Source organism: Theobroma cacao, chromosome 2 (assembly GCF_000208745.1).
Source record: "Theobroma cacao cultivar B97-61/B2 chromosome 2, Criollo_cocoa_genome_V2, whole genome shotgun sequence".
Taxonomy (NCBI): domain Eukaryota; kingdom Viridiplantae; phylum Streptophyta; class Magnoliopsida; order Malvales; family Malvaceae; genus Theobroma; species Theobroma cacao.
In genome coordinates this window covers 32207015-32273936 of record NC_030851.1, presented here as the reverse complement: position 1 = coordinate 32273936, position 66922 = coordinate 32207015, and the positions used below count along the sequence as shown (strand labels likewise).

The following is a 66922-nucleotide window of genomic DNA, read 5'->3' as shown; positions in this document are numbered from 1 at the left end:
CTTTCCAGACAGATTGGTTCCTGTTGAGCCGATCCTCGTGTCCGAGATTCAAGAGCTAGGATTGTCTGGACTTGTCGTGAATAAAGATGCATTAATCATGTGCTTAATAAGTTTAATTATAATCATTCTAACCAAAATGCTTCTGATCACCCAGATATCGCTCATTTGTTAAAATAATAAAGAAATGTGTCTCATTGTATTTTTTTCAATGCATGTTGCATGCATGTTCTTAATTTCTTTGTCCAAGGGAAAAACAGCATTTTGCATTTTCAAAGCATTTTGCATGCATGTTTTTAATTTATTTTTCCAAGGAAAAAACAGCATTGTGCATTTTCAACGCATTTTGCATGCATATTTTGTCTTTGTTCAAGGAAAAAAGAAACAAAAAATCATTTTTCTTTGTCAAGTGTTAGAATTATCTACAATAACCATGAATAATTTATAATTAAGTTTCATTTGATTGATAAATACTTTTATTGCTTTTTTTTTTTTGAAAAAAATTACTACAGAACAAAAGAAAAAATAAAAAGTAAATAACGAAAACTGCACACATAATTAAGATGTAAACCTAATTAGTCTCTTTTTTTATTGTCAAAAAACGTAATTAGTTTATATAAAAAAAAAGATGTTCATGGGCCGAACGGACTGTCAAGGTCTACTTAACACATTGAAAAACTAAGGTCGCGTCCGAACTTGATTAACCCATTTACGTTATATTTATCATGAAAATATTAAACAATATTTTTAAAATTAAAACTAAATAAAACATATTATTTATTAATAAGATACTCTCATACCAAGTTAGGTCGAGCTCGGGCCTAAAACTTATGTCTTGAGTTTGGATGAGCAACAAAACCAATGGACAATTCTAATATAGAAGTAGAATCATGTATTTTTTTTATTAAAAAAATTACATATTTTATTTGTACTGTTTCAAATATATTATTCATTTATTTTATATCCAAAATCTTTTTTTTTTTGCTTTTATTATTAAAAAAGACAAAAAAATTAAAAAAAAAACTACAATAAAACCTAATAAAGTAATCAAAAGATTAGTTAACTAATTATGAACAATGTTAGACATGAAAATATTATTTTCAAAAACAACAAAAAAAACATTTTTGCTTCCAAACAATTTTAGAAATTTTATTTTCGTTTTTGTTTTCTATTTTTGTAATAAATAAACATAATGCTAAATGTGTTTTCTGTTGTTATTTTCAAAAAAAAATTGAAGGAAAAAAAAAACAAAAAAAGACCCAACCATTCCAAGCTGCTGCCTCAGCATTTGGTAGGTCATTAGACAAAGTCAATGATCAATGTTGCTTTTGCAGCGTTTACACATGCTAGTCAAATCTAAGTTGCTAACAAAGCTAGCGTCAGTTGAAGCTATCAAAGCTAGTCAATACTCAACAAATGCATGAAGATCAGTTTCAAAGGGATAAACCAACTTCCTCGAAGGGTCATTCTACTTCTACTCCTATTATAATGCTATATTTATATTTTTTTCGGGTGAATCATGAGGATGTATACAATTTTTTTAAAACAAAATAAACATAAAAAGCCAATCTTGACAGTTGACCCAAATTATTTTTTCTTGTTTCTCATTTATGGTCGGTACCAATTTTTCATAGTTGTCATAATTTTATAATAATATTCTCTCCTTTTCTACATTTTTATTGATTCTCAACTATTTATTTCATTTTTCATTAAAAATATTTTAAATTAATTAAAATAATTAATAAATAATATATTCTTTCACTTTTTATAATTATGTATCTAATAAATCTTAATTTGTTATCACTTTTCAATTCTCACAATACCATTAATTCTCAACTATTTCTTAGTAATACCTATAGTTGTTAAATCGATATACGTATCGTGTATCGAAATCTTACTTTTTAGTATCGAGTATCATATCATATCATAAGATACAATAAAAAATTTTAAAATTAATTATAAATAATATTTTATACATGTAAAATAAAAAAAATTAAAAATATTATATTTTTTAACAGAATTGAAGATTATGAGATGTAAACTAAAAAGATTATTTTTTTAATTTAAACTCTCAACACATTCCCTAACAATAAAGATTTTCAAATAAAATATACAAATTTTCATATTAATTTATTAATTAAAAATTAAAAAACATTTATCATGTTGAAATTAAAAGGAAATTCGATTTTTTTAGTACTTTTTTGTTTAAACTCTAAAGATTAAAACTCATAAAATATAATTTTTCATGTTTCAACTCAAAAAAATAAAAAAAATAAAACTTTAAATAATTTATTAAAATTAAGTTTATAAAAAGTGTATTGACTGTATTGTATGATATGTCCCGTATTGTAAGATGCGTGTCGTATATCGTACGATATATTTTTTATACTTAATTAAATACGATACAACTATATATACGTATCGTTTTTTACTAATATTGTATCATATCGTACAATACATATCGCGTATCATATGATAATGATAATTATGGTAATTTTTTTTTTCTATATATAAAATATTTTTTTTCAATTTATAATATCCACTTATGACTTCTTCTTTCCTCATTTGCTCTTTGTTCCTTAACTTTAATTTCTTCAAAAAAACACATAAGAAGCCTATTATGTGAGTATTTTTATGAAACCATGACTTTCATTTGTTGTTTGCAATAAGCATTCAATAATAATAAAAAAAAATCTCATTTGAATATTTAGTTTTAGACTTTTAAAGTTATTAAGTTGCCTTTGTTCTCATTCGATCTACTTAGTTGTGCATGCTAAAACTAAAAGAAAACATCATAAGCGTGTGATTGAATCACACACACAACGGACTAAATAAATAAAATAAAATCGAAAGTTCTTACGTTGTATCCCATGGATCTCCTCGGTGTTTTAACACAATCAAAACAAATGCACTATTTTGAAAGATAATATTACCTAGCTAAATGATATCATGATCATGATGGTAATCCCTTTTCCTTCTTTAAACCCATGGTACGCCATAAGAAAGGAAGAGAACTCAAGCCACTCAATTACTTGACCTCCAATGGTTGCAAACATGGCTACCACAGATCCTTCTCAAAGAAAGATCACATAAATAGATTTGTTGTTGGTGCAAATGGGGTTTAGATGGAATTCAAGGAACCAGCAAAATTGACTTCAAGGTGAGCCTTTCAATAAACACTATCCTTAAGACTTATTTCGTCCCCACCATTTAGCATGCAAAAAGGAATAATGTGAATTGCCTTAGGGATACAATAAAGCCAATGTTTAACTTCGTATTGCACTTTATGATAATAGATTGCTAGATACACAATAAGGTTTATAAAGTTGTTCGGCCTTAAAGCCTATTTTCTACAGCAAGTAGATTATAAGGAATTTGGACACTTTTGTAGTTGATGAGAACTTAAGTGTTTATATTAATTTTTAGAACACAACACTTCTCTTACTCTCGATTTTTCTACTCTTGTTTTGTTTTTATTTTGATGTGTCAAAATGGTTCACAGTAGTATTTTATATAGGCTTTCAAGTGTCTCTTCTTCAAAGACATAACCCTTTCATCAAGACATCTCTTTGTTTTAAATATACCTTTTGCATTTTGTAAGACATAACTCTTGGATAAAGGTATTATTTTAATAATCACTTTATAAAAGGACGACCATTCATTCCACAAGATATAATCTTTAAGCTACAATATGAAAAGATAACTTTTTATATCCAAACTTTTAAGATATGGTGCTTTTCCAATTGTCTCATAACTTTTAGATTTAAAGGTATTTTACTAATATGTAATTTTACCAACAAACATAAACATTTACATGAAAAACCTACTTACAATTCAATAGTCATACTATGTTACTTTATGTGACATAACATTTGAGTTAAAATAGCTTTCCATTATGTGAGACAATATTTTATTTTGAAAATACACCAACAATCTCCCACAATTTTCAAAATTTCCAAATACCAATAACTTTGAGAATCTATTGTAAAAATGAAGGTATCTCACCGGAACCTTCACTTCTTGAGTGTGGTTGGTTCTAGTCTAAATTGAGTGATTTGACCAAGCATTGAACCATCGATTTTTCATTTGACTAGTCGAGCCATTAAACACACACAAGTTTCATTGCTCACTTTGTATCTAGTTTTGCCAACATGTTTTATGACCTGGTGTTTTGCATCCATTCATGAGTGTTGTAAGAGTCAAGCCTTTAACTCCCAGAAACAGCCACACTTCCACTTGCATAGGTAGCCCTCATTGAAAGTACCTTGTAATTATAATACTTCAACATATACATGTTATGGGTCTATTAAGAACTTTTGTTCAACTTTGCCTTACACATTACAAAAACCAAGCATTATACACATTGGGATGGAAAATATAAATTAGTACTTACAATCATCGATGTGGTATAATGGTCGATACCCAAGACTTGTAAGTTAGCCACAAATGTCAAGGTGAGCTCCCACCATTGGAGATTTAGTTGATAAGCTTGAAACCTATCCCTCTTAAGGTCTTTATCACTAAGTTTTTTTTTTATCAGACTTTTGGTAAACGGATCCACTAAATTGTCACAAAACCTCACAGAACTTATAGTGACTATACCATCACTAATTCTTTGTCTTACAATGCTACGTCAAAATCCAATATTTAGACTTTTCTCATTATATGCTTGATTATATGACTTTGATATCGTTGCTTCATTATCACAATGTATCAAGATTGGTACCATTGGTTTAAAGCCATAACAAAATTTCATAGAGTCAATCCCTCAACCGTTCCATTTCTTGGGTGACAGATTCTAAGGCCATAAATTCAACCACCATGGTGGAGTCCATTTAAGAAGATTGTTTCTTAGAACAATAAGAAATAGCACCCCCACCAATTATAAAAATTCAACCAGTTGTAGAAGTAAGATCTGTTCTATTTGAATTCCAACTAGCATTTGTATACTTTTCAAAAATTGAAGGAAAACCTGAATAACAAATACCATAATTCATTGTATTTTTAAGTACCTTATAACTCTATGAATACCATACCAATGTTATTTTCTTGGATTAATTGTAAATCGGCTTAGCATCCCAACCACAAAAGCAATGTTCGACCTTGTACACACCATAGCATATATTAGATATCTAATCACCTTTGCATATTCATTTTGTGCTATCGATTTGTCTTTGTTGGGTACTTGCCTTAGATTACAATCATAAAGCGTGGACATTGGCGTACAATCTGATTTACTACACTTCATTACAATTTTTTCAATGCAATGAGATTGTGACAATGTTAGGCCATTATTCTCTCTCATTATTCTTATACCAAGAATAACATCTGTCACACATATATCTTTCATGTCAAAATTCTTTGACAAGAACCTTTTCGTGTCTTTCATTTGTTCTAAATCAGTACCAAAGATTAACATGTCATCCACATATAAATAAATGATGACACTTTTACCATTATGGAACTTACTATAGACATATTTTTCATATTGATTGATCTTGTAGCCATTAACTAGCATAACTTCATTAAACTTTTGATGCCATTGTTTAAGCTCTTGTTTTAATCCATACAAGGACTTTACAAGCTTACTTATTTTCCTTTCTTGGCCAAGAAAGACAAACCCTTCAAGTTGTTCTATATACACCTTTTCATCTAATTCACCATTTAAAAATGTTATTTTAACATCCATTTGGTGAATTACCATCTTATGTATAGATGTATGTGCTATAAACACTCTAATTTTAGCTATTCTTGCTATCAGTGCATATATATCAAAATAATCAACACCATTTTTTTATTTAAAGCCTTTTACCACTAGCCTGCCTTTAAATTTATCTATGGTTCCATCAACTTTCATTTTTTTTTTTGAAAATCCATTTATAGCTTATTGGCTTGGAACCCGAAAAAAGGTCTACCAACTTTCAAGTTTTGTTTCTTATTATCAAGTCCGTTTCATCTTGTATTACTTCTCTAAAAAATAAAGCATCTTGAGACTTCATTACCTCCTCATAAGCTTAAGGATCACCTTCATCTTCTAAGCAGTAAGGTAATTATTCACATGTTTTTTTTCTTGCACCTTCTACTAAGTATCTAGGAAAATCAGATCCATATGTCTTTACTTTTTTAATTCTTTTACTTTTTCGAAGCTTAGTAGTTTCCTCACCATTTTTCAAAAGTTTATCATTTTCCGTTACTAGTTCTTTAAGTCTTGGAATTGAATTGAAGCTTGTTTCATCAAAGATAATGTCCCTTGATTCTATGATTGTTTTAATAGGATATGAATCATTAAACTTTATCACCATGAAATAATATGCTTTCCTATGTTCAGCATATCCTACAAATATACATTCAATTCCTCTTTCACTCAATTTCCTTTTCTTTCGTTCCGAAACTTTTATTATGGCTCGACATCCCCAAACTCTTAAATAATTGAAGTTTGCCTTTCTGCCTTTTCATAGCTCATAAGGAGTAGTTTACTCCTTTTGCTTGTGATTCTATTTAGTATATGGCAAGTCGTTAATAAGGTTTCGCCCTAAAATCCTTTTCTAAAACCTGAATTAGAAAGCAAAGTATTGACCATTTTCGTAAGAACTCGATTCTTACATTCCGCTACACCATTTTGTTTCTATGTGTATGGAGTAGTAATCTCATGAGTTATAGTAGTGGACTCGAAATATTTGAGATCATAATATTCACCTCCCCTATCACTTCATAAACATTTGATAAGCAATTTACAATGCAATTCAATTTTATTTTTATAGATTTTAAATTTCTCAATTACTTCATTTTTAGCATACAATAAGTAAATATAGCAATATCTAGAGAAGTCATCTATAAATATTATAAAATATTTCTTTCCACTAATAGATGGAGTGCTATGCAAATCATAAACATCGGAATGTATTAATGCAAGTAATTTGGAGTTTCTTCCTACCTTAGGAAATGAGCTTCTTGTGATTTTAGTAACCATGCATGTCTTGCACATATCATTATTTCCATCAACATTAGGTATCAACTTTAGTTTAGCCATATCTAGCGTTCTTCTATAATGAACATGACTAATCTATTATGCCATAAATTAGACAATGTTGCTTTACTATCATGAACATTAAAGGAGTCATTAATATAAGTAGAACTAGTAGCACTTTTATTAATATTAAGCTTGAACATACTTTCACATATGCATCCACTTATTACATATTGTCCACTTTTTGTAAAGACGAACTTATTCGCTTTATATACTAATTTGAAGCCATACTTATTCAACAAACCACTTGACACATGATTCTTTTTAACTTCAGATACATAATATACATTGTTTTATACAAGTATTTTTTCAAAAGTAAACATGAGTTCCACAATGCCTTTTCCTTTCACTTGTGTAGTGGAGGAATTTTCCATGTCTAGCACGGTTCCATCATTAACTGCTTCTAAAGTCTTGAAAAACCTCTTCTCTTTAAATACATGATTAGTTGCATTAGTATTAATCCACCATGCTCCATCATCTTAGAGAAGATTGACCTTGGAAACCATAGCCATAAACTTATTGTTGTTCATACCTTGTGTTTTATTTTTCAAAAGTTTACATTTCACCTTGAAGTGTCTACGTTTGTTACAATGAAAACATGGCCCCTTTTTATTCCTTTTGATCTTATGACTTAGGTCATTCATACCAATGGAATATTTTCTTTTGTTGCATAAAACCGACTTATATGATGGTTTGTATTCCATCACATGGACTTTTGAAGTCTCAAGATTCTTTTCATTAGAATCATTTTCTTTTTCATCTTGCTTGACTTCTTATTGTTTACTATAATTTTCTTCTATTTGAAGATGATTACTAAGGTCTTCAAGAGACATTTACTTGTTCTTATGTTTTAGAGTTTTCTTAGTGTCTCTCCATGAAGAGGGAAGCTTATCAATTATAGAAGATACCACAATAGCTTTATTCATTTTAAGACTATATTGCTTAAAGCTATTTAGAATGTGTTCAAGTTCAAGTAATTGCTCCATTACAGAACGATTATCTACCATTTTGTAGTTATTGAAATGACTAACCAAAAATTTCTTATTACTTACATCTTCGACTATGTATCTTGCTTCTAATTTGTCCCAAAGTTGTTTTGCACTAGCTTCATTTTGGTATGCATCGAACAATGCATCCGACATTTCATTTAAAATGTGTCCCATGCATATATAATCATCATTATCCCATTTTTACTGTAAATGAGTTTGATTCATAGATTTTTCATCACCTTCTTCATCTGGTCTTGGTGTTTTTAGAACATAAGCGACATTGAGAGTTGTAAGGAGGAAGCGCATCTTTTTCTACCATCGAATAAAGTTTCCTCCTTCAAAGCCATCCAACTTGACAATGTTGGTAGCCATCTCTTTAAGTGAAGCCATTTTGAATTCCAACACCGTGAAAATAAGTCTTAAAATTATTAGTGCACATGAGGTTTAGATGGAATTCAAAGAACGGCAAATTGACTTCAAGGCGAGCCTTTCAATAGACGTTACTTTAAGACTTATTTCGTCCCCGCCACTAGATATGCAAAGGGGAATAATGCGAATAGCCTTAGGGATACGATGAAGCCAACGTCTAACTTCATCTTACACTTTACGAAAGTAAATCGATAGATACACTCGAGGTTTTTCAAAGTTATTCGGCCTTAGAGCTTATTTTTTACAGCAAGTAAATTATAAGAAATTTGGACACCTTTGTAGTTGATAGGAACTTAAGTGTTTATGTTAATTTTTAGAACACAACATTTCTTTTGTTCTTATTTTATTTTTATTTTTGATGTGTCAAAATGGTTAACAACAAGTCCTTTATATAGGCTTTTAAGTGTCTCTTCTTCAATGACACAACCCTTTAATCAAGACACCTTTTTGTTTTCAATATCTTTTTTACATTTTGTAAAACACAAGTCTTGGATAAATATATTATTTTAATAATCACTTTATGAAAGGACAACCATTCGTTCTATAAGATATCATCTTTGAGTTGCAATATGAAAATATTACTTTTTATATCCAAACTTTTGAGCTGTAGTGTTTGTCCAATTGTCTCATAACTTTGAGTTTGGAAGCGTTTTTCCAATATGTCATTTTACCAAGATACATAACCATTTACATGAAAAACCTACCTACAATCTAATAGTTACACTATATTGCTCTATGTGACATAACCTTTAAGTTAAGATAGCTTTTCATTATGTGGGATAATTTTTTATTTTAAAAATACACCAACATTTATCCACCGAAAGATGATTTGTCAAGTCTATGGACCTAATTCAAGACTCAAGCCAAAGTTTAAAATAAAATTTTTAGGTTTAGATTTGACTCATCCCAACCCAAAATATTATTATTGATAAAATATTTTTATTTAATTTTAAAATATTATAATAAATACAAAATTTAATAATAAATTTAATTTAAATTGACTTAAATAAAGAAAGTTAAGCGAATTCGAGTTTAGATTTTAGACATATCAACTTACTTGACTCCAACTATTGACACTTTACATATAAATGAATTTCGATTCATTGCACGAGAAATGAGTTGTAAGCACTTTTGAATATGAATGCAATTTTTTCCTTAAGTAGTAATTTAAAGAAGAAAAGAAAATGAAAACTAAAGGCATCATTGCACAATGCATGTATTTTCGTTGTTCAATGTATACAACGAGAGAGGTACCACAATATTGTAGCATGAAGGTTGTGTAAAGAAAAATAGAAGTGATAATTAAGAGATTAAACATGTTTTATTTTACCTTCTAATGAGTGATAACCATTTTTTTGTTATGATAGGTTATGACATACTATAAGAGAGTGACATTAAAATATGTGCACACCTTTTTGCTCTCTATTAGACCTTTTAACGCTATTTCATTTAAAATCTTATTAATTTTGATAATTATAGTTTTAATAACATCTCAATCTTTAAATAGAAAAACATATGTACATACAATTGAACTAAATGCTTAAATGCATTAATTTATAAATAACAAAAACAAAAAAACTCTTATTAAAAACTACATATTATCTGATTTTTTTTTCCAAAGTCGTGTTTTATCCAAACATTATGTCCCCCGTAATTTTTTTCAACATGTAAGTGGTGATAACTTTCAATCACAAATTCAAATCCGACCATTAACTCTTCACGCATTTAATGTTTGTAAATCTTTTTGAATTTACATTTTTATCATTTAATTTAAAATAATAAATAAGATCACCACGACACTAGGTCGAGCCTATAGGATGACAAGCTTATAATTATTAAGGAAAAGTGAAATATTAGGATAAAAATTGATTTTAAAAAGAGTAGAGCGTGATTGTCAGAACTTAAAAATAAATAAAAAATAAATAAATGGGGAAAAAGAATAGGCGGCAGTTCTGTTAAAGGAAGTTGGTGTGAAGGACTGCCTCATGGGTACAGATTGAAGGTCAAAGGTAACACATTTGACTGACAGGACACATTATATTCCAACTTTATGATTTATTTATTTTATATTTTCTTCAACACCACTACTGGAATAATAATTGCGTTTCAGTTGACATAAGAGACAATAAAAGTTGCGGTCTCATCTGGGTTAAATCCCACCAAATCCCCTCGCTTGAAGCCAGAGACTGCAAACCTGCCTATTTCTTTAAGGCGTGCCTGCCTTTAAGCTCAGAATTTTCATAGACCCCTCTTCAAAATCAAACACTCCAAGAAATAATAATAATAATAAAAATATGGATCTCCTCGCCGATGTTTCAAACCAACAAAATTCCGAACCCGGAAGTCAAATATCTCATTTGGCTCTCGACATTGGAGGTTTGTTTTGTATCCTTTGATCTTTGGATTGTCTCGAGTTTCCCCTGTTTCTGTTTTGGGGCAATTTGTCACCCAATTTGAAATCTTCGTATTTACTATGTTGAATTTTATCGAGGTTTTTCTTGGTTTTTGATTTGCTGATTTCGGCAACTCTTGTACGTCTTCAAAGCTACTTCGCCTCCCTACCTTAGCTTATCTATTAGTTAATTAGTTAGTGTCTTTTTTTTCCTAATTCTTTGTTAGGAATTATTAGTCTTTTAGTTAACTGGCTGAAACATTTATACAACGACTTGGCCTGACGGTTATAAATTAAGAAATTTTGATGTCTAAGATTCGAATCCTTTATGTACCCAAAGAAAAAGTGTGAAATATTTATATTAATGTCCTTACTTCAATTTCTGAGATAACACGTATTACAATCATATATGTTGGTTGACAGGTTCTTTAATCAAATTGGTATATTTCTCGAGAAATAACCATAGTCGTAGAGACGATGATCAGCAAAAGTCTCGAAATGAGAGTCTTGGTGTTTCGCAAAGTGATACCAGTCAACCTGTTCTTGAAGGAAGACTTCATTTTGCAAAGTTTGAAACTAGCAAGATAAATGATTGCTTGGAGTTCATTCGTTCCAAAAAACTTCTTCTCGGCGGTACGTTTCAATTGTTGTAATGATTATTCCTTCGACAGAGTACTCTTGGAATATCATTAACTTTTGGCGGTCTTTGGGTGAATAATAGGGATCTCAAGATTTTATTTGACTTCATGTAAAGATTGAAATGCTTAGTTTTAGTCTTGATTCAAGCTCAATTAGCAATGTAAAGGTTATTCAACTTATATATTTGGTCCAGCTTTGAATCGTTCATGAGCCTAGCCTAGCTGATATTTTAGCATTATGCACTGTTTAGATAAGTGCTAGGATCTCCTTTTTTATTGGCTACTACATGTAGTTAACTACAAAATGCAAAAGATGGTTGGTGATTAGATTCTCAACATCCATCCCTATCATTGGTAAGCATTTTGATTTGCTTAAGGGTTCTAGAGCAAATAGACATGACTGGCAATATATTACTCCTGACAAAAAGGTGCACTGGCTTTTCTTCCCTAGGTTCTAACAGTGAATTTTGAAATCATATTTCTTTGCTTAGAAACGTTGTATTTTATATTTCCATGGTATTCCTACTTGTGTATTAGGATCATGTGATTTAGGGAAAAAATCCTATCCTTTTTTTTTATTAATAAAAGATCATTATGTTACTGGAAATTATTTGCTCTTAATGGTTGGTACTTAGGAAAGGCATCTGGCCCGATTAGCCATTGTTGCAATTGCTCATTTGAGGTCATTATTCTTGAATATGCTTTACAAGTATATTTTATTCTGGCAGTGCTTCAGCTTATTTTCTTATTAATAAACGTGAATTCAGGTTTCCATGATCACACTGCTCCTTCCAGTGACAAAATCTTTATTAAGGTAAGATTTGTTGTTGTACATTAGTATTTCTATGGTTTTGGAATAATTTTAATTATTTTTAGAGACTAGGTAGGAGCTAGCCATTCGTATTAATTGATAAACTAAATTAACTAATTTAATAGCCGATGTTCTATTCTTTTTTTTTTCTTCTTTTCTATTTATGACTGCTTGTTTCAATGCTATAACTATTTACTTTTGTGAGCAATTACCTCTCTCACTGCTTTTTCAGTCATATTTTGTAGGATGTTTTGTAGTATAAAGATATCTTATATAGTTAATACCTGTTTGCAGGCAACAGGAGGCGGTGCTTACAAGTTTGCCGACCTTTTCAAAGAAAAGCTTGAAATTAGTCTTGACAAGGAAGATGAGATGGACTGCCTTGTGACTGGTGCAAATTTTTTGCTTAAGGTGGGATTCTAATACTTTATAAATGTATGTTGGTATGTACAAATTGGAGTCATTCATAATTCTTCTTGTAAGATAAGTAGTCTTTTCCCTCCAACTATCTTGAAGCCAATCTTTTCTGTTGTCCTGAGGAATATGTGTGTGTGCTCATGCATTTTCCCTTTTCGCTTTCTTTTCTCTTTGTGGAAATTTATGCATGATTGTTACATATATTTGAATTCATTTTGGCTTCCTGTCCTGATTATGATATGTTCAATGACACAGAATATCTTATGATGGAAACGTAGAATTTGACACATTATGAGCCATGCCCTTAGATAATCTATCACATTCAACTGCATGTCTAACTGGTTAACTATTAAAAATCTGATCTATGGCAGCTTATGTGTGAGTGAAACAATGGATAGATATCAGTACTTCTGCACCTGTAAAATGATAGGAAATACATCATTTCAAAATTAGAAAAGTTAAAATCCTAAACTAATGAGAACAGGAGCTGCAAATTATGCGATATAAATAACCGACAAAGAACAAGCTTTAAATTTTTTTCCTTAGTGGAAATCCGATGGCTGTTTCTAGCAAATATTCTGAAACATAGGGCATCTAAGTGGATATCTGAACTGAGTTTAAGAAATCAAGTTACAAAATGAGCAGTGGTAGCTGTTAAGAATTTCATTGCATGGCATACATTCCATTCAATTTTCTGTTCCAGATTGCTATTGCAAATTTTGGAGAAAGCATCAGGTGTTCCATTGTCTATTTGATGGCAGAGGTCTTTTATTATCTTCCTCTCTTTTTAAATATATAGAGAGCTATGAGACTATTCTAGTTGGTTTTGTAATGAGGTCTGACTCTTTGTGGAGTCTTGGCGAGTTATATTCTGAAATGACTTTGAAGTTTCTTCTTGCCTTTTCTTTTTCTTCTTAGATCTCTAAATTTACAGAATGGACTCATCTCATCATTTGTGAAAATGAAACGGAGTGTTTTTTGTACCCAGAAATTTTTGGTATTTATTTTATTACTCATGGTCATGATATTCTCTGAAAGTTAGCTTGAACTTGCCCGTAGTTATATTTCTCTTCTAGGGGGGAAGGAATATATTTACCAATACAAAATATGCATGGCTGCTGATAAAATATTTTACATATTTGTCACATGTTATGTAGGGGTTTGTGTGTAGCTTCTGTTTTTTTTTCTGGTTGACTACTCACTATCTACTGGCATTCTGATTGTTCTTTGAGTAGGCAGTCCACCAAGAAGCTTTTACATACTTGGATGGTCAGAAGGAATTTGTTCAGATTGATCATAATGATTTGTATCCTTATCTTCTTGTTAACATCGGATCTGGTGTTAGCATGATAAAGGTATTCCTCTCTTACTTTGGTAATATCTAAGGCTTTTAATAATTATAATTGATTGTCAGTCTTTTGGGTGTATAGGTGGATGGAGATGGTAAGTTTGAGCGAGTTAGTGGAACTAACCTTGGAGGTGGCACCTTTTGGGGTTTGGGAAGGCTTTTGACAAAGTGCAAGAAGTAATTATGTTTTTCTGATTAACTATTCTAATCTTTAGCCTATAATATAGTGTTTCATTGTACATAAACCAATGTGTTTTCTGTCTCAGTTTTGATGAGTTGCTGGAGCTAAGTCATCAGGGAAATAATAGAGTTATAGATATGCTTGTTGGTGATATCTATGGTGGAACAGATTATGCAAAGGTACAGAGATGTCTTTATCCTAACTTAGATTACGAGAACTTCACTTTCTCCATGTTGATGTATGTATCTTGGAGTTCTTATAACCAGACCTTAATTTGATTTGACATAACAAAGGTCTGCAAATTTCTGTATTTGATTTTCTGACATATAACAATAAACTGCATCACAACTGTTTTTATAATGATAGGTTGGTCTCTCTGCTACAACTATTGCTTCCAGTTTTGGCAAGGCCATTTCTGATAATAAAGAGCTGGAAGAATACAAACCTGAAGACATCTCCCGCTCCCTTTTACGAATGATTTCAAATAATATTGGTCAGGTTAGTTGCTATATGATAGTTTTCTGGCATATGGTAAATCAGATGTTCAGCATGAATCATTGATAACCTTGAATGCTCGCTTAGTAAATGGAAAACTTTGGATCAACCTGGCATTGTATCGGGGCTTTTGGCCTCTATGTTGATAGAGATTGCTTCTCATGCTTGGTCAGTCAGTATGCCTTTTCTTTCTTTTACAACCTGGTTTGTACTATCTTTCCAAGTGTTAGCAACCTTTTTGGGATCAGAATTCTAGACTCTTGTTTTGCCTAATTGATTTATATGGTTATGCTTTGTCAATTTACTTTATTCATGGGTACAATTAATCCTTTAGGTATCCATTTTGTGGACATTTTTTGTCAGGACTAGCTTTTAGGTCCTCAGGATTATATTTTCTTCGTTGCATTGAAACTTTGTTTACTTGATTTCTCTGATGTTAGTACCTTATATGAATCATGTTTAAGGAAATTAAAGCAAAAGAGATCTTGTGGCTTATAATTAATACTAATAGTTGATCTGTTGGCCTCATTTTCCTTCTTTTTCTTTTTTGTTTTTTTCCCAGATCTCTTACTTGAATGCACTTCGATTTGGGCTTAAGCGGATATTTTTTGCCGGATTTTTCATCCGGGGTCATGCCTATACCATGGACACCATTTCAGTTGCTGTTCATTTCTGGTAACTATTAGGGTGTTAATTCCTCATTTGCACTCATCAAGCACATTTATATGTTAGTTCTGATTGCTGAATGACTGCATTTTGTCAAGTTCAATTCATCCTTTAATTCAAATCTTTACTGAAAATTAAAATGCGAAAGCTTATCTTGGAAAGTTAGTTGTTACAATGACAAAAAGAAGGAAAAAAAGTTACTTCCTTGATCCTAACAATGATCCTCTGCATGAAATTACATTCAATAATTTGTGATAGAAAGTGGGACTAAAAAGTGAAATAAGTTCTTGAGCTGGCCATCTTATTTCTCTTGCTACATGCTGCATAATTCTATCCATAGACTTCAGGTCCAGCTGCCTAAAAGTCGCCTCAGTGTAATGTTTATCTATCCTCCATGACTTTCAATTAATTGATCTTGCCCTTCCCTGAAATGCACGCTACAGGTCCAAAGGTGAGGCTAAAGCAATGTTTTTGCGGCATGAAGGTTTTCTTGGGGCCCTGGGTGCATTCATGAGCTATGAGAAGCAAAGTCTTGATGGCTTAATGGTCCATAAAATAGTGCAAAGGTTCCCTATCAGCGTATCCTCTGCTGGGGATAAGATTTATTGCTCACTAAACAGTGACTCGAATCAGAATGATGATAGTATTGAGTGTAGTGTATACGGAACTTAGCATTAGATACAGCATAGAGGACCAACTGATTATTGTGGAAGACTATAGGCACCCATGCAAGTCAAAAAATTTAAACTTGCAGAACCTTTGTAACATAGTTGATACCATTGCAGGGCAAATAATTTATATGGAAAGCGATATGGAGAACAATAAAGAGAGTTACATAATTCACAATTAGACAAGATCGTGTTACACCTCCCCGTAGAATACATGTACAATATACGTAACCTTTTTGTCTAATAAAATCATTTAGTTTCTTCTGAATTTGGATTTACTTTTCACCTGGATGTTCGCATTCCATTTCAGTTCTGGTAAGACTTCCACTATGCTATATGAACTTTGGAGGATTTGTTGTCCAACATAATTTATTGCTTATGCTTCCAGTTCAATTGACTTCATGATATAGTAAATGGTTTAGTTAGTTTATCAGTGCGACTAAGTGGGTTCCATTGAATTGCTACTTCATGCCATGGGAATTCCTCGAGCATTTTTGTCCAAACCCTAATTACTACAAAATTATTATAACTTGAACAAGAGACTTACCATTATTACTCGCTGGAAGCGCTAGAGGAAGAAAGGAGATGGTAAAAGACTGCTCAGATCCAAACATAACAAATTAGTTTGAAGATGCCAGTCCTCTTCTTATCATTGATCAAACGTGCTTGACTAACGCTAAACTGGAATTACAGAAGTGATACAAATGTTTTGAAGTAATAGATGGATCTTTCAAGAGTTAAAATGGAAACACCACTACTGATGTTGGGCAATTTTCCATATAAAATACTGATGCAACACATTGCAGATGAATTTGAACTACTCAGAAAGTAGATGATTCAGCAGCCAATAGCTTCTTACGATGCTGCTTTGCATTTCTCCTACGTGAGTTCCATCTTTCTTTAATGTCACATATCTGCTCAACTTGCTGATGTTCATTTATTTTCTTGGATAATCTAAGCCCCTTGTCTGAATTTCCAAAGTCAAAGCCACCCTTGAGTCTGTCAGCTTCAGCAAGTAGATCATGTATCAGCATCTCCGTCGTCTTGGCAGTTATTCCTCTTAGATACCAAGAAATGGGTGGGGGAGGGATAATGGCTGGCTGAATTAGTTGGTCCAAGCTCACCTTTGACCCAACCCTTCCTTTACCAGCAGTACATGAACAGTACTCTGCCCATGTTTTAGGTTTGAAAGGAAAGCAGGTTTCTTCATCCACAAAAACAGGTTCTACTCTCCAGTGACCTTCAAATTTTTTCATGAATCCCGTTTTCACTTGTTTGAACTTCATCTGTTAACAGTCATCATTAGAGTTAAGAGTAACAGCTAATAACCCATGCATGATCTTTTTGCAAACAACTTATGCATTGAGTACTCTGAACAGGGTGACTTCAACCAAAAGCAATTAAATGCTTGGCTAAGTGGAGAATCAAATCAAATAAGTCATGTTCTGAAACTTTAAAAAATGCAACCACACAGAACATTTAGCGTTGATATTGTTTAATGTAACTCAGCACCACAAAAACCTAAGTCCTCCTTCTTATAGAAGAACACTCCCTCATGGATTTTAAAATCAAATAATTGAAAAAAAGACATTTTACCGAGTAATCATCTCTATTTTGATCCACTAGAACATGAACTGAGATGGTCCCTGACCACCAAAGGAATCTCCATAAAGCAGCTTGCTCCACTTCAACCACCTGTCTTTGACCTTCATCAACTAAAACCTTTCTAGATATGACTTCCTGAAACAGAAGATCAGTTTGTTGAATAACAATTGGAAATTTCTGAAACTGCTTGAAATTGATGCAAGGAATGTCATTGCCACAGAATGGTACCAGGATGGAAAACTTCACATGCATCTACTATTGCAGGTGGAATGTACCACTCACCTTAATATTCTTGAAAACTCTCTTGTTATCAGGATCAGTTACAATATTATACACTGCATCTGGGGGCAACCCAACATCAACTTTTGCCTTAAGGTTGCAAAGAGAACCTTTTGGTACACTGACCTGCCCAGAATAACATTAGATTCCTAATTGTTTGCAATTTGATGGATCCTTAAGGATAATATATCCAATGAAGCCATCAAGAATGTAAGATAACAGCAAAGTAGTGCAAGCATGGGAATTATAATTTTCTTAAAAATTAGAAATCAAGATTATCTTCAGTGTTGCCCAAATCAATGAAGTAGCACTATGAAAATGTCCTGTTCTTAACTAATAAATGGTTAACAACCATATTCTATGACAGACACCATGTTCAAGATGACAAGTGAAACTAGCATCACTCTTGAGAACGAAACGACAAAATTTCTTATGAACTCTTCGTTACCTTTATTTCTGAAGGTTGATCGACCCATGAAGGATTATCTCTCCAAGCTTGCAATTGTTTCTCCAAATCAACCCCCAATCCAGTAGATGAACTTTTCTCCTTCCCAAGAAAAGAGTTCACTGATTTTATTCTGTCATTATCTTCTGCTAATCTCTTGAGCTGTGACTGTGACAAAAAACCATGATTTGTCATTCAAATTCTAATATACAAAACCCCTTCACAACATGGCCTTCCATTGAATGAATTCCCCTCCACAGAGCCATAACTAACCTTAAGGCAATTTCGAAGTTTGTGAGGAAGCTGAACAAAAATTGCAGAAAATGCTGGATCAAGCACCTTGGGTCTTCCATTTCTATCAGTTCTGGAAATATCTATGCTTATTTTATTCCCTTCCATCTTACCTGTTAATATAAACATGAATACAAATGATAATCAACTACTAAACAAAAGATGTGCTCTTTGGCATCCGAGCATTTGACTCATTAGTTGATGCATGACCCCCTATCTAAAAAGTAGAGTTCGAATCGCCCTTCCCCCAACTAAAAAAAAAAAATGTGTTCTTTGTCATTCCTTTGGTAAGAATGCTATATCAGTAAGAGGTTGACAACCCATGAAAATTTCCAACTTTGTAGGCAGCTCAGATGTGTTATATATAGCAGAGAAGGCATCTTTGCCTGGTGGCAAAATAGTTTAGTTACTACCATAGCACTTAGGTTAGATGCAACGTGTATGAACCACCAAAACCAGTACAACTTTGAAAATACAAGAGAAATGAAATAACACAGAACATAAGCTTATCTGTTTAGGTTACAAGATAAGTTTGTCATCCTATTTACACAAGATAAGATAAATCGAACCCTTAGTTAAAATGGTCTGCTAAACAAACCACATGCACTCTTCAGGATCTAAATCATTTGAATTATCTATTCTATCAGTAACCTCAAACCATGCGAGTAGAACCTGAGGAAGAAATCATCTTTTGATTTGATGTGCAGGACAGGCCAGGAACGTTATTGACATATCTCCGATTTCACTGTAGCCCCAGAATGTGTATTTTCAGAAAAACGAAAATTTGAGCTTACTCCATTTAAGCAGTATCTTTTCACGTCTTTTCATCAGTTTGTTAACTGAAAGTACATCTGTTAAAGGTAATTGTTTTTACTTAGAAACCTTTGATGAAGGAGTAAAATCAACAAAAACTCCAACAACTAAATTAAACTAACAATTAGCTTTTTTATCTTTTGATAGTAACTTTTAATGGGTAATAATTCCCATTGGTCTGGTGACAAGAATACTCACCAGAAACAGAACGAATAAACACCCAAGCAGAAGCCTTCGCAATTAAAAATTAAGACAAAGAATCAGAGAAAAAGGGTTCAACTTACAGCGCTGATCTGGTGACAAGAATATGCATACGTGGGGAGAAAAGGACCCAGCTTTATAATTCTGCAGCTGGGCAATGGGGAATTTTAATGGATTACTTTTTCAGAATTTTTCTTTAGAATTTTCGCAGTTAGGTACAACACGTGAAGCACGCGAATAAGTGGAGGCGACGAGCTTGGCGTTTGGAAAGCTGTTTTGGACTTGTACGTTTTTAACATTCACCACAAAGGAAGCTTCATGTAGATAGAGAAGACAATCGATTAGGTGTGGGTACCGAGGTGTTCACACGGTTGCTGCTATTGTCCGCAGGGGATTGTTATATCTTCGGGTTGATGTTGGTTATTAACAAATGATCAAGAGAGTACTAGTAGTTTTTTAAAACATGCATATAGTCCCGTAATTCAAGTTATAGTAAATTCAAATATTATATATTTACAGTCTGAAAAGTTTGATGGTTGCTAAGATCAAAGTTTATCACAAATAAATTTTGTTCAATTAGCAGCAAAACAGGATTAAAAGTCACTTTTGATAACTTTGACAAAAAGTCTTGACCACAACACATTTCAAAACCATTGCCCCTGGAAGATCGTTTTGATTATATAGCAGGGGATATGACCACATCTACAATATCAGAGGGCTTTATTTATTTATTTTTTCTCCAAGCCCATCAAGAAAGCATGCACTTAAGACTACTGCTGCTGCTGCTACGTTTGAAAACATACAAACACCACACTAGATGAACAGAATTCATCAAGCTCTAGTGCAGACTTCCCCATCACAGACCCAGCCCTCTTTTCGAGTTCCTTCCTCCTCATCAGCTTTGCTTCCTTTATCTTCTTCCAGGGCACATTTTGGATGCAAATCAAAGTCACATTCTCCACAGTAGAATGACCAGACTTGTCCTTGGTCACCACAGGCATCACAATTATAATACGTGCGACGAGTGAGTACGAGCTCGTGCTCCTTGTGCAGTTCATGTTTCAGTTTCTCAGGCCAACCCTTTGCCATCTCCTCATATTGTGCCTCAATCTCCTTCAAACGCTCCTCAGTGAAAGGATAAGCATCAGCCCCATGAGCCATGATCAGATTCCTGGTCTCTTTTGTAACAGTTTTTCCAGTTGGTCCGATGGCTACAAGCATAGGGATGCCTCGGACCTTGAATTTGCGACTCAATAATGGCTTCCTAGCATCACCAAATGGAAGTGCCAGCCAGGGCATTTCTGAATAATATTCCTCAAAGGAGGCTTGATCCCTGTCGCTAGAAACAAAAACCACTTCAAATGCTTCATTCTTTGCCTTGATCTTCTTGTATGCTTCAACAAGTTTTGGCGTGAAACCACGGCACGGTGGGCACCAATGTGCTGAGAAGTACAAGAGAACAGTTTTCCCTACCAATTCAGTCACCTGGACCTGAAATAGGAAATAAATTCATTACTCATCACAAAGACGGGCTGAGTTGAGCAAGCATTGCTGCTAACATTGCTTCTACCCATGTGGAGCTAAACAAATAATCAAAAACAGGGGAGGGGGCATGGTATCGTGTCTGTGTAATGACTAAACAATTCAATTAAAGCTAAAGAACGCTGAAAAAACCCCCAGACCAACACAAGGTTAAATCATTTTGGTTAAACATAATTTAAGGTTAACAGGTTAAACATAATTTAAGGTTAACAGGCAATTGAAGTATTGGAAGCATCAAATGAAACGTAATAATCATACCTTAGCCCCATCTTTCCCAATGACAAAATCCAGATCTCCTGAAATCAAAATTGATTCCAGAGTTTGTGCTGCCTCTTTCGCTTTCTCTATTTCTGCAAGCTCAGCAAATCTTTCTGGTGAGAAGGGATAGGCCTGAATCCCATGTCCTTCGATAGCTTCAGCAACATTAGAATGGAGAGTTTTCCCATCTGGCCCAATAATAACAACAGTTGGAAGGGTCGAGAGCTCAAAGTACCTAGCCAATTTCTTACAGCTCTTGTCTTTGAAGGGCAATGCCAACCAAGGGGCAACAAAGCTTTCCTTGAAAGATTCTTCTTCATCATCAAGTGATATCACAACAATCTCAAAATTCTCCCCCTTTTCTTTCAATTTCTTATAAACTTCAGCAAGTTTTGGAGTAAAATCAGCAGATGCCTTGGATGAAGACACTGAGAAATACAAACCTACAGTCTTCCCCTCAAGTTCAGATACAGGCACCTAGTACACAAATTAAGAACAAAGCACAGATTAGGAAAGTACTGCTATATTCAAACCGATTCAAAAATGCAAGAAAAACTACAATAGCATTTTAAACAATCAGCAGAGTCATCGAAGGTTACCTTGTTTCCATCAGATGTAACTACAAAGTCACGTGAACGGGAAACCAATATAGTTTTTATGGACTGTTCCGTCCTGGCCTTTTCTTCTAAATCTCTTAATTCTTGGATCTTTTCAGGGTTGAAAGGGTACCCTTCCACTCCATACTCTTGAATGATCCCAACTCCATCATCAGTCAAGACTTTACCATTTTCACCCAAGAGCACAAGATGAGGTATTCCCATCACCTTGAACAACTCATCCAAGCGGCTACGGGTCTCTGAATCCGAAAAAGGGATTGCAAGCCACGGCATCTTAGAGAAGTAACCATTGAATGACTCTTCATCTTGATCTCCTGAGACAAAAATGATTTCAAAATCTCCTTTTGGAGAGAGTTCAGAGTACACCTCCATTAAATTGGGAGTGAATCTTCGACACGGACCACACCAGGATGCTGAGAAATACAATCCAAGCTTCGTCCCATTCAAGCTGTCAATTTTAACCTGTAAAATGGAAATTTCAGGCTTGATGTCCCAAACTAAGCTATCAAACAGAATTGGCAAAGAAAAAAAAAACACTATTTAAACAGAATTAATAAGAAAAAAAAACTTCTAACAGTGACGGTTACCCAAATCCCAATTAAATACCGGGAGTATCCGACAATTTGAAAATTTCATTTACCTTAAACTACAAACAAAACTACAGATCATACTAGTAGTATCATTCATGAGGCCCAGTCGTTGAAATAGCAGATTAAAATAAATGTTTAGAGACAGTTTTTTTCTATTATTACTATTATTGAAAACTATAATGGATGGCTAAATCATTTTCACCCTCTATAACTCTCAACGCCATTTGAAGATACGCAGCTAAACCCAAAGCTCCAAACCCCGTTCAGAAGACGTCCTAGTCGGTTGCCTTTAAGTATATACTTATTTCAAGAAAGAAACAGAATTTCAGTTTCAAAGCCTAGCAAATTTTCCAGCTTTTCCCTTCGAAAAGACTAAAACTTGAGCAACAAAGTTACAAAATTCCTCAACTATTTTCCTCTAAATGGAAAAAAGAAATACCCTTGTTAATAAAACATTGATTAAAAAAAACAGAAGAAGAAAAGATTCAGACAAGATAGGGTTTTTCTACGGCAGCTACTTACCCGATCACCGTTGTTGCGTACGAGGAAATCCCTGTTTGAAGAAGACAGAAGCGACTGAAAATCGTGACAATCACCGTTGATCGTCTCAACAACATTACTTTCAGCCTCTGCCATGATTGATCGACTGCCCAATTTCTTTAGATCAAAAACAACTGTTGAGTGAAGTAGGAGCTAAGCGACTCCGCAGAAAATTTATAGGCCGAATAAAAATGCTTCTGGAATATTCATTTGGGAAATTGCAAATCCGGGCAAAACTAGCTAGACTTTGGTACCTTGTCAATCAAAATAATATTATTTTTATTGAAAGGAAGTAACCTTGGTAAGGAGATAAGCAAAAGTACCCTTATACCCTTAATTTTAAATTGAAATTTCGTTACCAAAAAGAAAGAAACGGAGAAGAGACTATCGGTCCCATGGAGCCACCGTCAACGATCAAAAGTAGACTTGTCGGCCATTTAAAATCCACATCTGGTCTTAAAAAGTCATTTTGGCTTTTTCATGACTATCTTCTAATTGCCTGTAAGCTGTTGCTCCACATCCAACAACGAAGATTTAAAACTTTTACCTCAAGGAAGATCATCAATGGTTGTTCAATATAGATAATCCTAATTAGTTGATAAATATGTTTATATCTTGGAGCTATTATGCCAAAATCAAGAGGCTAAGATAGTAAGATACCGAAATCTGCTTTCCAAAGAGCTTAGATTGTCCCAAATCTCAAGTTATCCAATTATTTAGCCTAGTGCTAACTAGGGGGACCGTTTACTAACAACTTACTTCCCAAGTGAACCAAAGCCAACCAGCAAGGGAGAAAAGGAAGGCAAATTGCCGACTTCTAGGGAAAGTAGGTGATGAGGCAACTCTTTGTCAAATACTCTTTTCACCCTCTCAAGTGTCGGCCTTTCAAGTGTTACACAAATAGTACGGCAAGTTGCAACATAAACCTCATAAGTATTTGTAAGCCGCATTATTCCTAATCTTATTATTTAAGAATTGCGTAACTTTTATGCTATTTATAAAATTATCTTTAACAAAATTGAACTTATTAAGTCTGTTTAAGTTTATTTTTTAAAATTAAATTCAATTTAATTTCAAATTTTATATTTTAATATGTAATTTTTTAATACGTGTAACTCATTAGATGTGTTGACAATAAATGTGAGCTATAATCATAATCCAATAAAAATTAGATGAATCAAACAATTTGCATTCATCATCAATGTTTTAATTGATTAGTTCTATATTTAAAAGTCAAGATTGATATTTATCAATGCGTCATAACTATCTAAATATTAAAAAAATTTAAAAAAATTTTACTTAACCTTTCAATAGTTAGTCTATCATTGTAATCCAATTTCTCGTCATTTAATTATTTTCAATAAGATAGAAAGCATCCTGAAATGTTTACCCTATGTTTGCTTATATCATTTTAATTCTAAAGCTTGCTTTTAAACTCTTTAATGAAATTCGAAAAGCTCATTTTTTGAATTTCATTTTACCTTGGTTAAGGATTTCCTCGAGTTAAGACATGTCAATAAATAATGGAATATCTCCCTTAAATCACTTAAGATGATGTATCTTTTTATTGTTTGTTCATTCATCTTCATGTGATTTATGCTATACTTAACATATACCTCATCATACTTAAATGGGCTAAGAATTTATAAGGTTTATCAAAGTATAACAATTCCCACATAAAAAAAATTTGATGATCTCAAGTCCAAAGATCACGTACATGGCTAACATATAAAAATATTTTCATAGACACTTGAGTAAGATACTGAATGAAATTCTCATAATGTGTCATGTTCAATGGATTTATTTTTTTAACAAGCATTCATATTTTAATTTCAAATATCTTAATGCTTCAATTTATGAAATTGATTACTTACTTCACAAAAAAACATATCATATGCTAATATTTCAACTTATATCAATATCTTGTTTTGATAAAATATCGACTAGAAACTATTTAGGAAATATTGTTTTGATGTTGATTAGAATTATAATTATAAAACATTATAATTTTTGTACAAAGCATATTTACTCTAAAAAATTTATCTTATAAATAATAAATATATGAAAATATTTCAAAAATAAAAAAAACAATTTATTATTAAAATGCATTAAATTTTTAACAAAACTTGTTAATCGGTAGACATCGATGCTATTATGGACAATGTCCCACCAAGTTGATAATTTTAGCCATTAGCTAGATTCGACCTCGATAGGTTGCTGCAGACGACGTGGGTCCTTGGATTCTCCCCTCTCTCTTCGTTTCTTTTTGGAAAGTTAAAATTTTGTGAAAATTCAAGTAAAGGGTAAAGTTGTACTTTTGATTTCCTTCTTAGTATTTTTAAATTTTTGCCCTTTTTAATAAATATATTTATGTTGTCATATTTATAGCCCCTGTTTTGTAATTTTACTTGACTATCAATAGTGGATCCTACGTGGAGCAATGGCGTCAGCCATGTTGCGACATAGATTTGATATGAAGACGAAGTTTGTTTGGGACGGTTGACGTTGCCGCGTCTTCTTTAGCTTTTCCTTTTAAAACAAAAACAAAAGCTTGCAAACTTTGTGATTAAGGAAAGAATATAGGGAAAACGTATAAAGGCAGCCGAGCATCTTCGTCGCTGTTTGGTTTCCATCAAAATCAAAAAAAGAAGGAAAAAAAAACATATAGAAAGTATAAACGTTATATTTTTCATATTTCTAAAAAAAAGAAAAAACGAGTAATATAGGTGGAATAATTGGAAACAAAATATTTTATAAGCTTTTACTTACTTATTGCTCCTTTAATTTGCTTTCCAGATTATAAAGAGATAAAGTAACTAGGAACAAATATTAATTCGATTAATGAGAGAGTTAAAGAATATTTTTCAAACTAATAAGCTAACTTTATTTCCAATAAATCTCATGGATGATGCTTATTTTTTCTAATTGAATTATATGAAACCTAATTATTTAACTTGATAGTAATTAAAGATGATTGATTGTAAGACTAATTAATTTCTTCAATTTTTGTATTTATAATTAATTATATTCCACAATTTTGTAACTCCAAATAAAAGTCTTGGTCAAAAACAAAAAAGAAAGAAAAGAAATAAAATATGAAATGGATAAATAAATAACAAAGGGCGTCCTACTAATATGCAATACTTTAATCTTGATGTGTAAGAAAGTCCGTTAAACTTCATAGCATTGAATAATTAATTAATAATGAAAGGACGGGCATTCATTGCTAAAGGATAAGAAGAGGAGAAAAATACAAAAGAGGCATGAATAGGTAGTGTCATACGTGCTCTTTGTTTTGGAACCAAAAGAAGACTTCAGCAATGACAAACTTGAGTAGACTGACCAATGCTTGACTTTTCTGTCATTGAGAATACATTGGGAACAAACATGAAACTACCAGGAAACTACAACATGATAAACACAAAGGATTTGGCCAGCCAAAGCTGACTGTGTCCTTTGCCCAACATGTCAGGTGATATTAATGCTTCAACAACTACGTACTGACGCTTTATTGCCTTACTGGTATTGTACTATTATTTAACACATTTGTGAGAAGAATATAGTTCAAAATCCGAGACTTTCTTTTTCTTAACTTTGAAGTATTTATTTAAATGAACTAGCATGTGTCCTATTTTATTTTTATTTGTGATTTTTAAAAAATCAATTTTTGGATATGCCTATTCAAATTTAACTAAAGAAATATTCGCGTTACGGAGCAGGTTTGTAAAATTTATAAACACTTGATGTTAAAAGTGTTAATTGATGATGAGAATTGTAAAAACTTTTATTGGTATCATTTTACTGATTAATATTTGTTATATATACAATTTATCGATAAATGCACAAAAATTATCGTAATATATATAAAAATTATTTTATATTCATCAATGAGTAAGATGTTGTTCAAAAAAAAAAAAGACAACAATCCTACCAATTAATATTCGATATATTTACAAAATATACAACAAAATTTCTTACTATACATCAATCAGCAACCTCATTGCCAATTCCAACTATGTAGATTCCTTTTTCATCTGTTCAGTACTTCTGACTTATAAACTAAATTTTCTGATCTCACTTCTATTTCTCAAATTCTTTAGATGATAAATCAAAACTTAAATTAACCTGACAAAAATAGAAAAGGTAAATATGAACTTTAGATGATTAACAAAAGCCTAAAAGATACAACTACTCGTACAAAATATATTTACATAAAAGGTAAAGCATTAACGTTCATAATGCCAAAGTTAACAACGAGTTCAATGCAGTATGGCTTTCATACAATTGGAAAAAAAAAAAAACTAATAGAAAAAATGCTCACAGTAATTGTGCAAGCAATATATCCTGGTTTCTCTCGATAGTCTATACTAGCACAAAGTAGAACAAACAATCCAATGTACCAGGAGATGGCCACAAGGAAGAAACCAATGATAATCCTTTCAAAGAAGCATACTTCTTTTATAAATCAAGAAAAGAATAAAATTCATAAAATATTTAATAATAACTACAAATGCAGAAAATAATCAAGATAACAATAAATATTACATGGATTTGTATAAAACTATTATGTCATGTGTATTGGGTACTAATATGGGGTTTTGGGTACACATCCAAGTGTCATGTGAATCCATTTCAGAAGATTTCCATTATTTTGGTGTCTAGCAGCCTTTTCCTTAAGAAGAGTGCCACCAAGCCAAAATTTTCAAAACATTCAAATTTAAAAGTAACCTATGAACATTGTCACCTATTTTGGATTACTTTCACTGTCATCTGCGTGAAATTATTTTATACGAAATAATTATTCTACTTGTATTAATTGTACTACATGGAGTAATGCTCCACTTATTCTAATTATTCTATGTGAAGTAGTGCTTCATTTATAATGGTTGTTCTCATTATTTTTTATATAAGTTACGCAATAAAATAATCTTTTAGAGAATAGGTATTAATCAAAATCGACTATCTACAATGGACATGGGAACTTTAAGGTGACATGAAAAGTTATACATTTCACCAATGTTTATTGCATTGAGCATAAATGTGAACATAGTTTAATTAACATATCGCCAAATCATTTGCAGTTGCGCTTTTAGACATCTCATAATTTAAATTAAAAGACACAAAATGATTAAATCATAGATTTGTGATTCTAAAAATAACATAATCACACAAAAAAAATCCTAAAACAAATTTCTTTCAAAATTAATAAATAATAAAATTGCACAAATCCAAGTGTTATACTTCATTTTAACCACAATGTTAGCAACACAATTAAGTTTTGGACTGAAAACCTCAGAAGCAATCTGCTCCTTGTAGTTTTTGAACCCTTTTGTAATAACCTATGTGGAAATAAAAGATATTGCAAGTAAAAAAACTCATCAAAAAAATGAACTAAAGGCAGAAAGTTCAAAACTTAATAAGTCTACTCTAATAGAAAATTATGATCACCTGTTATATAAACATGATGAATTACAAAATTAGCCAGCCTCAGTAAGAGAATCAAGAAAAAATGTGCATCGATAAGAATCAACAGAAATGATAAATACTGATACATTACCTACAATTTGAGAGTAAGATCCCCAATTTTAGAGACTTAAAGAAATTAATAAATAAAAACAGCTATGCATTTGAAAGCAACAATATAACATCCTAAACAATATGTTTACTAAAAAGAAAGAGGAAGAAAAGAAAGAATAGAAATGATATTTTGATTCTATGTCTATAGTATAGGCATGATTATATGGAATAATATCTAATTGTAATAAATATTTTATCGAAACACTTGGCTAATATACTAAATAATTTTGAATACTTAGAAAACCTTTTAGATTAAATGCTAAGGTTTCTTTAATAATACAATGTATATATAAATATATGTGTTTATATAATTTGAATTATCATATGATCCCACTGATTTATTTTTTTGAGCGTGGTAGTGGTAACTTTTTTACTCCTTATTGGGTTATAAAGAATTTAATCTTCTTTTTTATAAGTAAGAAGAATTTTATTGACATTAAAATGAAGTGATCCAAATTTAAAACAACTCAAATCTTAATAACCTAATAGTTCCCCATTCAATTCTCACATGTGCTAAGCCCATTTGTGTGGCATCATTAACCTCAAACAACTTCAAATGGTACGAGAAGTCAAAAGCCAAATAAAGAAAGTATAATCTTTTTTAAAATATTGCAGAAAATTGTTAACATACATGAATCTTAGAAATCTTTTGAGATCTAAAAATGTCTTTACAATGTTCCACAACAGCCTAAACCCAAGTCCACCATTGATGATAAATAACTGGTGAAGAGTCTGCAAAAATTAGAAGGTCATAATATAGAATTTCAGCTCAACATTCAAAATAATATAGAAGTATTCATCCGATAATAAACACCCAAACTTTCAAAACTTTATCCAAATATACAAAACAAAAAGAGCTTACCTTTACAATGTATGTTTTTGAACAATATGCAAAAGTAAATCAAGGAACAAACTTTGATTTAGAGTTCAAGAGTCGAAAAATTAAATGGGTTTTTCTCAAAAAAGAGAGAATCTCAATAGAAACCTTTAAAAAGGCACAAAAATAGGTTTTTCTTCTTTCTTTTTTCCAAACAATGGAACAAAGCCCCCCGTTTCTTCTTTCTCATCAATCAGCTGTCAGTTAAAATTCTACTACGTAAGTATACGTATCGAATAGATAGTATATAAGTAAGTAGAGTATCGATCCCATAGGTAATTGATCTAAAATTTTACTAAGTATTAAAATTAAAACAAATTAATCTTATCCAAACACTCAAAATTAATTGATTAACTAAAACTAATTAACTAAAATTTAAACTAACAAGAAAAATCAAAATAATAATAACTTCAGAAAATAATAATAACTTCAGAAGGATTACAATATCCTTCACACTTAATCTAAATCTTACCTCTCTTTCTTAACTTATTCTAATAGGTTGAATTGTTAACCTAGAGTCCTAAATTATTTATAAGGGTCTCCCGACTCATCTTATAAAAATATCTATTTTAACCAAAACACTATCCCTATGTGAATTGAAATTAAAACAAACTCATTAAGTTTAGGCTCTAATCTGGCTACATATGACCTATAGGTATATCCCTATCCTATACGCAAATAAATTAATATGATCATATGGTATCCCAATTTTAGTCTATACTAAACTCCCTTTCCTAAGTTTGTTTAGATTCTTAAATCAATTTAATTGGTGATCAGGCAATTAAAAAGCATTAAGAACAAATTGGAATAAACAATTCAATTCCCATTGAAGATAAGTAAGAGAGAGATTAAAAATTTAGATTACATGTGAGTTCAATTACAATCATAGAAAAAGAAAATTAACTACTCATAATCGCAAAGACAAATAACATTGTATAAAATTCAACCATTGAGAGTAATAAGAAAAATAAAAGTTAAGGAAGAAAACAAAACAATATTTGCCGCCTTGATCTCCAAGTTTCAGCCTCAACTTTTAACTTCTTGAATCTTCAAAGGTTATCTACCCTATGTTCTTCAAAATATCCTATCTATACTAATAAACTTAACCTATACTTTGATAAGTTGACCTATGGTTTAATTGGGCTTAAAATTGTTATGAGAGACCTGACAAATCAATTGTTAGTCTCCATAAATTCTCATTCCCTGTACAGTATGTCCCATTATTTTTCGATGTGATTTTCTCTATCTTCGATGCAGAACTGAGTAAAGTTATCTTCATGAAAGTTGTAGCTCTATCTCTTATCTTTCCAATGATCTAAGAATCGCATCATTTGGGGTTTTGTACCTCGATTTATGACCAAAATACTAAAGCATATGTAAGCAGACTTTCAGGTCCTTCAACACCTCACTTTCCAAAATTAAGCCCAATTTTCTTTGGCTCCTACAAAAAATATAAAAAACTAATAAATAACAATCAAATTAAAAGAAATAACATAAAATTAAAATAACTCACTTAAAAATAAACTAATTATAAAAACAACTAAAAATAAGAAAATTATAATTAAAAATTTAGAACTTAGCTAATATTTCATAACAAAATTGGACTAAAATAATTCTATAAAATAGAATTATCATTAGCCTTGCACAATTGCATTTACTATGAACAAAAAAATTAAATAAATATTAATAAGAAAATTTAAAAAAAGGAAATTTGAACCTAGTGTGATTGCCTTGTTTTTAAGCCCTACTCCGTCTACTTTGATAGCTACATCAACATCCATCTTCAATAAAAGAAACAAATATAATCAAAACACTTGTCACTATTAAAATCAACAGAACAAAATGAGTACAACCAATCAACACAATAAACACCAATAAAATAATTAAGAATATACGAATTGATAAAAACAACATCTCAATGAAATAAGCTAAAATACATGTTTGAGAAATAAGCTAAAATGAAATCAAACATCAAAAGCATAATTAAGGTGATCGACCTTGACCCAGATCTCGTGGAGATTTGAAATTTTTTTGTTGCCTCACTATTTCCTGATTCCAACAGAAATGGAGTGAGAAAGTGATCTAATTCCTCTCTTTTCTTTCTTCTTTATTTATTTTCTCTAGAATTATCTGAATTTTTCTTAGAAAATATCTTTTATCTTCTCTAGTAAGCCAAAGCTAGGTGTTTCAAGAAGCTTTTAGAACCCCGTATATGAGAGGGAAATGAGACAACAGGTGATTGTTAGAAGAAAGGTTAGAATAACTAAAAGCCTGAAAGCCCTCACTTGAGACCTAAAAACCCTAAAATAACCCTAATATCTAAATTAATTACTGAATTAGACACCTGTTACCTGCAAAGTCCAAAATATCCCTCTAAAAACCCTAAAAGACTAACACATATGTCAGCCTCTAGACTCTATGTACATGTAGATTATTCTTAGCTTATTAAAATATGACAAAATTTGTCTCATCAATATGACAATTTTGCCACCTTAAAAGGTACATGAATATCAATTTGGATTTTCACATGGAAAAAATATGTGAATCATTGTCACATGCATCTTAGGGTTGTGGTTTGAAAAGAACTATGGTTTATGATTTCTATGCATAAAGGCTATTATTAACCTAAAAAATGTCAAATCTTATAAGTGGATAATTTCCTTTTAATATTATTGATCTAGCTCCAACTTTGATTCAAACAAAATAATGAAAATATCATTGGTCAAACTACCCACCAAGTCTTTGTATCCATGCATTTTATTCAATTTAGTCATTGTACTCAAAATCAAAGCAATTTAGTCCATTGATTTTGGAAATTGCTTTAGTTTAGTCCTTCTTCCTAATGGCATCCAATTTGACAGTTAAAAATAATGATATCAGCACTGACTTGACACACTATGCTGATATGGCAAGCAAGGTGGCTTGGATTACTGTTGTGGCAATGCCACGACAGCATGTTAAGGTGACATGGTAATGCCACGTCACCATTAGGGGTGGGTTGCTGATGTGACACTACTATGTCACATTGACACACTAACATGGTAATGCCATGTTACCATCTTGGTTAGGATGCTGATGTGGCACTACCACATCAGCATGATGTCACTAACTGTGTTCGAGTTACTGACTTGGCATTGCTTCTTCTCATTTTTTCCTTTACAAAGAGAAATAAAAAAAGAGGCAGAAAGAGAGAAGAAAGGAAAAAATGAGAATTTTAACGACCCATACCTAGATAATGATGTAGCACTACCATGTCACCTTGACATTTTGACATGACAATGCCACATTAGCAATCCGAGCCACCCTTGCTTGCCATGTCAATATTGTGTGCCACGCCAATGTTAATGTCATCATTTTTTAACGGTCAAATTAGATGTTATTAGGGGAAAGAACTAAATTAGAGCCATTCCCAAAATCAAGAGACTAAATTGCTTTGATTTTGAGTACAAAAACTAAATTGAACAAAATGCATGGGTATTGGGACTTGATGGGTATTTTAACCAAACATCATTTTACTTAACCAATCTTTAACAATGAAAATATCGTATTCCAAAGTGATGGGACTAATGTAAAGAATGTAATAATCATGCTGTTCAACTTTATTATATTCTTATTATTAAAAAAATTATAAAATTATAAGATTTGAAAATTTTTAAAATTTTTATCTTTGCATATTTATGAAAAAACATTTTAGTAATAGTGTATAAATATTGTACAGTGATAGTACATTAAATATAAATTCTAAAAATCATCATTATTTGAAACTAGTTGGAATTAAGAAAGAAAATATAAAGAGCATTACAGTAATGAAAATTCTCATTATTTATTTCCCTTCTCTTTTTCATATTAAGCAAAGAATGCATAGTGTCACGGACTACGCTGCTTCACTCAAGTATGCAATAGCTCATGTGGCGCTTGGGTGGACACTTCCACACTAGCCAACCAAGAAATTGATTATGTTTGAGTAAACACCAATTTTAGCCACGAGTTAGTTTATGAAATGTAATAGCAAAATCATAAGACATAACTGTAGACATCCCATTTTGTTTAGGATATTGAATTTTGAAATTAAAAAAATAATAATAAAAAATAAAAAAACAAAAAAGGGAGATAAATATGAAAAGATAAGGATATGTTTGCACTAATCCTAATCAAATTGAAAGTCTGAAGAGAGATTAAGTTAGATTAAATTAAAACTCAAGAAATCAGTTTAAGATGGAATAGAACACATTGGCATTAAATATAGCCAAGCATTAGTGTCAAAAAAAAGGAAGAAAAAAAGGAGAGAAAAAAGAGAGAGAAAACAGTTCTTGGGTTTCAATATCTTTTAGATCTAGGTAACTCAATTTAGTTTCTAAGGAAACTATTTTGATTAAAAGGAGATATAAAAAGAACGAGTGTTCTAGTTTCTTGAATGGGGTTTAGAAAAGTGCTCCTCATTCCTAATAGTTCATGCTTGGGATATGAATTTGCAGTTTGGTTTTTTTTTTGGGTTCGCCAACCCAATTAGGTAAGTTGTTTTTGTATATTATTTTAATTTCTACTTTTTAGGCATTTAAAAATTAGGAATTCACATAATTTATGTAAGTTCTCCAATGATGAAATCTCAAGAATGCCAAAAGTGGCTTCTTCGAAATTTCTAGGTGAGGAAATTGTCCAAAATTATGCTATGAGCGTTTGGAAGTTTTGAAAAATTTTCGATACCCAAGGATTTAATAAAATATTTAAATAAAATAAAAAAGATAAAATTATAGAATTAAGTAAATAACTTCTCCAATGATGAAATTTCAAGAATGCCAAAAGTTGCTTCTTTGTAAGTTAGAAAATTTTCCAACATTATGCCATGACTTTTTACAGATTTTGGGAAATTTTCAATATCAGAAATTTTTATTTATTTATTTCAAAAAACTAATAAAAATAGGAAAAGGAAATAGAATTGAATATTGAACAAGATTTCATTTAATAAGGCTTTAAGGACACATAATTGATAAGGTATCAATTAAATGGGCGTTCTGGATGTGCTATTACCTTCATCACACGTAAGTGAATTTTCAAACCACAAATATGTTTTGTAGATTAGAACCTATTATTTTTTAATGAGATTAAGTTAAGCTTAGGGCCTCATAAAAAAATAGATTCACTTGAGTAGTCAATCACACCTAAACAAAATAGATTAATGGTGACTCCTTTTTAAGTCAAATTATTGAGTTCTAGGACTCATTGTGTTATGACAATAGCCAAAGCCTATACGAAACCACTGGTCCCACATAAAGGAAAATGTTAATTTTAATATTAAAAAGAAGTACAAAGGGACTGAGAGTACAAACACACCATCGTTGGGCCATTGGGGTAGCCTTAGCTGGTTAGCCACAAAGATACCTTAACTAGTGAGGCAACCTAACAAAAGTTGTCTCATGACTTAGTCTTCTAGACAGTTCTACTCTGTCATGGCCCTAAATAAAGGTTGGCTCATGACATCCTCCCCTATTCTATCTGTCAACATTCTCATTGACTGGTTAACTTAGAGTTTTTTGATCTTCTACTTGAAGGTATGGAGGTCAGCTTCTTTCTCGCAAGTGATTTCATTTGCTTTAAGACCTTCATATTTAACCAAGTACTCTTGTACTGGTCGTCAGGGAGATTAACGTGGTTCTTTCAGCAAAAATCTCCTATACTCACCATTGTGATGGTGGCTTGGTGCTGATTGTGGCTCTCGTGGCTTGACTTCGACTTGCATCTGCTAGATCTGCATGGAATAGCTTTAGGTTGCTGATGTGAAACATTGGATGTACTTTCATCCACTTGGGTGGATCAATTTTGTAGGAAATCTTCCCAACCTTGGTAGTAATTGTTATCAGACTTTTATATTTTTGCACTTATTGTCAATTTTTCTTTTTTATGAACTTAAGCTGTTTCGATACTAGTTTCACTAACACAAGGTCACCCACCTTAAAGTGTCACGCTCTTTGACTTTTATCAACCCATTTTTTCATGCGACTGAGGCCTTCTTTAGATATACCCAAGCGATCTCTGTGTTTTGTCTCCACTCCTTAGCAAAGTTAAAAGCTTGGGGGCTTTTCCCTCAATATGACTCCATTGAGGTGTAAGGAAGTTTAGGTTGTTGCCCGATGCCGACTTCAAAAAGGAATTTGTTAGTAAAGGAGCTATTTCGTGAATTAAAACATATTTGAGCCACATCTAGTAGAGTAAGATAATTTTTCTAGTTTGCTTGTATGAAATGTCTCAAACATTCCTCTAGTAATCCGTTGAAGCATTTTATTTGGCCATCTATCTACGAATGATAATTGGAAGAGATGTTGAGTTTTGACGTAACAGCTTAAAGAGCTCTTTCTAAAAGAAACCAATAAACCTTGGATCCTTGTCACTGATGATCTTCTAAAAGACATCTTACTATTTCACCACATGCTTGAAAACCATGGATTCCATGTCTTCTATAGAGCCAAACTTTTGGACTAGGGTAAACGTAATGTACTTTGAAAAACGGTTTACCACCAGAATCGATGTCATATCTTCAACTTTGTGGAGTCCTACTATAAAGTCAAAGGAAATGATTTCCCAAGGTTTAGTCAATATTAGTATAGGTTCGAGCATTCTTGTCAGCTTTTGTCTTTTCACTTTGTCCTGTTGGCAAATTAGGCACGTCTTGGTATAATCCATCATGTCTTGCCACATATGGGACCAATAATAACCTTGTTTCAATAACGTAATGGTGCATTACTAACTTGGATGACTTACTCAAAAAGTGTCATGACATTCCCACATCAACTTTTATCTTGGTTCTCCTACGCTTGGGACAAATATCCATGACCCTTTTGTTAGTATGAGCCCCATTTTCACCCAAAAATACTTAGGCTTTCGACTCTTCACTAATATTATAATGACAATGGCATAGGGTCTCAGTTCAAGTTCTCTTCAATAAGGTTACGGATGTCTATGGTCACTTTGATTGTTGTAATTTAAGTTATCAATCTGAGAGCTGCAAGTTCACATTTTTTGTTGAAGGCGCTTGCCACTTGATTAGCTTTTTCAACTTTATGCTGGAAATAAAATTTCAATTCGATTAGGAATTCGTACCATTTTGCCTACTTAACCATGAGTTTTGGTTGTGTTAAGAAGTGACTGACTGTAGTGTTGTCTCTCTTAACCATGAATTGAGACCCTAACAAGTAGTGTCGTCACATCTGTAAACAATGAATTATTGCCAAGAGTTCTTGTTCTTGTGTCGTGTATCTTCGCTCAGCTTCATTCAACTTTTTATTTTGAATGTGACCGAGTATTCTTTTTACAATAATACTCCTTCAAGAGCAAAATCTAATGCATCTGTTTGAACCTCGAAAGGCTTTTTAATATCTAGGTGTGCTAAGACAAAGTTCGTCATCATCACTTCCTTCATGTCTTTAAAAGCTCCTTAGCATTAAAGTGTTTAACTCCACTTCTATCCCTTCTTTAGTAGTTTTGTGAGTACCACTGTCCTTTTTGAATACCTCTCCACAAATTGTTGATAGTAGTTGACAAGCCTCAAGAATAAATGAAGTTCAATTATATTCTTAAGAGTCGCCCACTCCTTGATGGCCTTCACTTTCTACATATCTATTCGAATATGACCTTGCTCAATGATATGACTTAAAAATTGAATTCAGGTTTGAGCAAATGCACATTTCTTTCTTTTCACGAGCAACTGGTTCCCTCGTAACACTTTGAATACCTTTGGCAAATGCTCTTAATGTTCTTTTAATGTTGAACTATACATCACAATGTCATCCAAGTATATGACCACGAACTTGTCCAGATAATTATAGAAAACCTGATTCATCAACATGCAAAATGTGACTAGAATATTAATTACTCCAAAAGGCATAACAAGAAATTCAAATGCACCATATCGCGTTACACAAGTGGTTTTCGATTCATCTTCTTCGGTAACTTTTACTTGATGGTACCCAAACCTGAGGATTAATTTGGAGAAATATTTTGCACAACTCAATTGGTCAAAGAGGCTTGCTGAAAAAGGAATAGGATATTTGTTCCTTATTATGACTTTGTCTAGAGCTCGATAGACCACACATAACTGCAAACTCCCATCTTGCTTTTTTTGGAACAATACTAGGACCCCAAAAGGTGCTTTTGAGGGTTTGATGAATCTAGCTTGTATCAACTTGTCTAGTTGTTTTCTCAAATTGACTAGTTCCGGAGGAGCCATCTTGTATGACCTTTTTGCGAGGAGCTAGGCTCCGAAGAGTAGTTATATCTCAAGATCAATTGCTCATCGAGGTGGTAGTACCTTGGGTAGTTGTTTTGGGATCATATCCTTAAATTCTTCCAAAATTAACTTCACTCTCATGGGTATTGGATCTATGCTATCTCCACCTTTATAAATGGACATGGCCACATAAAAGGGTTTTCCCCTCTTAATCCTTTTTTTAAGACTAAATAGCTGATATGATTTTCATTCCATTCCTAGGTAAGATTGTAGTAGGTACCATACATAGTTGTTCTTTAGACAACATTAAACAACTAGTAATAGGAAATGGAATGGCTTGTGCTTTTCTCATGAAATCTAAGCCAATAACAACATCTAAGTCATCTATAATGACAACAGTGAAGTTTACGCCCTCTTCCCAAGAGCTGATCTTAGTCCTTACATCTTTGGAGTGCCCCATAACAGCTCAGGTTAATGAATTGACTACTTTCATCTGCCCAAAGTCTTTCTCAACTTTGAAACCACACCTTTGACCTCTCATGGGGTGACGAAGGTGTTTAAGGCTTTTATGTCAAGCATGGCTTTGGTTATTTTGCCATTCAACACTACATCCACATACATGAGACATCGCTGGGGCTTCTTTTAATATTGTCTAGTTGCGCTTGAAGGGCGTTAAGGAAACAAATTGAACTTATTCACTTTAGCTCCTCATCGACTTCCTCAATTGAGGTGTGGGGTTGAGTTGTCTCAAGATAAATGTACATATTTCATTGAGGGCTACTCAGTGTGGGCACTTGACTACCTGATGAAGTTCATTGCATTGAAAACAAGATACGAAAAGTCATGGTTTAAAGCCTCATGTCCTATTTGTCCTTGGTTAGGGAGTGTTTCTAGCAAGTGAATTTTTTTTCCTCCCTCACTTGAGGGTTTACTAACTCTAACAAATTTTGCCTTATTGTTGGATCTAGAATTACCATTCCTTGATGGATGGTTTTCTTTAAGTTATCACTATAATCAGTAAGACGTTCGGCAACTGCCACCACTGAAGTCACATCCTGCAGCTTTTGTCGTTATAATTTTGTTCTATCCCATGGTTTCAAACCCTAAAGAAAATAGAAGAGCTTGTCTTTTTCGGTCATGACCTTGATATCTAGCATCAAGGTAGAGAAGTTTCTTACAAACTCTCGCATAGATCTTGTTTGGGCCAACTCCCATAGCTTTCGTTGAGCCATATACTCCACATTTTCAAGAAAAAATTAATTCTTTAGTTCTCGCTAGAGGTCAATTCAAGTGTTGATGGGGCATTTGCCATTGACAAATTTTTGAATGTCACTCTAACTTAACATCCCTAGGAAGATACATTATGGTCATGGCCACCTTGTCTTCATCTGATTATGTGCAGACAACTCAGAAGTATTATTTTATATCAAAGAGGAAATTTTGTAACTTTTTCACATCTCTGGCCCTTTCGTTGCACTTTGGCTCTTTTCCCATTATCTCTTGAGTTTGCATCAACATTACTTGTAGCAATCACCAAAAATTTACTTTAGCTTTTAATTCTCCAAACTCACCTTGGAGAATGCTCAACACATCCCTATTCTCATTACTCAGGGTTTTTAGTGTAATTAGCTCGATGTGAATAATTCCAAGAATGGGTTAAATTGGAATGTTTTTGAAGTTTGAAAATTTCTTTTCAATTTTGAGAAAATAAGGTTCTTTTTAGCCAAATTTCAATTTGAAAATAAGCAAGACAATTGAATTCTTGTAAAGTAAGTGAAGTTGGAAATACAAATGAGATTGAAAAAGTAAGGAAGGAAGAATGATCAACATAACAATTTTTATAGAGGTTCAACTTCATTGCCTATATCCTCTCCCTTAGATTCACCAATGAGTTTAACATCCACTATTGAAATAAAGTTCAAAACAATGCATTTTGTGGATCCAGCACAACTTTTCAATACAATGCCTTTTTTATGCTTAAAGCACAATTACTCTACCTTTTATCTTGGTTAAGGTATAACCACTTAATTTCTACCTTTCGCAATTGGCTAAGGTATAACCATTCAAGTGAATACAATACGAAATGAAAGTGTAGATAGGATGCCTCTTAAAGGCTAAATAGCAAGTTAAGTACAATATTTGATGAGAAAAAAGATAAGTAATAAAGGCTCTATAAATAGTACAATGGAAGACTTAAATGCAAGAAGACAGGTATAAAGAGTATTGAGATGAATTCTTCTTTTAGAGTTGTGTTTCAAAGTCTTTCAACCTTCATAAATGTTATGGGAGCTTGTATTATAGTTGCTAAAGGTTCAAGGGTAGTTGGGAGTGCATTAAATGTGAAAATAGCCATTTTTTCTTCATTGTAGAGTCTAACGGTCACATTGTATTGATATATGTTTGCATGTATTGATACATTGTCACTTTTATTTTTAAATTCTTGTTATGATGTATCGGTACTTTTGAACTTGGCTACAATGGCATGAACATTCTGTTGAAAATGTATCGATATATTTGCTAATATATTGATACTTTTGAGCCAGTAAGTATTCTATTAAAAATGTATCGTTACACTTGAGAAATGTATCGATATTTTTGAGGCAGTAAGCATTCTGTTCTATTTCTATTGATACCTTTGAGAATGTATTGATATATTAAGTTTGACTTTGTAAATTTTGACTTTTTTAAAAAACATGTATCGATAGATTTCAATTTCTATCGATACTGGTCCAAATGTATTGATACATGAAGAACATGTATCGATAGATTTGGACTAGAATGCATTTTTCAAAATCCTTTTTCATTGTTTTTGTTCTCAAACTCTTTTGAAAGTGTTAGGGGATGTCTAAACTTGATATTTCAAGACTTAAATAAAATTTTGATCATTTTTGTTTGTCATTTCAAAACATGGGATCAATTTAAGAGCTATAGAGCTAACAAAGGTATTTATCGTATCAAATAGCTCATCTGAGTTGTCTCAATCTTGCTTATTCGCTCAAGCAAAACCATCTGAGCCTTTATCGCGGCTATTGTGGCCTTGAGTTCCTCAATTCTCTAATGGTCTTCTAGTGTGCTTTGCAATGTCACCATACTTGCTTTTTCACTTAACACCTCTCGTCCGTGCTTTGATATCAACTATCACGGACTATACCTCTTCGCTCAAGTACGAAATAGTTTACAAAGAGTTTGGGTGGACACTTCCACAAAAGCCAGCCAAGAATTCGATTATATTTGAGTAAATACCAATTATAACCGCGAGTTAGTTTACGAAGTGAAATAGCAAAATCATAATCATTTATGCAACTACTGGTTGCACATAAAGAAAAAATATTTTATTAATATTGAAAAGAAGTACAAAGGGACCGAGAAGACAAACATGCCATCGTTGGGCTATCGGAGCAATCTTAGATGATTAGCTATAAACAAAACTAAACCAGTGAGACAACCTTGCAATCCGTCGACTACTCTATCCCTATAAAGAGTTAACGAGTTTTTATACTTATGTCACCAAGAACCATTATAATGCGTGAAATGGAGACATTTCTTCCCTCAAGGTCTTATAGGCTTTTATCAGTACGCAACAACAGATCATTAAATTGTTTGAAATATAGACATTTCCTCTTAAGGTACATAAAGACTTAATCTCCTAAACAGTTTTATCTCGTCATGACCATATACAAAAATTGACTCATGACACACAACATAGAGTAATGATGCTTACTCCAAACTGCTAACGTAGCTTAACCATGGATGCAATATAACGCTCCTTATTTTCATCATCAGTTGAACTGTAAATTGACAAATGTCATTGCAAGAGAAACGAAAATCACATTCTCATTGTCATCAGCAATGTTTTTTTGAACCATGGAAATATCTCATTGATAAGCCTTACAATTGATAAGCTTCGTTCACTTCGAAGCCTGTACTGCAGATCCCAATTAATAGGATTTTCCAACTCTCATTGCAAGAAACCTTTGGTAATGTCATAGTACCTCACACTAGAATTATAGCCATGCCCGCCATATAGCAATTATCATCACTGGTACTTTGGATCAAGAAGAAACACATTAGCATAAATCAACAAAAACAACTGGAAGTTTGGTAGTAACAAAAGAGAAGGAATGACAAAAACTTTGATTGAGAGCATTTTAAGAATTATAAAATTATCAAAAATAAGTGATACAAGGGACCTGGAATGCTTCCGCTGCCTAAAAATATTACAGCCCTAACTACAACTACAGATTTATGATGCCTATTTACAGAGCCAGGTCCCAAGTTTTCCCAGTGCTTGATCTAAATTCTAAAGTATAATGTAAGCTACCTTAACATTAATGGCAAAAGAAAAAGGAGTAAAATTAAAAATTACATGTCATGGGTTTCCAATTGTGGTCACAAAAGGCACCAGCCTTCGATACTCCCTTCTTCTCCCCAGGGCGCAGCTGTCGAGCACCCGCCCAAGGATCAATCGGGTGTTTTGCAAAGCCGCCTCTCTAGGTGTCATACCTGACTCCATGGAAACAGCTTGTGGAACTGATGTAGAACCTACCCCAAAACCTGATCCCATAGCATACTGTAGTGGCCCACTTCGAGCCTTAAATGAGGTCTGAGGAGCTAACATCTTTTCATCTGTCCCATTTTCAAATGTCCCTGACTCATGTGGGTGTGAACCAGGCAATGAACTACAGCTCTGCAAAAGAGCTTCTAATACACTTAGTGCCTCCCAGCACAAAGTGCTCTCCACTAGCTGGGATACAATTGCATACATGTGTGGGCTCTGAGCTGAATCCATGGGAGTGTGCTGGAGCAATGCCTTAAGCATGAGCAGTATTACACGTTGATACTCAACTGGACCTCTCTCCAGTAGCCGAAGTAAGTGTCCAAAAGCCAGAGCTGAGTGCTTAGGGAACCATTCGTTGCATAACAACGGTGAGACACAGGCAAGGAGGTTATCAATGCTTTTGATCTCACCTCTGGAGTAAGCCATAAAAACAGTAGCTAATTCATCCAGTGATTCTGCTCGACACCAAATTGAAATGTTGGCAGTAACAGAGCAGGCTTTGTGGTACTGTTGTTGGAGAGGTGAAGCTGGGCCCACCAATGGGTCTTTGCAAAGCTGTAAGCAAAGCCAGGGAAGCAATCCTGTAATGTGCATCAGTAGTCTAGTCTCACGATCACCAAATATAGAGTCACATGAGTGCACTGTGATACGAGAGAGGACCTCAATCGCTACACCATGACTAACAGTGGACATGAGTCCTTTAAGTACAAGAGGCTGCACTCCTTCGAATGCTGGCAGATTGCCACTGGTTGCTGGCAAGTCATAGCCCCTAGAATCCATCCGCTGAAAGTCCCCAATATCAACATTATCGAGCTCATCTCTAGGCATGCTTGAAAGGAGGACATTTTCAATTGTTCTGTCCCGGAATGATAAACGGTCAATAACTCGCGAGAAAAGCTCAAGAACCTGGCAGTAGACATGAATGAAATCTGTGTGCATCATGGCCACGCAACCCCAAAAAAGTTGTGGGTAAAGTATCACCTTTTCTGGCTCCATGTTCTCAACCATTACTTGCAATGTAAGTAAAATTTCCATAATGAAGCCCAGAACAGGAGGTATTGGATTTCCCAAGCATCTATGTAAGCAACGAAGGAGTAACACACATGTGTCACTTGTAACACTAGGCCGCAATGCACGATAGATCTGGTGAGAACGACAGGCAAGGTGTCTTGACGTGCACTCCATAGCCCATTTGAGTGCCTCAACACCCCAAGTCTCACGAAGATCTCCCTGGAAAAATATTGCATCAACCATACTCTGAACAAGGGCAGACAGAAGTGCAGCACTAGGAAGCTCAGTCCTTGTAACTGTGGGGTCCTCATTCTCCCACATCATGCTCCCTCGCTTTGACTGAACATACTTGATCAGACTGACAACCTGCTGTTTGTTCTCTCCATCACTACTTTCAACCTCATACAGCTCCAGGTGTCGACCTGCAAGTGAGTATAATAGATTAACAAGCAAATGCTGGCAGTGCTCCAGTACAATATCCTCAGAGCTATCCATTGAAACAAATGTGACATGAAAGAGCAGAGGCAAGTGCTCGCGGAAGTCTTCATCATTCTCATAAGCAATTTCTGCAAGTAGAATCAATGCTATATCTGCATGAGTAAGTGAGTGTTGCTGATGCCCTTGCAAAGCTGACTGAAGTTCTTTAGCATTGACACCGTGCATACCAACCGCAGAATGCAAGATATCTTCACCAGAGTTTGGAGTGTCAATCAGGTAGTCTCCACTGTCCCGGGAAACATGGCGGCTCCGTAAACTTCCTGTGGAACTTCGAACCCCCATTAAAGGCCCTGACATGTTTACCAATGCTGGAAGGAGCTGACCTGACCTGCCTGCAGTTACTGGAACAATGTTTAATTCTGGAGGCATAGGACTTAATGGGCCTGAGGCACTTCGCCCTGTAACACCAGCTGTACGCCAACTCAGGCTTCCACTAGTATTTCTCAATGGACCATCAAGCGAACCACGGACAAGTAATGGTGACATATGTGGCTGGCTGTCAGCAACAGATGCAATCTGGGCCGCTGCAGGCCCCTGAGAGAATTCTAAAATAAAATTTCCATTGGCATCAGCCCTGTTTGCACCTGGCCCGATTAATTCAATGCTATCTTCCAGCATCCGCTGGGACAGCTGGTAAACTAGGTGATCAATTGTACGTTGTGGACATATACGTGCTAGATACAGACTTACTCGCTTGGCAACTGAGAAATATGTGGCAAACGCACCACTTATTTCAGCAGATGCATTTGAATCACAATCCTCAATTCCTTTTGTAATCAAGAAATCTAAAACTGGACTAATGTTCCGCGGCTTGCTGGCAATTGTGCTCCAAAGTTTCTCAATTTCATCAGGAAACTGATCTCCATGCCTCCATGTCACATAATAAAGACTTTTTAATAATCTTTCACTCCAACCTGAGTCCTTGAGTTTCCAAAAATTCAGGTTTTCAATCCAAGGGGCCATACAGGTTAACACCTGATGCTGAGCAATTATATCAACAGCATCAAGTTGTCTCTGCATGATCTCTTCACAGAGGAGCTGGCTCAACTCAGGGTGATCTTTGGCTAGTTTGCATGAGAGCTTGTATTGAAACTGTTGGTAGGAATCAGGGAGATTACCAACAACAGCAGCTCGATAGCTACCAGAGCCTTCAGTGCCATCTTCAGCCCATTCACGTACAGAGAGAGTCTCAAGCATCTGAAGGGCATCATCACGGATTTGCCTAGATGGGTCCACTACCTTGTAGAGGATCAGGCTCAAGAGCCTTTGAATTTGACATTTTGGTATCTCTTGTCGCATATAGACCTCAGCCAGTACACTGAAGTAACCATCGGCTATAGCAGGGTCTGAATAATAGCACTGAAAATCATTAAGTTAATTAGTTCCCCACAAAGTGAAATTATTAAATACAAACATATAGGCCCAAATGGAAATAAAAAGAACAATGCAGCATTCCCAAAACCTATGTAAGAGAAATGTGTAAGGCAGGAAGAAGCCCAAAGTTTTGAGTAAATCATAGAAATTGGCATATAAAGAAACACCACTACAAAAAGGAAAGTTACAGAAATACGAAAACGACTTTATAAGTTTTATTTAAGATAATTATAGAAAGATAAAAACCTCATCAACTTCCTATTGCTCAGAAGATCAGTGAACTTAAAAAGCAAAAAAAAGATCTGTAAACTTGACATGGTCATCATCTGGCTACCACTATGTAGAAGCTTTAAATGATTTTTATAATTGGAATACAACTGATCCAACAATCACTCATTCACTTCATAGTTCTAAATGCATCCGCTGTTTGTCAGTAAAAGGTGCCTATATAGTGACATACCTGATCAATGCAAGCCGGAAACAGATCCAAATTTGAAAGAAGAAGATTTTTCAAAGCCAATTTTGCTAATGCAACACGATGATGGCCACCTTTATGCCTATCACGACCAGCAGCTCCACGTCCTTCTCCTGTGTATTTGGAATAAGATGGGGTTCTTGGGTCAACTGGCGAGTAACCATATGGGGCCTTAGGTGCAGGCTCATTGAATAAACTATTAATCCAAAATATAACCCTGCCACTCATTTTTCTTGCATTGTCATCAAAACAAGGCCCATACAAAAGTGAAGCCATAGCAGTCATAGAGGCCCACTGGATTGCCTCGATTTGTTCACTCAATTCTTTGTCAAACGAAATTTTGTCCACAGAATCTTTTGACCTGTGTGAAGTCTTGTACCGTTCAACTTCACGTCGATAGTCACTAACACCATCCTGTCCCCATGTACTTCCTGTGTCGTCACACCAGGGTAGAAGCATATCAAATAATCTCTTCCTAATTTTAAGATCAAACCTCTCTGATCTTGAATCCACAAATTCAGGGGCTAGAGATCTTAAAACCGAAGCAAGTGCATAGCGGAGTGGTTGTGTTTCTTGAAAGCTCTCAGCAGATGCTTGTCCAATCTGTTTAGTCGTGTCTTCAATAAACCTTAGATAATGGCGACGGAACACAGGCTTTCGGCCCAAGAATCCTGGCCAGATGTTCTCAGCAACGGTGCGATAAATATTGGCAATATGGACTCGAAGGTCCTCACGGCGCGTCTGTTTTTGACTCTGCATCCAAAGGGATGAATACAAGCATTTGGAATCAATTCAACTATTCATTAAACAAGAATTAATTGTTTATTTATATCATTGAGATGGAAAATAGATTTCAGCCCAAGCTGATGGAACTTTTGCTTAGAATAGCATCACTAAAAATAAAAAAACCAGAGAGGGAAAAGAATACTCTTGGTAAAATCTTCAGAAAGAGGTCAAAATAACAACTGAGCTTCATGAAATGAACCAAATTTTATATTAAAGATGTATTTGAAGTGGGTACAGAATAGGTATACCTTCCACTTTGGTTTTCCCTCTGATTCAGAAGAAACCTCATCAACAAAAGATGTGAGTTCACTAAACATGATCTCACAAGATTCCAGGTGTGAGTGCCCGAGAGCCATGGTGGCAGCATGCTAATTTATAAAGGAAAGCAAACCAATTTCAGCAATCAAAACAAACTTAGAATCATATAGAGTAACAAAAATTGAAAAGAAAACATGCATTAATACTTATCCCAGACTACTTCTATCCTTAATACTTCTAATATCATGATGGATTTCAGGGTTCACCTCTTACAAACCTCCCCCCCCCCCCCCCCCCTCTTCTNNNNCAAACCTCCCCCCCCCCCCCCCCCCCCCCCTCTCTTCTCCTCTATATGTCAAGATACACCAAATTGAAAGAGAGAGCAATTAGCTAGCAAAATTTATTCGTCATAGGCAATTGAACTGTCAAGCAGTGTACTCAATTAGACTCTATGCATCTATCATGCCTTCATACAAGTAAGTATCATCCAAGTATGTATTTTAGTATGGATATAGGGAGGTACTAAATAAAGAAATTTCTTGTAAGCCATAAATACTAGGTGCATCCTCATATTCTCCTATCGCCTCCCATCAAGAGTTAAAAAGTAGCCCTGTCTCTGTAGCAAACCTAAGCAAGTTGTCATCTTCCATAAGAACCAAGAAAAAGACAATGCAAAATTTAGGCTCATTGTTTCAGAAACAAGTTAACACTTGCAAGCAGGCAGCTAAGTATATTTAGCAGAGACACATTAGTTCAAGGTACCCAATACAGCAACCATGAAATGGCATTAAAAGACCTACAGTTCATTCAAATTTTTGTATGTATATAAAAAGTTCTCCATTGGGATTGAATTCAAAACTTCCAAATTTGGATGGATCTAACAACACAGCTACTCAAAGTGAGCTAAAAGAATAAAATAGAACTCAAAATTACCTAACCTAATTCATACAACATCTGTTCACCTTCCCCTTTCTCTTCTTTGTCTCATCTATAGTTCTTTCAAACATGAAAAACCTACCAAGAAACTGATTGTCAATTGTAGCCATTAACATTGATGACTCACAATCCCCATTGAACAGTATGAAAAATTGAATAAGAACGCTATTGGATACTGTATTACAAGCAAAAACATACAGATGGCACTTTTACCCAATTCTCATGTTCTAGCAGAAACAGTGTCTCAAGATTAGTGTACTCAAGAGATTTATGCATTCAACTCTAATAAAGTAGAATCAACTCTTTAGCATGTACTTACTATGTGTGCTTCTGATCCAGATTTCAGAGAGGGGAAAATAAGATGGTAAAGCTCTCTTGTTGCAGCTATGCTTCCAGTTTCCCTACTATCCGGTGGACATGAACATACAAACATTGCATACATGAGCCACTGATCCAGTTTGTTATCTACATCTTGAGACTGATGAGCTTTTCCACCTAACTCAGCAGGCGTGATATGAGCAAGACGTTGCAAAACCTCCACCCTGCCAAGTGAGAACGGGTTAGAAGACGATCCATAGATTCATTGCAGTCTTAAAACTAATTAACCAGGAAAATGAAAGCAAATAGCAAATAATTTCCCCCATTTTGGAGCCAAAGATAGACAAAAATAAAAGCAGTTTCCAATGACAATTGATGTTCACTATACTCTATGCTAACCAATTATTCTTTGGTAATTTTTACATGTTCAAAAAGAAATTGCAGTAATGCTAAATTAAACATCAACCAATTAGCTCATTTAACGGACATAAAGCTACCATCAATGAACAAACATCAAAGTCTGCATGTTATTTCCATAAAGCTGAAACAATGAGACCCACATAACCACAAAATGTATGAACCATAGATATTGTTTTCACATTCTTCCACCCCTCAAATACTAAAAAAATGCCCAGGGCTTAAGTCTAATCTCCATTAGGTTTCATTAATTGATAATATTACCTGTCAAAAGAACATCCCATCAATTCTAGGCAAAACATAATGACATTATTGCAACACACATTCCTGGGCAAAAACATGTAACAATTACATAATTATCTTATTGTACGTACTTTGCATCTTGAACTGAGCTAGGGCAAAGTTCAGCTGCATACTTGACGATCTCACTAAGACACCTTGCCCATCTGTTCTTATCAGGACTCTCAAATATTATAGACTGAAGAGTCACCTCAGGAGGAATTACATCAGATTCTCGTCTGTAATCAAACAGACGGCCAGAGTCCCAGTAACAACTCTGAACTATGTCATCCTGCAATATTTAACTTAAAGTTCAGAATACATTGCACTTCATAGAGAAATTAAAGAAAATAAAGTCATATAAAGGGAATCATAAACTAAATATAGCCCACCCCATGTTCTTCCAGCACATCAATTATAAATATAGGTTCAGCTTCATATCTTATACTATGATCTGGCTGCTCACGAAGTGTAAGGTCTCGTATGTCATTCCTTAAGGCACGTACACAGCGCAATAACTCCAATGCTGTGTGATGGATCTGGCTATCCACGGAGCTAAGAAAGATAAGACCAACTGCATCTATCTCTGATGCACGAAACTCAATAGCTTCCCCTGGTTGATGGAAAGAAGACTTCTTGAATCCATTGCTTTGCTGCAACATACGCTTAGCATCTTGAGCATCTTGAGCATCTTGCTCCAGTTTATCATCAATCAGACAAGCTCTCCAAAACCGCATAAGTTCTAACAGTCGCCCCAATGATGTTTGAATCAGAAGAGGGAATTCATCAGGTAGTCGGAGGATGAAGTTGGCCATCCCTCTCATAACTGCAAAGCGACGATGAGGAAGGTACCTTACAATCCGGTTCAGTACCTGAACTGCTTCCTCACGAACACCAGGATCAATGCTTATACCATGTTGAGGTATTATTTCAGTTATCTTATCACTTCGGCCAACTTCTTCAATTAGGTAAGGTATGCACTTGAGCACTGACCGGAACAAATATCCTTGAGACTTTTCCTTGGTTACAGCATCTGGAAAGCATAGAATTCACATGGCACGTGCCATTGCATCCAGATAAGGGGAAAATAGAAGTTAAAAGTGGAAACCTAGCATTCATAGCAGCAACAGATCTTGAACCAAGTAATTTGAGAAAGAAAATGTTTGATAGATGCTCAGGGTGAAAAAGAAAAGAGTCAATTAGTCAAATAGAAATATTTAGTTGACAGAAGATGAGCAGAACCATAACAGAATTCATACTTTTTATCTGTACTTTCTCTACAGTACAGACAATCTTTGTAGCAGGTAAAATCTTAGTCAGAAACATCAGCATGTAATTCTAGTAACATATATGCCGAACTATTTTTATCCCATCTCCAGATTTCAGTACCGTTTGACAATTGGTTCCCATTCTAATTTGATTGACAAATAGAGGAAGAAATTTTTCAACCATTGCTAGGTCGCAGATAAAGGTTCTAGACTACAGAAAACAGAATTCACTTGACTGTACCATTTACTCTTCATTTTTTCAGTGTTAAGCATGAATAAAATTGGTCATCTCTAGTATCTTCCATTTTTGACCTGAAAATAACCATTTCATTTTCTTTTTCTGACTCTGCCATAATAGTGTCTAAACATAAATTCTCTTGCATAGCTAGGTATAATCACGCTTGCTCTGGCATATGTAATGCATCAATTACTTATGTGAGTGTGTGTGTGTGCGCACGTGTGAGAGAGAGAGAGAGAAACTGAAGGAGAAATAAGCCGCGAAACAAAAACCTAGAATATGAGTAATGATCATCTTTGATAGACAGATTCAAGCAGTCTTAGGTCAGCTCGGTTGAGGAAATTGGTTTGAGCAAAAATCAGTCTAGCAATCACACTAAGGCATATCTCCTGTCTAATTTTCATTAAAAACAAAACTCAACTAGTTTAATTCAGTTACACACATGATCGATTGCTGCCTCATATTGGGCCAAGACTTGATTCACAGTCAACTGCCACAGTTCAAGATTTGCATGTCTTCAACCCAAGAGTTCAACAAATAAATTTAGAAAATGACAATAGTTTAGCGGGAAGCTGTTATCTAGCCATTGTTATGCATTGTTAAGGTGACTTAGCAATCAAAAAATGGAATACAAGTGCCAGACTGATCCACAAACAAATAAACCAAATGCTAAATATACAAATTTAAGGTTTCTTCGTCCCTTTTGACTTCATGTCATCAGAAGCCAAATTAAGTTAGTTTAATACTGATTCTACAGTCAATAAGATCTTAGAGAAGGAATTACCTATTGTGGTCCTCGAAGAAGTCAGAAGAGCCTGGCTATAGGTTTTATGGCAAGACCTTAATATTGACTCAATTGCAGCCTTCACTTTTGGGATATAGTGGCCTATATCATGCCCTGCTCATACAACATAAATGAGGATAATGACTGGCATGAGATCATATGACAATAATTTGCATTATACAACCAGTTATCAATTACCTTTAAATATTTCCAAGCCAATGTGCTGGCTTGAAGGTGACATAACAATGGCAAGCAAAGCACGTAAACCAATAACTTTTGCCTCACTTGGACTATCTTGCTTCAGCAATTCTAAGATCATATGGTTCATGGCAAAATCAAGGTTATGTTCTGCTATAGTCACACAGAATTCAACAAGTTTATCATGTTGTACATCCTGAGTGAGCATTCCTTTCCTCAAAACTGTTAAGAGTTGAGAAGTTACACTATCAAGGTAATCCCATATACGATTTGGGGGTTGATTAGCAGCATGAACACTCAAGTAGAATCTCAAAACTCTATGAAGACAGTCCAAAGCTATGAAACGATGATTCTTGTCCTGCATAAATAGCAGCAGATGCCGTGTTACATGGACACTTGAAATAAAAACTTGTAAATGTGGTTGGAGATCAGAGCCCCCAGAAAAACCAGCAGGAAAAGCACAAGAGGAGTTGGGAAAATCAACCAAATGACTGTATGAGTGATCTGCCCATCCCCCAGACCATATAAATAAAAGCAAACTTACTCGTAGAAGCTTGTAGAGTTGCTCCATGTGAGAGCTTAAGTTGTTGTGGAATATTTGAGGATCACCAAGACAGAGAAGAAGAGTCACCAAAGGATAACCAACCTAGTACAGAGAATTGTTCATGTGAGAGAAAGCATAAACACATGCGGAAATATAGAGAAAAATGAACTCGGTGTTTGATAGACAATTTTAAAATAAAAAAAAAAGTTAAAAGAAAGGATATTATCATCCTGGAAGCAGGATGCAATATAACCCTCTAGTTGTGTTCAAACTTTATCAATAAGAAAAACTTACAATATTCTTAAAAATTGGGAAGAATACTTTTCAAATAAAAATTTCACATTCTAAACTAAATATGGATACGTGTGTATGCACAACTGATTATCTCTCTTGATTAGGTTGATGCAAACACAAAATAGAGTAAACGGTGCAAAGTTGTTAAATAGGCACCTCAAGCATGCTAAAGAACAAAAATCGTGTCATAATCCAACAAAGAAAAAATGCACTACTTAAGAATTTTGCTAAAATGAACAGAACTCCTGAATTATACATTATTTCAATTGTATCCCTCAAACCTCCAGTTTAACAATCAAGCCTCTTCAACTACATTAATAGACGGACCAATGGTTCCTGTCATTTAACATCCAATCAATTCTTTGATGGAAAATATCAACAAGAAGCGCAAGACCAAGCTTAATAAGGAAAATTTGAGGCCTGAAGTATTTTCCATTTGAAAAAGTAACAGATCTAAAACGAGAGAATCTAATTGACTTGTTTCACCCATGAGGGTATGCGTTTGCTGAAAAGGAAATCAGAGAAATATACATGAAATCAACCCAATTGAGAGTCTTAGTGAACTTTGCTCTTTCAATTTAATAAGCATTGAAATTTAAAAGGAACTAAATTCTACACTTTCACTGTTTTTTATGAACTCTATGGGGAAAGAAGTGATAGGATCCTTAGAAGGGAATAAAATGTTTTGTGACTGCTCTGAATATTAGGAATTCTGCAGAAAGTTTATTCTTGAGATTTCTCTTCCTTTGAAAATTCATTTACTAATTTCCTTCTGAAATTTTTCTATATGAATGTTGAGCACTAATAATGGAGAAAATCCAACAACCTACCAACAGAAACGTGACATCAAAAAGAAGTTCGACAATGTAATGTTTCTTTCACCAAATAAGGCATTTCGTGATTTTATAATCAAGGGAAAGATCATTTTTTCTACTGTAAGCCCTTTCAGGTGTTTAATTAGAGTTTAGTCAATTTATTCCTATTTAGAATTTTTGGGACAAGCTATATAATTTCCTTTTTTTTTATGGAACTAGGGAGTGCTCTTTTCCTCTGCCATGTAGTAGATAGAATTATAAACTGACCTCTATGCTTTCATGTTACAAGACAACCAAACAATTGGAAATTCCAAGAAAAACCAGTAGGTAAACAAAGATGCTCTTACAGCTATATGTTTACTCTGTTTGTCCATCCAATGCATGAGATTCACTCTGATTCGCCCAACAGCCTCATACCATAGAGTAAGTGCGGGCTCTACACCTGTAGGAGGCCACTGGTTTTTCCCCCCCTCAGCAAGTGGTGCTAGGATGTTTGAAAGCATGTTGCATAGTGCATGATGAAGCTCACTTTTCCGTTTATGTGGAGCACGGTTAAGAGGGTTTGCTTTTGCCACAAAAGAGGCTGATGCATTCAGTCCTCCCTCAGTCTTAACCTGGCAACTATTTATTGTCATACACTGGTCCTCATGATGCCTTTTTCTTTTAAGGAAAAAAAAAGTAGAAAAATATGATATGCATACCCCTAGCTTCAGGTAGCGCATCCCATTTATAATACTAAGTGTTTCACTTCTGGTAACATTAGTGTCTATCCGACGAGTATTCAGTTCCATGAAAAAGCGCTCAGTTACAGAACTAAATCTGTGAAAGAAAAGCAAGGCACAATTAAATATATATATATATATAGATGAAGCTTCATTGCAGACATGCCACAAAGTATTGATGACTATTTTGAAACCACATTTTTGGCCATAACTTAGATCTTTGACAAGTCAACAAATCAATGCATCTGGAAGCCAGAGGCTACTAATAAAAATTCCCTTTTGTTGGGAATGTGGGGGACTAGTGGCAGTGAAAACACTTATAATGGTTTTCTACAAGTACTAGATTCATCATAAGGGAAAGGTGCGGGTGGGGCACAACAAAGTACACAAAAAGTATGCAAAAAAGCAATAAAAAGAAGAGGAAAAGATCTGACGCACAAATTCTATAGATTAATTGTAGAATGACTTTAAAAGAAAAAAGCAAAATAATTGGAGAAAAAACTCCTAAGAACCGTGGAAATTAACTGAATGCCCTTTAGTATTGTACTTTATTCGCAATGAATTGCTTTATAGCTTTTAGTAGACCAACCTAACTTCTCAAATAAATGCCTTTAGTGTTGTGCTGTGGTAACAAATGAGAACAATAATATAAATAGAGCCCAAGGAAAAGAAATTACACCATAATATAACACCCTCTTCAAAGGAAGACTACATAAAATATACCATTGACATTCTTCAAAAATCTAACAGTACTTCATATGCCTACAAATGTTGATAATCTACAATTGGGCTTTATTTGTACAAATGGACCATTAAAATATTTTTTATATAAAATATAATATACATATATTATTTTCCCAACTAGAATAACTGATATCTAGATTCAGTGATGAGAACTTTCTAAAATGCAGAATCATAAACTGAAGAAAATGAAAAGACAGCAACTAGAATATAAAAAAGGATCACATGTACTCTAATATAATTGATCAAATAGGCATCAACTATAAAGTTTGATATTTAGGGCGTGTTTGATAAAACATTAAAAATCAATGAAAAATTGTTGAAAATCTGAAGGAGTCAAAAGCTACTTAATATATTATATCAAGTCTTATTGAAGGAAAAAATTGTTACATATTTACATTAACCTTATTTTCTTTCCTTTTTAACTATTTATTTTTCCTTTTTGAAACTATCTAACGTAAAATTTTAGAGAAAATTATAGAAACATCTATGTAGTTTTAATTTTCAATAAAATATCAAACAATTTTATAGTACAAATTCAGCACTTAAATTTTTCAGATAAAAAATTCAATACTTAATTTTTCAGTGTTGAATTTTTTCACTTCATTGAGCAGCAGCTTAGAAAAGAATGATTGAGAAAGTAGGAAACAATATCCAACTCAGTTATTCACCCACATGTAATTCCCAATTACATGAAGGCATCAACTAAAAAGCTTGATATTTAGAAAACAATGATTAAGAAAGTAGAAAAAGATGTCCAACTCAGTTTATTCACCACATATAATTCCCCAAGTATATTAAAACCACAAGGATCTTCTTGTGCATAGTAGATTCAGGATAAAACAAACAGCTAACCAAAGCCAGTCACATATAAACTCTTCCCTTCATCCTCATTAATATGACCTTTCTTTTTTGGTACATGTAAGAGCCTCTTGGACCCAGGGCTACACAATAGAAGGTAGTTTAGTCCTATTCCATAAACCTAAAACCCACTCCCAAATGTACAAATTTGAGACCTCCAAAATAAACCCTAAGATCTTTCACACAAAAAAAATGGTATAAATCCCAAGGTCTGTCTGCCGGGATGCCCCTTAGTAGACATTATTATATCATTTTTTGATATACAAAATCTACATCTTATGCTTTTTTCCTATGAAAAGGGGAAAATGTCATCTTACAAATTTCTGTCAAAAGATTTCATCATAACTAAATATTCAGAAACCATTTTATTAATGGTATAACAAGTACCAAATCACAGACAGTTCTATCAAATTTAAATGTCACCAGATAACAATACAGCTACCTGATCCGAGATAAGGCACCTAGGAGTTGAGCAACTAAGTCAAGAAGGAGACCCCGCAAATCAACTAGTGAGGGATACTCAACCTGGCTAACAACCCTGCAATAAGACTTTATTGTTAACTCAGTAATCCAGCAAGATCATGCATAAGTAAATTGTTCAAGCTAAAAACCTATCCCTTGGCTGTTATTTTCTATCATATCAAATGTTGTACAAAGAATACTGAAAACACAGTCTATCAGTTATTATTGGGCCAAGCAATGGGATTTTTTTTTTTTCCTTTTCAGTTCAGAAGAAAATGCAGCCAAGCAACGAGAATTATTTTGGTGCTTTTGTTTTCCTTTATAGGGTAAGGCAGGTGACCAACACTACGGATGCAAGGCATAAAAATGGAATCTCTGCAGACTAATATTTGTGACAAATGTCAATATAACATCTATTTGATGGAACGTATAGATGTGACTAGCTGACAACGTTTATATCTTAAACCAACTTCTTTTATGCAAACCCATATTTGAATACTTCAATGAACATAAATATAACATTGAAAATTAACACAACATATGCCTAGAATTTGTATATAAAACTTTAAGGCACTAGTGAAGCATAGAACGAAATCGACAACTTTGGTTTAAGATGGTCCAAGACTCATCCTTAGCAGCCTTACCTGTCAGCATTTATTAGCCAATCGAAAACAAAATTTTCAAGACCAGACCAAAGCTTCTCTGCAAAGTAAACATACCACTTCATTGAATTATGAGAAAACCAAGTACAATTACAAAAGCAAATAATAGGGAAATGAACAAACCAGTAAGTCCCTCCTGTGGACAGCACTCAACAAAGCGAATACAAGCTGAGCAAAAAATGCACTCCACAGCAAGCTGATCCCCATGGAAAGAGAACATTTAACTCATTGCGAGTTTAAGCAGATTAGTGAGAGCCCTTCATTAAACTCAGAAAACTAAAAGGTAAATATCCTTGTGTAGTGGGTTTCTGTCTACACTCATTTTCAGCTTCCTTTCAACAACTACCTTTCTGTGTCTTTTTTTAAGTTGTAAAAAGGCAATCTTTGCAAGCCATTAAATGTAATAAAAGTACATTGAGTTTCAATGGAATAAAATCTGTAGCTATTAACGCATACAAACCTTTCTCTGGAATGTAGATGCATCATTTGCGCCCTTTGGGGATTCACTACAACCAATATTCCAAAAGCAAAAGTAAGATAATGAAAACCTAAAGAGATAAAACAATTAAAACTTGATGACCACATGCCATGATAGAGTGGCATTACCTTCTCCTCCAGCTGTATAAAGAAAACATGAGACGGTTTATTAATGATTGCTGACTACAGCTTCTCATAAAAAACAAACCATCGGGATATACCCCTGCTAACATACCCATTTCATTGTTTGTAAATTGGACGTGAGAGAAAAAATGTGAGAGAGAACTGGTATTGTATGTTAGTTGCATCTTTACAGTAGCCAGTCCGGTCTCCAATAGAGGGTTTTTCAGTAAGTTTTTTAATTTAAACTAAAAGTGAAGGTTGAGAGAAGTTTTACTTTACACAAGGAATTATATTAATATATTGAAGTGCAATCAACAAAAACTTCATCTTATCCCATTTTATGGGCTACCAAGAAACCTGTCAACGTCTACAGTTCTCTCTCCAATATCATCAAACAATATTGTAGCTAACAATTATATAGGGAGACAGCTATTTTCACCCATTTAATTGCTTGAAAATTTGACACAAGAGAAACAATTTGAGGAAATAGAAAACTGGTACTGTATGTTAGTTGCACCTTTGCAGTAGCAGTCCAGTCTCCACCAGATGATTTTTCAAAAAGTTTTTATTTAAACTATAAGTGATGGTTGAGATGAGCTTTATTTTACACAAGAAATTATATTAATATTCAATTACTGAAGTGTGATCAACAGAAACTTCATTTTATCCAATTTTAAGGGCTACCAGGATACCATCTTAACCTCTACACTTCTCTCTCCATCATCATCAAAAGATATCATGGCTTATAATAATACAGGACACAGATATTTTCAAGACAAGACACCGTTGGGAGCTAAAAGGCATTCAGGAATAAAAGTTTGTGAGAAGCAAAAAAAAATGGTAAAGTAAATAAGCAAATGATTAACCTTTCTCGCCATCTTAAAAGAGCTTCTAGAAGAGGAACTGGCGTGTGTCGTGCAACCATAGCCAACGAATCTAGTACTTGCTCATAAGCAGGGTCAGATGGTCGAAGATACTGTCCATCCTGCAGATAACAACAGGAAAGAAGAACATAAAATATTGAGATAGACATCAATCCAATAGGGCAAAATCACCATTCATTAGTTGAGAGAGAACATGAAAGTCTCATCAACGGCATACTTTGGTAATATTTTACAGCTAAAGTTGCCACAAATTACCAAACAAAAGAGGCAACCTTCCCATCCCACGGTCCAACTCTCAATCCCCTTTTTATGTTTAAGCTAATTACTCCTCTGTTTAGATGAGAAAAAGGATAACATTTATTATCCTGATCTCCAAGAATCTTATTGTAAAACTCCTTCTCTTTATCAAGCCAAGAATCTAAGTCCTAATAGAATATCACTCTCTTCAATGGTAAGGCAAAAAGCCAATATTAGAGATGAATGGAGAAATGATCAATCAAATTCTATTAGAGATGAAAATGAGAAGAAGAAGAATATGTGAGCCTCTAGCTTTTGAAAACAAATCAAAATGACCAGAAATCGTCTGTGTTTCTAGCTAGCAGATGCTCAATCTCCAAAAGCTCCTTAAAGGTCACTATATAGAGAAAATTTAAAACCAATGAGAAACAAACTCAAAAACTATTTTTGTATATAACCAGGTTTATCATAAGTTAGCAGAGTTTAGGCAAAGAAAAAGCTTCTACCACATTGGAAGCTTATGGATCACTCGCCAAGGTCTCTCTCTCTCTCTCTGACCTTTTGTAACCCCCATATGAGAACATAAAAGCTGACATATCAGCAAATCCACTACCTTCCACCATCCACCAGGTTTAGTCAAACCTCACATAAACAAAGCCAATCCACGTCAGATGCTAACCCTGAAGTCAAACTACTTCTAATCCATCTTCAGCCTTAAGCATGACATTATGATGCTCAAGTTAAAAATTGATAACTACTCCAAGAGTTTACTCATTAAGAAAGAGCAGCCTGCTAAACTCTCTTGTTATTAAGCACTAATGTATGCCATCAAATGAAAAGCTCCTTAATTCACGGACCACTCTTACAAAACAAAATCTCCACATGTTTAAAATTCTCCATTTATCCGCAAATTACATTTCTCTTAAACCTCTTTTCATATTCAAATCCACCACAGGCCTTATACTCCCCCACACTGAATACCACATAACACTAATATCCAGAATCTTTTATCACTTACATTTTTTGAAGAAAAGGTCTTTTGTGATAAATACCATTGATTCAGTAATTAAAAATAAAAAAGCTTAAACACACTTTTTCAATACTCATGATTACTATCAAATTCAAAAAAAATTAAACATTACGAATAAACAAATAGAGAAATAAGAGAAGAAAAACCTGAGCCTGAGCCGTTTCGATGCGGCGCCGAGCGAGAGGAAGAAACCGCTGCAGCAACGCATCTACAATCAACTTGGCAGCACTTCCTGCCTTCATTTTTCCTCACTTTCCTTTCCAACCTACAAAGTCATTGGCATTAGTAAAATAAAAATTAGGGCTCAAAAAACAATCACTACTTCAAAAAACTTGAAATTATGGATTCCACTTGCAAAATCATGTAAAGCCTTGAGAATTCAAACTGGGAAAGAAGTACCCGAAAATTAGGGTTATAATGAACAATAAGACATTGCAGTTTCGGGAGAGAGATTGATGAGGAAGATCCGAGTCCTGCTGTTTTTCTTTTATCTTTTGCTGATCGATGAAGAGTTTAACATTTTTTATCTCGCTAATTAAAAAATTGGGTGTAATAAACTTGCGATTGAGGAAAATGGAAAATTAAAAAATTATTACCAGTATAATATAAAAAAAAAGAAAAGAGAGAAAAGTCCAGGTTAGCATAAATAGAACTACTCTTTGGTGGAAATAAATAAATAATCAGAAAAAATGATTTGATGGATTCCAGCTGGATTTTCTTTTCTTAAAACCAGGAACTAATAATTTATGATTTATCACTATCACATTTGCCTTGAAATTTTTTTTGGTAAAATATCTTTATATCTTAAAATTTTTTTTAACTATAAAGAAGTCTATTAATTTTTAAAATAGATATTTCGTCTTAATAATATAAACATCAAAATTGTGAAAAAATTAAAATATTTTTTTATTAATTTAAAAAATTATTATTATATTTTTAAAAAATTTAAAAAAATAAGAAACATCAATTGCTACTCCCCAGCTCAACAGGGTAAAAGAGCATGATCGAGGCTCCCGGTGCTCCCTTAGGGAGCCCCAAATCAAGCTCTCTAGGAGAGCACCAAAGCCTTGATCAAGCTCCTTAAATGCTCCCTTAATGAGCTCGATCAGGGCTCCCTAAGGGAGCACTGATGCTCTCACATGGAGAGCTTCTTTTATTAATAAAAAATATAATAGTAATTATAAAAATTAATTAAAAATAAAATTATTTTTTTACTTTTATTACGTCAGTAAATTGACGAAAATATTAACAGTTAACTGACGGTTGGACTTACGTGTCAAGTGAAAAATATTTTTTTAGATTGAGTGTTTATTTCAAAAACAAATGAACCTTTGTAATTTCGATCAAAACTTAAAGAGTAAAGATATTTTATCCATTTCTTTTTCTTTATGGCCATTGATTGCCTTGGAGCTTCGTTGGCGTGCTTTTTTTTCTTTTTTTTTTTTTTTAATTTTATAAAGTTTTAAATATTGATTATCATGAATAATAAACAGGAGTGGCATTCAAAGGAAAAGAAAATGTTGAATTTAGTTCTCTCCCTATGTCAACACCATATATAAGTCGAACAAAATATGACACAATTTTAAATATTCAATCCCTTTTAGCTTTTGTTAAATTTTTTAAACATAATAATTAAAAATGTCTTATTCAAAAAAATTTAAATAAATTTTTATTTTTCCATTACATTCAATCAAACTCTTATATTTTTATTGTAAGTCATTTAAGTTCTAACCATTAACAATTAACTAATTATCATTTGTCAAAATATTACTTATTATTTTATATCACGTGATACTAAAGCGACATGCTAATATGTTATAGTGAATGATGACATTACATGACAATATAATCACATGACAAATTACCTTCTATGTAAGCATCACGTTATATACCACATGGTTATAAAATGATAAATAACATTATGATTAATTACAGTTAATTAACAATTAATTATAAAGACTTATTTAACTAAAAATAAAAAGTATAGAAATTTGATTGAATGTAATAAAAAATAAAAATTTATTTCATTTTTTTAAATAATTTAAAATTTTTTTATTATCAAAATTGACTAAAAAAGTGTCAATGTTTTTAAATATATTAGTAAATCTAATAATATAAAAAACTTCAAAATTAAAAATTGTTTTGAGCAGCATGCAATTCAAGCACAAAAATAAGCAATTTATTTAGTATGCCATGAAATGATTTGCTAGGTGCGCACTCCTTTTTTCTATTATTTTTAAATGTTCTCCTTGTTAGTAGTTTTTTTCTTTTTTTCTTTTTTTAAAAGATTACAATATAAGATTATCGTTGTATTTGGTGAAAATGGATTTTTAAAAAACAAAAAATCTAAGTCATTTTATTAGTATACGTGCATCGTTATTACTTGGTGTTGATAAAATAATTCTTTAACAAAAGAAAGCCATTTTTTTAGACTAAATGCTCAATTCAAGCTAAACGTTTGAACACGTTTTCAATTAAGGGTCAAACATTTCAATTATAACAATTAAGAGTTAAACGTTTTTGATTCCTTACAATTAAGGGCTAAGTTGACAAGTGGATGAAGCGTGGATAACAAGAGACAGAAAATCGCATGAGCTGATGACATGGTAGATGACTTGGCATGTTATCCAAACGACCCTATTTTGACCTCAATCCTACACTTAATTATTGCCTAATTTCACCCGTTTTGTTGTATCTCTTTTTTAATCATGCTCCTCTCTAGAAAGAGATGGGCACGGTCAAGCTCAACAATAAGGCGATTCCAACTCAAAGCTTTTGAAAATTGGGGAATGTGTTAACTTGTGTCTAAAGCATGTAAGACAAATGCGAATCGCCAATCTAATTGAGTTCAATAGAGATATGTTCCAACGTTATTTCCATGAGCAACACAAGGACGACGCCAATGTTTCCACACCTCGCAGGCCTTAGACTCCTTCTTGGTTGAGCCAAATATTGAATGAAGCACATCACTTAACAATTAAACCTATCGATCAATGGAAGATTTGTATATATGAAGTGTTAGCCATTTTCAATAGATGTCAACTTATTAATGATTTGAATGAAGTGTTGCTAATGATTTATTCGAAGTGTTGATATACTAGGATTCGTATCTTGGGTGTCTATGAACTTCTCCTTGAAAAATGCAAAATATGTGAGAGGCTAGGCTTGTATAATATGTTGTTAAAAGCCTTGGTAGAAAAAGTTGTTCCACGGCATGTCTAAGAAATGATGTTGTTACATGCCATTTTTTAAATATTTGTTACATGACATGTTGGAAAATGTTACTATTACACGTCATGTTGAGAAAATTGGTTTAGGGGTTTTGTGATGTTGTTAATGTCATGTTGAAAAATATAGTGTTACACACAATGTTGTAATTTTTGGTTGTTACACGTCATGTTTTTTAAATGTAGTTGTTACACGACAAGTAAAAAACTTTAGTTGTTACAAACGATGTTAAAAAGTGTAGTTGTTATTCGGCAAATTGAAAATTTAGTTGTCACAAGTCATGTTGAAAAATGTAGTTGTTACACGTCATGTTGAGATTCAATTGATACATGTTATGTTGAATATATAGTAATTACTAGCCATGTGGATACAATATGATTGTTACATGTCATGTTGTAAATTTAATTGTTACACGCGATGATAAAAATGTAGTTGGTACACTCCATGTTGAAGATTTAGTTGTTATAAAGCAAGTTGAAAAATTTAATTGTTACACGTTATGACAGAAAGGTTGTAACATGTGACGCAATAGTTTAAACTAATTTGACTTGACAGAAAATTTTTGACAAAACTACCCTTCTGTGTTTAACATGATAAGATGTTTCATCTCCTTTTACTTTTTGAATTGCTGAAACACTTGGGATATTACACATTGTCTTCTCTTGAGGAAAAGTAGAGCATTCAAACAAATCAATCTCATTCCTAAAGGTTGTGAAGTGTTCGAAAAAGTTTAGAGCAAACTATTCAATCACAATAATAAGTTCATAATTGCATAAAAAGGTAAACTAACAAAATAGTTGAATGGGTTTTGTTGTTTGAATATTTTCACTAATAAATTATTGAATTTTTTTGTTATGTTTTTCAATGGGTTTTGCTGTTTAAATGCCATATGGGTTTTGATGTTTGAGCATAATTTTTTTTTGTGTTAATGAGAAAAGTAGTTTCAGGCTTTGCCTATTTGGGTTGAAAATTGTTACCCAAGCATGTAACATTTGAAGACAAAACGGGCATGGAGTGTAAAAAACTCTAATGTTTTATGTAAATAGTTTATGTGAGTTTGGGTTTTGATGTTTGAGCAGAATTTTTGTTTTGTGTCAATGGGAAGAGTAGTTACAGGCTTTGCCCATTTGGGTTGAAAATTATTAACCAAGTGTGTAACATTTGATGACAAAATGGACATGGAGTGTAACAACTCTAATGTTTTACATAAATGGTTTCTGTGGGTTTAATGTTCATGACGTGGAGCTTACGATGTGCATGTTAATGATTTATGGTTGTTAGCTTTAAAATTATTATAGTTTTGATTATGACAAAATGATCAAATTTGCTTGAACATTATTTGAATGGTCCTTGATTAGCTTTTGAAATGATTTAACTTTCATACATTTGTTTTTACATAGTTATAAACTTGACTTTTGAAGTTATTGAATTATATTTAAAAGCTTGTATGACTTAGTTGTATGAGTGCTTATGATTCCTATTTATTAATGTTTAATTCAAAGATTAAAGGAAAATCGATATGCACTTATTAAAGAGGAGTTTTGAATATCTTTTTTAATAATGACAAAGAAAAAGAGAAGGAAGACTAAGTTAAATAGAGTTTGATAGGTTTTTATATTTAATTTATGTGTGTGATGCTTAGTAATGGTTTTGTTGAATATTATACAATATTCAATATATCTTGCTTAACTACAATGGATATTGTATATCTTGTTTAGTTACTATAGATATTATAGATATTTTATTGCAAATATTTAAAAAAAAAAAACTAGTTGCATTAACTTAAAGGGAGCAATCCTCATTATGCATAGAAATTTAAAGCATTCATACCGAACTAGAAGTTATAATCTTCATGTAGGAGTGTTTTGTCATCATAAAAAATTAAAGAGAAAATGTTAACATCGTGTGTTTTTTATGATAACAATTCCCATTCATTAGTGTTTAATCATATTATTTAAGTGTGTAAGAGAAAGCTTAAATTTTTTAAGTTATTTGTTGTTTGAAAGTAAGCCAAGAAACTTACTCACTTAGAAGATAGGTTAAGCAAAACAGAAAGGACTTAGTGAAACCTAAACATCATTAACTACTTAACGTGAAGCCTTAATCAGTTAAGGCAAAGCTAGGCACTATACAAAAGCAAGACAGTAAAGCCTTAATCAGTTAAGGCAATGCTAGGCACTATACAAAAGCAAGACAGTAAAGCCTTAATCAGTTAAGGCAATGCTAGGCACTATACAAAAGCAAGACAGTAAAGCCTTAATCAGTTAAGGCAATGCTAGGCACTATACAAAAGTAAGACAGTAGAGCCTTAATCAGTTAGTACAAAGCTTAACTGATTAAGAAAGTGTTGGAAGCTACAAATAAAGGTATGTTAATCGATTCAGGAATTGGGATAATTGGTTGGAGCATAGGACTTTAGTACATCAAGTGCCAAAATCCAACGTTAAAAGAATATTGACCATTGAGGGGAGCCAAAATAGAGAAATTCAAAATTCGAAGATTTTTTAATTAATTAAAGCTGATTTTAATCGGTTAAGGTTGAAGGAAGTGAAGCCTCAACTAATTAAAAAAAGAGCTAACCAATTAAAGAAAGACTGCTGTGTAGAGAAAAATGAAAACAGAAAGTTTGTAATTGGTTAGAGTTTCCTTTAATTGATTAACACAATGTACACAACTTCAAGACAGTGCAAGGCAGAAAAGTTATAATCAGTTAGAGCTGCTTATAACCAATTAACGAAACATTGTCTGCCTATTTGAAGAGAGCCGTTAGAAGACAAAATAACGGCTAGTAATGGTTAGAAACTATCTTTAATGGCTAGAATTAGTCTCCTAGGTATTTAAAGCATTTTTAACAGTCAAAAATCATAGAGAGAAGCCATCCAAAGTGATTTTGAGCTTAAAAGACCAAAAATCTTCCTTTTACACTTGTATTTCACCCCCATCCTTTGAAAAAGTGTTTAAATTTAACTTTGTACATCTTAAATCAGTTAAGTGATCAATTGTACTTCATCTTTTCTTTGTTTTTTATTTACTTAAAGTGTGAGAGGCACTCTAAGGGATAGGTTAAGATTAAGAAAGCTTAGGGAATCTTGTAATTTGAAGTTGGGTTAGAAGCTCATCTTGTAAAAGCTTGATGGAAACTGTCAATTTCACTGGTTTTGTTAAGTTGAGTTAAAAATCATTGATTGAGAGATCAAGGTAATGGATGTAGGTCAAGGGAACCGAACTAGTATAAATACTTTTGTTTTGTCCATTTCTCTTTACCATTTCTTTACTTGGTGATTTTTTACCTTTACAAGTTTTAAACTCTTTTTTTTTTCAAAAGTTCTTCAACCTTAAAAGTTTCTATCAAATTTCTTTAAAAGTGTTATTCACCCCCTCTAATACTCCATTAGGACCAACAATGGTGCAGATGGATTTCATATGATATGAGAATCTTAAATGTTTGCTTGTTGTTCTTAGGGATAAGTGGGCATTCAACGTCACCATTAACACCCATTATAGAGTACCTTTGCTTAACATCATTAAAAATGTGCTCCATGAGGCAGATGAGTTTGAGGTAGTGAAGGGTATGTGCTTTGGCCATATGCTGGACAAATAATTTGGCTTCTTTTATGCCTGTCTCTTGCAGAACATCAAGCTTTTCTTAGAATTGAGGAACCTAATGCCTTGGAGAATGAGTTTCGGTTTGCCATCGGCAAGATGAAGGCACGATTCTTCAAGCGTGAGTTCTGTTTGGTGACGAAATTGAAGTTCGGCCCCATGTCAGATGTTTTCTCACTTGATTATCTAGTCATCCCCAGCGGAATTCACCACAGATACTGAGGAAAAGAGAATGAGGTGAAGTTGTAGCATGTGCTTTAGAGGTTCCGACAAGGACACTTTAAGGAAGCGAGAGATGCAAGAAAGATGGCCCTAATCTTTCTCTCAAATCATATTTTATTCTGCCAAAACTACAGAAGATGGGTGAAATTGTGGCTATTGGCGTTGGTTAAGGACATGGATGCATGGAATGCATTCTTATAAGGTCACATGTATGGATGATGATGCAAACTACTTATCGAGAAGTTCTTCCCACAGTGAAGAACGAAGATCGAAAAAGCTTAAAACACTCCAATACAATTTATAAGAATTTCCATGGGCACTACAAGTAATGGCACCTAATGTTTTCCATTTTCCTTTTCACATTAACATTTTATTAAAGCATGTCGTGTAGTAAAAAGGTGATTATAATGTTTAACATTGACTTCCAGTTTTGGGCGTTGACAGCATTCTTGTGATCTTTGGATATATTAGGTCAAAATACTTGAAAGGTCCTTATACTCATGTGTTTTATTCAATTTAGTCCCTCTATTCCAATTTGAAGCAATTTAGTCCCTCATTTTTGAGAATTGCTTCAATTTAGTCTCTCCCTCTAACGGTATCTAATTTAACCATTAAATATGATAATGTCAACGCTGATGTGGCAGTGCCACATCATTTTTTTGAGTTTGGGTTGCTGACGTGAGTGCCACGTTCGCATGCCAAGAA

General features: G+C 33.5%; 4 protein-coding genes across 7 annotated transcripts; 1 reads left to right on the top strand and 3 right to left on the bottom strand.

The window, feature by feature from the left end:
* Positions 10550–16341, top strand: LOC18609479 (pantothenate kinase 1). The gene is made up of 10 exons (XM_007044609.2): positions 10550–10818; positions 11258–11467; positions 12240–12286; positions 12578–12694; positions 13936–14055; positions 14131–14225; positions 14315–14408; positions 14596–14727; positions 15287–15399; positions 15834–16341. The coding sequence occupies exons 1-10, from the start codon at positions 10737–10739 to the stop codon at positions 16060–16062; spliced, it is 1239 nt and encodes a 412-aa protein (XP_007044671.2). The 5' UTR covers positions 10550–10736; the 3' UTR covers positions 16063–16341.
* Positions 16645–19992, bottom strand: LOC18609478. 4 transcript variants are annotated; one of them, XM_007044607.2, is made up of 7 exons: positions 19776–19992; positions 19351–19529; positions 18661–18791; positions 18391–18555; positions 17946–18068; positions 17655–17798; positions 16645–17344 (listed from the first exon to the last, which is right to left on the bottom strand). In XM_007044607.2, the coding sequence occupies exons 2-7, from the start codon at positions 19364–19366 to the stop codon at positions 16880–16882; spliced, it is 1044 nt and encodes a 347-aa protein (XP_007044669.2). In that variant the 5' UTR covers positions 19367–19529; positions 19776–19992; the 3' UTR covers positions 16645–16879. The 4 variants fall into 4 exon arrangements, with proteins under 4 accessions (XP_007044669.2, XP_017970860.1, XP_017970861.1 ...); XM_018115371.1 differs by having other exon boundaries at positions 19690–19781; XM_018115372.1 differs by lacking the exon at positions 19351–19529.
* Positions 20269–23481, bottom strand: LOC18609477 (probable nucleoredoxin 1). Its single transcript, XM_007044605.2, has 4 exons — positions 23222–23481; positions 22092–22571; positions 21493–21969; positions 20269–21183 (listed from the first exon to the last, which is right to left on the bottom strand). The coding sequence occupies exons 1-4, from the start codon at positions 23333–23335 to the stop codon at positions 20524–20526; spliced, it is 1731 nt and encodes a 576-aa protein (XP_007044667.2). The 5' UTR covers positions 23336–23481; the 3' UTR covers positions 20269–20523.
* LOC18609476 (cell polarity protein mor2) lies at positions 42028–59680 on the bottom strand. The gene is made up of 18 exons (XM_007044604.2): positions 59564–59680; positions 59311–59429; positions 57880–57998; positions 56874–56919; positions 56537–56609; positions 56396–56453; positions 55732–55827; positions 53667–53784; positions 53313–53579; positions 51857–51958; positions 51313–51670; positions 51115–51228; positions 49217–49857; positions 48920–49116; positions 48130–48352; positions 46865–46984; positions 45816–46583; positions 42028–45340 (listed from the first exon to the last, which is right to left on the bottom strand). The coding sequence occupies exons 2-18, from the start codon at positions 59404–59406 to the stop codon at positions 42284–42286; spliced, it is 6453 nt and encodes a 2150-aa protein (XP_007044666.2). The 5' UTR covers positions 59407–59429; positions 59564–59680; the 3' UTR covers positions 42028–42283.

Excerpts from the sequence above, each read along its gene's own strand:
- LOC18609477 (XM_007044605.2), bottom strand. The coding sequence starts at position 23,335 with ATGGCAGAGGCTGAAAGTAATGTTGTTGAGACGATCAACGGTGATTGT. Across the intron at positions 22,572-23,221 it reads TACGCAACAACGGTGATCGG|GTTAAAATTGACAGCTTGAA; the intron begins GTAAGTAGCTGC and ends TCCATTTTACAG. Across the intron at positions 21,970-22,091 it reads TTACATCTGATGGAAACAAG|GTGCCTGTATCTGAACTTGA; the intron begins GTAACCTTCGAT and ends TTTGTGTACTAG.
- LOC18609476 (XM_007044604.2), bottom strand. The coding sequence starts at position 59,406 with ATGAAGGCAGGAAGTGCTGCCAAGTTGATTGTAGATGCGTTGCTGCAG. Across the intron at positions 56,454-56,536 it reads TCCACAGGAGGGACTTACTG|AGAAGCTTTGGTCTGGTCTT; the intron begins GTTTGTTCATTT and ends TTTACTTTGCAG. Across the intron at positions 49,858-51,114 it reads TTCTTCGAGGACCACAATAG|ATGCTGTAACCAAGGAAAAG; the intron begins GTAATTCCTTCT and ends TATGCTTTCCAG.
- LOC18609478 (XM_007044607.2), bottom strand. Across the intron at positions 18,556-18,660 it reads AACTTCGAAATTGCCTTAAG|TCACAGCTCAAGAGATTAGC; the intron begins GTTAGTTATGGC and ends TTTTTGTCACAG. Across the intron at positions 18,069-18,390 it reads ATCAACCTTCAGAAATAAAG|GTCAGTGTACCAAAAGGTTC; the intron begins GTAACGAAGAGT and ends TATTCTGGGCAG.
- LOC18609479 (XM_007044609.2), top strand. The coding sequence starts at position 10,737 with ATGGATCTCCTCGCCGATGTTTCAAACCAACAAAATTCCGAACCCGGA. Across the intron at positions 14,056-14,130 it reads CTGGTGTTAGCATGATAAAG|GTGGATGGAGATGGTAAGTT; the intron begins GTATTCCTCTCT and ends TTGGGTGTATAG. Across the intron at positions 14,226-14,314 it reads CTTTTGACAAAGTGCAAGAA|TTTTGATGAGTTGCTGGAGC; the intron begins GTAATTATGTTT and ends TTTCTGTCTCAG.